The sequence below is a fragment of the Ictalurus furcatus genome, chromosome 19, assembly GCF_023375685.1.
Source record: "Ictalurus furcatus strain D&B chromosome 19, Billie_1.0, whole genome shotgun sequence".
In the NCBI taxonomy this organism is placed as follows: domain Eukaryota; kingdom Metazoa; phylum Chordata; class Actinopteri; order Siluriformes; family Ictaluridae; genus Ictalurus; species Ictalurus furcatus.
In genome coordinates this window covers 16,710,230-16,782,318 of record NC_071273.1, presented here as the reverse complement: position 1 = coordinate 16,782,318, position 72,089 = coordinate 16,710,230, and the positions used below count along the sequence as shown (strand labels likewise).

At 39.3% G+C, this 72,089-nt stretch overlaps 3 protein-coding genes across 12 annotated transcripts; 1 reads left to right on the top strand and 2 right to left on the bottom strand.

Moving 5' to 3' along the window:
- Positions 1-12,185: 12,185 nt before the first annotated feature.
- msrb3 (methionine sulfoxide reductase B3) lies at positions 12,186-26,823 on the bottom strand. Of its 10 annotated transcripts, none has more exons than XR_008388526.1 (7): positions 26,538-26,823; positions 19,728-19,836; positions 17,204-17,281; positions 16,394-16,422; positions 13,215-13,312; positions 12,783-13,075; positions 12,186-12,664 (listed from the first exon to the last, which is right to left on the bottom strand). XR_008388526.1 is itself a non-coding variant. In XM_053649967.1 (7 exons), exons 2-7 carry the CDS (start codon positions 24,610-24,612, stop codon positions 12,905-12,907), a joined length of 585 nt encoding a protein of 194 aa, XP_053505942.1. In that variant the 5' UTR covers positions 24,613-24,701; positions 26,538-26,662; the 3' UTR covers positions 12,186-12,904. The 10 variants fall into 10 exon arrangements, 8 of the variants coding, with proteins under 8 accessions (XP_053505942.1, XP_053505943.1, XP_053505940.1 ...); XR_008388527.1 differs by having other exon boundaries at positions 12,804-13,075; XM_053649967.1 differs by adding an exon at positions 24,513-24,701 and having other exon boundaries at positions 12,186-13,075; positions 26,538-26,662.
- Positions 26,824-27,638: 815 nt separating this feature from the next.
- lemd3 (LEM domain containing 3) lies at positions 27,639-43,922 on the bottom strand. Its single transcript, XM_053649961.1, has 13 exons — positions 42,500-43,922; positions 39,635-39,675; positions 38,253-38,322; positions 34,659-34,735; positions 33,648-33,727; positions 33,417-33,562; positions 33,105-33,206; positions 32,875-32,977; positions 31,177-31,355; positions 30,984-31,065; positions 30,673-30,778; positions 30,384-30,462; positions 27,639-30,247 (listed from the first exon to the last, which is right to left on the bottom strand). Exons 1-13 carry the CDS (start codon positions 43,860-43,862, stop codon positions 30,084-30,086), a joined length of 2,592 nt encoding a protein of 863 aa, XP_053505936.1. The 5' UTR covers positions 43,863-43,922; the 3' UTR covers positions 27,639-30,083.
- Positions 43,923-44,905: 983 nt separating this feature from the next.
- Positions 44,906-62,052, top strand: wif1 (wnt inhibitory factor 1). The gene is made up of 10 exons (XM_053650683.1): positions 44,906-45,252; positions 45,456-45,598; positions 47,855-47,963; positions 48,222-48,362; positions 50,411-50,506; positions 51,476-51,571; positions 52,143-52,238; positions 55,821-55,916; positions 58,135-58,230; positions 60,539-62,052. Exons 1-10 carry the CDS (start codon positions 45,111-45,113, stop codon positions 60,667-60,669), a joined length of 1,146 nt encoding a protein of 381 aa, XP_053506658.1. The 5' UTR covers positions 44,906-45,110; the 3' UTR covers positions 60,670-62,052.
- The last annotated feature ends 10,037 nt before the right edge of the window (positions 62,053-72,089 follow it).

Sequence of the window (72,089 nt, the reverse complement as noted above, 5' to 3'; positions counted from 1 at the left end):
GGTGGTGTATACCGATACCACTCCAAAATAGTGTTTTATTCCTTATTTAGAGGACATTATAGTTACAATTTTAAATTGAAAGCATTTTATTTACTCTAGATCTCTCTCCTGTCTCGTGCTCACACTAATGTGATCTTTCACAATTTCAAGCTTGACTTTAATGACAAACATTTCAGGACTGAACAGAGGAGTACTAACTCTTATGTCAAATACCATGTTCTTTGGTATGTTTAGAGTAAGCAGTGCCATTTCGCCTGCGATAAAAACTCTTTGGCCCATCAACTAATGTTTGCATATCCAGGAGAGGAAAAAATGATTAGTTCTTTTGTCTGTAAGATCAAATGCCAACAGCCACCTAATCTCACTTTTCAAACAGGCAATCTCAAGAATTTGCCAGCAGCACATTCACAATGGGCCTAAGTCAATAGTTGGTGTAAAACAAGAATGGGTCACCATGAAACCTGCCAAAGGCAATGAGGGAGAGAGAGAGAGAGAAATAGAGAGGGGGGGAGAAAGAGAGAGAAGGAGAGAGAGAGAGAGAGAGAGAGAGAGAGTGAGAGAGAGAGGAGAGGAGGGCACATAAACCAAAAGTTTAATTGACTTGCTAGAACAGTGGACTACTTAATGGAAGACAATGAATCAGGAAACAGGAAGCATGACCATTCTTTTTACCATGCAAAATTAAAATACAAATAAGACCATGTACAAAACTTTTAATATAGGTAGGCGTACAGTGTGCATCTAAAATAGCACAGCATTATATCAGTAACACAACTTTAGCTGATGCAGACATTTCTTTTGTACAACCTCAATTCCAAAAAAGTTGGGATGCTGTGTAAAATGTAAATAAATGCAAATAAAAACAGAATGCAATGATTTGCAAATGGTTGAATGTTAATTGGTAACAGATCAGTAACATGATTGGGTATAAAAAAGAGTATCTTAAAGAGGCAGTCTTTCAGAAGTAAAGATGGGCAGAGGTTCACCAATCTGCGAAAAACTGTGTCTACAAGTTGTGGAACAATTTCAGAATAATGTTCCTCAATATAAAATTGCGAAGACTATGAATATCTCATCATCTACAGTACATAATATCATCAAAAGTTTTCAAGAATCTGGAGAAATCTCTGTGCACAAGGGACAAGGGTGAAAATCAATACTCTATGCCTGTGATCTTCGGGCCCTCAGGCGGCACTGCATTAAAAACAGGCATGATTCCTTAATGGAAATCACTGCATGGGCTCAGAAACACCTCCAGAACTCATTGTCTGTGAAGAGAGTTCGCCGTGACAGCCACAAATGCTGGTTTCTATCGTGCAAAGAAGAAGCCATATGTGAACATGATCCAGAAACGCCACCATCTTCTCTGGTCCAAAGCTCATTTAAAATGGACTGAGGCAAAGTGGAAAACTGTTCTGTGGTCAAACGAACCGATATTTTAAATTCTTTTTGGAAACATGAACGCCACATCCTCTAAAATAAAGAGGACTAAAGAGGAGAGGGACCATCCGGCTTTTTATCAGCGCTCAGTTCAAAAGCCTGCATCTCTGATGGTATGGGGGTGCATTAGTGCCTATAGAATGGGCGGCTTGCACATCTGGAAAGGCACCATCAATGCTGAAAGGTACATACAAGTTTTAGAGCAAGACATGCTTCCATCCAGATTCAATCCCATCTTAACTTCTGAGAGACTCTGCCTCTCTAAGATACACTTTTTTATACCCAGTCATGTTGCTGACCTGTTGCCAATTAACCTAATTAGTTGCAAAATGTTCCTCCAGCTGTTTCTTTTTAGTAACACTTACTAAAACATATACTTACTACTACACTTACTAACACCAGCCTTTTGTTGTCCCCGTCCCAACTTTTTTGAGACATGCTGCAGCCATCAAATTTCTTTAAATGGTATATTTCCTCAGTTTAAACATTTGATATGTTTTTTCTATGTTCTACTGTGAATAACATATGGGTTTATGAGATTTGCATTATTTACATTTTACTCAGCGTCCCAACTTTTTTGGAATTGGGGTTGTAAAGCATTTTGTTCTGTTTCTGGTCCTATTGCGCACACACACAAAACAGATCAAATATACTGGGCAAGTTTACCAGACAGCGACCTAATAAACTGGCAGTTCAGTGAATATTTGAAGGTTCTAATGCATAGTGTGTAAATGAAGGATGTCTCAGTGTGCCTGCCTGGGTGACCGTTGGCAGCAGTATGTTACCAGATTGCTGTACACAGAGAGACTGAAAGAATGCTCTATCTGGGGGACTGCTCCAAGATTTGTTTTGAAAAGAAGCCAGAAGAAAGTCTGGAAGACTAAGTGGAAGCAACTAAGCAGCAGTGATATCCTCTCTCATATATATATATATATATATATATATATATATATATATATATATATATATATATATGTGTGTGTGTGTGTGTGTGTGTGTGTGTGTGTGTGTGCGTGCGTGTGTGTGTGTGTGCGTGCGTGCAGTGCTAGGTATTTCCAAATGCAGTTGTCTCGCTGTAATCTCTGCATAGTTTCTTCTCGTTTTGTTTCCACTGCTATGCTACATTCATGAAATGCTAGGCACACGCTGCAGTATAGCAACTCCTGTATGTTTTCATTACTAAATGTACTTTCCAATTTCCATCAGTATAATGCACCGTAACCCTGAGGTATGGTTTAGTTAATCACCAGAAGTTCCTTCAACAAAACAAGTCACGGCATTCTGTAAGAAAAATAATCATGGCAGTAAATATGAATTATCATGTAATTGCCATAGGATAGATAAAGCTTGCCAGACTTAAAAAGACATTATATTACATTACATTACACTATATTATACTATATTTGTTTTTAATGTATTATAATTGTTCTTGGTCAGAAGGCGTTGAATAATTTCATATAACAGCAGTTCTGACAATAGTGCAGGCTCTAACCGAAATCACAAGTTTACATTAATGCGCTTGTTCTAATATGTTATGGTTTCTATAGTAACAGCTATTTCACAGGGACATGCGTGTTGAACACAATTTCAGGCAAACAAATAGACAACAAAAAAATACATGTTCAAATTGTGAGGTTTTCAGTCTCCAGTGTCAGCATTTTGTAACTGTCAGAGGTAAAGCTGTAACTTTAAGTTTTCCAGCAAGTCTTTAGGACAGAGGACTAGTAACATGACAAGCTGCATTTGTTTTGCTTTATTTAACTTCAAGGGAGGGGAAAAAACATAAGCTAGTAAGGTGGTTCACAGCTGCTATAATCTAAATTACTACAAGAACTAACTTGTTTTCAAAACGTTCCTCAATAATAAATGTAAATATAAGTGGGTGAAAAAAACTACAATGCATCATTCTTTAATAAATATTGTTATTCTTTAACAAATTGTGGTATAAGAGGAATAAAACACTGTGGGATGTGGTGTTATTAGAAAAGCGTATCACACCACCCTATTTATTCATTATTTTCCTATAATGCCCCGTCATGATTTATTACTCATTTATAATACACATATACACTCACTGGCCACTTGAATAGGAACATCTGTACCCCTGCACATTTATAGAATAATCTACCAAATATATGGCAACAGTGCATGCGTAAAAATCATGCAGATACCGATCAAGAGCTTCCTTTAATGTTTCCATCAAAAATCAGTAATGAGGGAAAAACAGTGATCCCTGAAACTGAGAAGTTGAAGACTAAAGTAGCCTCAGATAGAGGTGGTCTCCAGCTGTTGAGCATTAACACATTAAAGCTCTTGACCTGTATCTGCATGATTTTATGTATTGCAGAGATGAACAGGTGTTTATTGGGTAGTGGACTATTCTCAGCACAACAATGATACTGACATGCCAGTGTGTGTGGTGCTCGTAGAAAATGTACTGGGTGAGGCAGTGATTCTCTGTGTCACTGCTTGATTGAAAAACAGCCTCTGCCTATCAAAAATATCTTGCCATAAACATGAATAATATAAATGTGTATGGAATAAGACATGCTTTACATGTTTTTAAACTTATTTGCATATAGAAATGTAAAATCAGGTTATGAGTTTAAGCATTAGCATTTTTAATGAAAGGCTTAAAGCCACTGAGCAAAAGTTTTGTACAGTTGCATTTTTCTCAGGCTTTCCCCACTCTGGCAGGGAAGCAGGGGAAATTTCTCTGCAAACTCAGTGAGCCATTCCAGAACAGGACCATTTTATTCCAGGTATGCAAATTGTGAGTGCTTGGTAACCATTCTATATTTAACTTTGGGCTCAGAGATCTAGCCTTTCTTTCCAGGAACTGTGAGAAAAGAGGCCAGCCCATAACCTTGATCTAGTCTTTTCCTCCAGATGTGGGCTCTGAGACTGCAAAGCCAGAAACTCTTCTGTCAGTGTTACCGAGCCAAAACAAAGGCAACCTGAGTAAACACAAAATACAGTTTTTAAATGATAATGTTATTTATGGAAGAAAAAAAGTTATTCAATACCAACTGGGTCTGTGTGAAAATGTATTTGCCCCCGTAGTTACTAATTCCCCAAATCTATGAAACTGCATTCATAATGGGGTTCAGCTGGACTAGACACAACCAGGCCTGATTACTGCAAACCCTGTTCAATCAAATCAACAAACAGAACTTTTTCAACAGCATGAAGTTGGTTAAAAGGTCTTACCCAGTAACACACTATGCCAAAATTGAAAGAAATTCCAGAAATTATTAGGAAGAAGGTGATTGAAATACATCAGAATTTTACCAAAACTCACCTTGATGATCCTCAACCGTTTTGGGAGAATGTTCTGTGGATTGATGAGTCGACAGTCGAACTGTTTGGAAGACAGGGGTCCCGTTACATCTGGCGTAAACCAAACACAATTCCACAAAAAGAACATCATACCAACGGTCGAGCATGGTGGTGGCGGTGTGATGGTGTGGGGATGCTTTGCTGCTTCAGGCCCTGGGCAACTTGCAATAATTGAGGGCAACATGAATTCTGCTCTCTACCAGAAATTCCTAAAGGAGAATGTCTGGGCTTCAGTCTGTAAGTTGAAACTCAAGTGCAACTGGATTGATGCCCCTGGGCCTTGACAGTTCACTGAGCTTATGGATACTGGACTTCTTAAGTAACAGACCCCAAACTATGAGGATGGGAGGCTGCACTCCGTCAACATTGATCCTGAATACGGGAGCACCGCAGGGGTGAGTCCTCAGCCCTCTCCTTTACACAATCTTCATGATTGTGAATATGACTGCTCTCCCTTTCACCCCTCCAACACCATCGTTAAATTTGAACATGATACTACCATAGTAGGACTGATAACGCATAATGATAAAACAGCTTACAGGGAGGAGGTTCAACATCTGGTGGAGTGGTGTACTTATAATAATCTGGACCTTAACATCACAGAAACTAAAGAGATGATAATAGACTTTAGAAGATCCAAACGCACTGAGCAACATCGTTCACCAGGTGAAGACGGCCCAGAAAAGACTCTGCTTCCTTAATAATTTAACGCAGTCCCACCTCCCACAACAGCTGCTGATTAGTTTCTACTGTGCCACCATTGAGAGCTTATTGACCTATTATTGTACTGTGTGGTATGGTAGCTGCACTGCAGAAAACAGGAGAGATCTACAACATGTGGTGGAAGCAGCACAGCAAATAATGGGGACCCCACTCATATCCCTGACAGACCTATACACTGGCCGACTTAAAAAGAAAGCCAGTTGTATTACAAAAGACCCAACTCACCCTGGACATTGCTTGTTCTCTCCTCTCCCCTCTCGGAGAAGATATAGAACAATTAAAACCAACACAAACAGGTTAAAGAACAGCTTCTATCCTAGAGCTGTAAACTATATCACCCCCTCCCCCCTCCCCCCAACACCCCATGATTGAAAGAGACTGATAGCTGCTGAAAAAGAGACCTTCCTACATGTACTAGTCACTTTTGTATTTATTATTTTACGAGAAGTTTTTTTAGGGCTATTTCTATTTTTTTTTAGGTTGTATTTATTATTGTATTTATTATTGTTAATTTAATGTTTGAGGAGCTGCTTAACTAATTTTCTTTGGGTTTTTTTTTTTTTTTTTGACAATGACAATAAAGATCAGTCAATCAATTATGCAGAAAGACAATGATCCAAAGCATAGGAGTAAGTCCTGGTCCTGGAAGTAAGTGAAAGATTGATCTCCAGTTATCAGAAGCGTTTGGTTGCAGTTATTACTGCTAAAGGTGGCACAACCAGATTTTAAGTTTAAGAGGTCAATTAGATTTTCACATGGGTGATAGGTGTTGGATAACTTTTTTGCTTCAATAAAAAAAAATGTATTGTGTGTTTACTCAGGTTGCCTTTGTTTCATGTATTTCATTTGAAAATCTAAAACCATTTAATATGAGATATACACAAAAAAAAAATCAGGCAATTATTTTTTCACAGCACTTATGTACATACACACACACACACACACACCTTAGACTCTTAACTAATCAGCAGGAATTTGGATTGGTAACATTCTCTGCTGAAAGCATAGATTGCCTTTCACTTCTGTGCCAATCTGTTTCCACTCAATTCCTTCCCCTGCCTTGCACTTCCTCTCATCTTCATCCTCTAGTGCTGCTCCCAGGCTGCTCAGCATGGGCCAAAGCACTGTAATGAGTGAAACGCTCTAGGCTTAATCATTACCCAGCCATGAATCTGTGAATCTGTTATGAATCTGTGATTCATAACTGGACTGTTTGCAGAATTATACTGCAAAAGTTGTCACCTATAAAAGGACTGATAGATTAATTGTCCAACTGCCTTCCATCAGGCCGTCAGATATAGATAGATGAGGGGTTGTGTGCAGGTCACTGTCTCTGAGTTCTACAGCATACACTGGATGCTAACACAGATGGTAAAAACAATCTGCCAGATTCAAAACAAACAGGTCCAAAAAATGAGGATAGAGGAGTGAGAAAGGTGCACATCAACTCACACCCCATCCATTACCCTCATGTAACTGCACAGAAGTACACACATCCACAAAAACACACATGCTCCTAACCCAAACAGAAGGTTGAGGCATGCCTCATCCCCTTAACCAACTTCAAAACATTAGGCGGGCTTTTAATTTCCAGCCCTGGGAAAGGAATGTCTTATTGAGGCTGCAAATGAACTATGTGAGGAACATAGATCACTCCCCGACACTTCCTGATAGTAACACTCGAAACAACACACCAGCTGTATCCCCTAGTTTATTTGTGTTTGGCATGCCAGAGGGGTGGTGTGGTGATTGCCTGGTGGTATTCCAAAGCTGTGATTTATTACTGGCAAGCCCCATTGATCATTTAACAAACCACAATTTACAAACAATTGGTGGGGTGGAGAACAACATATACTGTGTACGAAATATATTCAACTATCCTGACTTACCGCTAAGAGTTTGCATGCATATTTTTCTATTTTTAAAAAAATGTGCCATTTTGTCTCTGTTATATGTGAATGGGTATATATATAAAATTTTGAGTATGCAACCATTCTTTCACTTTACAAATGAAAATGTGTCTACATGGTTATAGCAAGAAACTCGTAGCATCCGTAAATCAAGGGATTCCAGAGCACTGGACATGTTACACATTTTCAAAATCCAAATCACATTTTTCTATATCCGCATAAATCATATTCTGCAGCACCATTTCTCAATTACACCTACTTCTATTGAAGCAGTTGTCATGTCTGAGCTCTATTAATGAGCTCTGTCATGTTTGAGCTCTATTATTCCTAGATTATATCCTTTATTCACATTATTGACATGATTATTATTTCTGCTACTGACCGAGTTTAATAGTAGAAGACCTGAAGGAGAACATATACATATCTAAATGGAATAAATATCTTCGAGATGCAATGAATTTGTACTATTTTATCTAGATTCTACTTCATGAATTTGTACTATTTTATCTAGATTCTGTTCATTTATATGCTTGTTTTTATTGATGCATGAAAATGTTCTAATGATCCCCCCTCCCCATTTTAAATAATTTTGTTTTAGCTAAGTGCATAAGAAATTATAATGCAAACCGCACAGGCTTATGAAAAACAGCATGGGAGCAGCTGACCTGGCCACCAATTAAGAAAAGACTTTATTTCGTTCTGCTTTTTTCTTTTTGGTCTAATGATTATTTTCTGATTGGTACTGTGCTCCAGTAATGCAGCCTTACTCGGACAATGCACATTTGGAACTAATCAGCTGAAAGGCCCACTAGATATGTGAGAGACTGAGTGTGTGCAGCGCCGCTGAGTGCTGCCTCCACGCTCCAGGCCTCTGGCCACTCTGTGGCCCAGCACCAGGCTCTTCATGTGGTTTCTGTCAAATTGCATCATTTGGAGCAAGGCCACAGGCAGACTCTGTCCCGCTGCCCCCACACTGCTCGCCGGAAAGAAAAAGGGAAATATTTGGCAGGAGTTAACAGAGCCAAAATGAGATCATTGACTTTTCTGGAGGAGAGGAGTTGCATCGCATCTATCAGCCTGCTGCTTGATAATGCTCGCCGAGCTCACAATTCCAAAAAAAAAAGAAGGTTTTTTTTCTTCCCACTTTCGATGTAGTAGCTCATCCTCCCCTTCTTTGCCTCTGCAATTAGCCATTTGGAATGTCTTAATTGTGGGAGAGGGAGTTGTTGTTTTTTAAGACTCTTGGATGGTAAAGAGGTTTTAGGGTGGTAATAAGCACAAGATAGAGAAGGTAAGTTTGGCTGATCAAATAGACTGTGATATCAGAAGAGCCCAATTAAATTGTAACATATATTGCGGATTCTGCCTCCTTAATGCTCTTGGAGAGTGTATACTGAGAAGCAGCAATGTGCACTCAGAGGAGTTCTTTTTGTTTTTATGGTTTTAAAAGTTTGTGGACACCTAACCATCACACCCATATGTACGTTTTGAAGATCCCATTCAAGATTTAGTCCCCCCTTTGCTGTTATAATAACCTCCACTCTTCTGGGAAGTCTTCCCACTAGATCTCGGAGCGTGGCTGTGGGGATTTGCCCATTCAGCCACAAGAGCATTAGTGAAGTCAGCCACTGATGTCAGGTGAGGAGACCTGGGGTGCAGGCAGCATTCCTGTTCATTCCAAAGGTATTCAGAGGAGTTGAGGTCAGGGCTCTGTGCAGGCCACTCACGTTCTTCCACTCCAACCTTGGCAAACCATGTCTTCATGGAGTTTGGGCCTCTTATTTACAGCGAAAGGAAATTGTAACGTTACAGCATGCAAAGATACAGTTTTGGAGGGGCGGCTTGTGTCAATAATGGTTTAGCAGGGCTAAGCCCGCTTGTGTTTCTAAGATTACAAAAGTTTCAGTAGAAGGTTTCGTTGTTGGCACCCACATTGCCTTATTTGTGGTTAATAAAGTTTTTTTTGTTTTTGTTTTTTTTTTAAACCAAGTGCACCAGCACCACCAGCGGTCGTGTGAAAAACACACAGAATGGTATGAAATGCTAAACCTAACAAGCTCAGCGCTGTAGATTCATGCAGCCAATAAGTGTCAGTCGTGCCAGGTGATTATACAGAGTGACACACCCCTACTTTTAAGCTTAATTTGGGCTATAAACTTTTAGAAAATGTTTGTAACATTTTTGTAATACGTCATCATTAGGCGTACGGACTCAGTCACAGGTGTAATGAACGTGGACGAGGTGGATACTTTATTCATTATGTCATCATTCCCTCTAAAATGCATTTGGAGGAGAAACTAAAAGTTGATAGATTGAGGCTATAACATTTTGGTCAACCCTAATAGTTTAACTGTTGATAGATTTTAGCCCTCCAGTCTAATATCACCACCATCCACCAATGCACTTGTGTGCTTCCAACATTGTGTCAGCAGTTTGGGGATGACCCATATATGGGTGCAACAGTCAGGTGTCCAAAAATTTTTGTCCATATAGTGTATGATGGTAGAATAAAGCAAAACCCTTGAAATGAAATATAAAATGCTGTACATCCTGAAAAAGGCCCTCAAGGTTGTTAGAAATCTTTAGTAAAATACAATACCTTGTGCAGACTTTCACAGTCTAAGCAAAGCTATCATGAACACTATAGCGTTAGGTATGCCTGACCAGTAGTGGCTCCAGAACTGTAGGTACATGTTTACGTGGTGAACAGCCTCTAGATTTTGGAGTTTACTGTGTTTTGTGACTGTGTTTTTCGGACTGTGTTTTGTGACGACAGTGCTGCTGGTATGTGTCCTTGTGTTTGGGCTAATCTTTCCCAGGTGCTTCCTAATGGTGCTGCCAGATTAACACCACCTACTGTGGTAGCACAGTAAAAATTAATTAAAGAATAGGAACCATTTGAGAGATACCTATGCTGTCAGAACCGTATTGCTCTAAAAGTATTAGCATAAGGTTGTCCAAGCTGTTTCAAAGTTTAATGGCGATAATAGGCAGACTTGCAACACTGGTTCAAAAGACAGCACAAATTTTGTGACATCCATAAAATGTCTTTCATGATCGTTGCCGCTCTGTAAATGACATGATTGTTTGCTTTCTGGGGAAAAGACGACATGATGTTGAAAATTGGCTTGAGAGACTCCAGCTGCCCACCCCCCAAAACCTATACCCTCAGCCAAAGGCCTTCCTCTACACCATCGTCCCCCAGTCTAAACACACCTGACTTGTAAATATTCTTTATTGCATTCGTAACGTAAACACTCTCAGCGCCGGACCCGTCGGACAACTTTTCCCACACTCACGGAGTAAGGGTGGCCACTCTGTTCTCTAAACAGCAGTAGAGCAGAGAGGCTGGTGAGCAGGGCTTACGTCACCTTGCAGAGCTCTGGAGCACTTCCAGCCACCCACCAAGAGCACCACCACCCACCCGTCCTAAAAAAAAACCTCTCAGGGTACCTGGGACTTCTCTGCAATGGTACCTTGAGGTGACAATCTCCTGACATTCTCCAATCAATAGCGCACCAAAATAAAATATACTTAATAAGGGGGTAATACTTTGACCTGTAAGCATCTAAACTATCTATGCAACCATGGTGACATCAGTAATACTTGTTTAGAATATTACCCTTGTTTGAAAATGTGTAAATTCATAGTGTATATCTAACACTTGGCCAAATCTGCCCATATCATTCATGTCTCAATTTGTGCTACTACAAATACATATTGAGTTGCAATATGGAATTAAAAGGAGGAGTGAACATGGTTGTTGATGCTGACCATGAATGACAGAAAATAAAGGTAAAGTTTTTTTGGTTGGGTTGTTTATTTTGGCTTTAAAAAAGGGATCTTAAAGAAGAAAGAAGCCTAGTGCAGGACCTCTTACAGGTTTTGTTCATTTTGCCTGGTTTTCCAGCATGCTATCAGTTCCAGGAGTAACATCTTACGTTGGTCTCTTCAGCACGTCTGTGACACATTTACACAGCACCCGAACAAACATTGACCTACCATTCAAGAAACTAAAAGCTCTCTGTTGAACAGCTTCAAAGGGAAGTGGAACAACAGATAAATATTGATATAGTTCAAGCCTCTGATAGGCTTGGAGTTGGGCCATATTCTGCTCAATGTGAAATTCTGAACTCAGGTAACATATATATTATCAGTTATACATGCAAACATGATCAGTGTGGGAAAAGTCTGAGTAATAAACATCATTTTAAATGTGTTAGATTTTTGTTATAAATTTCTACTGATGTGGAAAATTGTAAATGGCTCCAAACCATTTTAGACCAGCTAGATTAAAGCTTAAGATTTACGTTCATTACTGTGATTAAGATGAAAAATTATAAGTTTCAATACCCCAATTATTTGCATGCCTTTTCTGTTTTCCCTCCTCAGTTGAAGTTTTCCACATATTATTGAACTATTTTGGTTTGATAGCTCAGCAATTTGAAGATGCTGTTGTTAGAATTTCTTATTTTGCTTAGAAAGCTATGCCAGACTAATACATCACATTATTACGGTAACCTTGGGTTTTTAATGGCCTAATATAAGATCACTCTACTAAACTGCTCAGCATGTACATATTCATCGAAAAGCTGGTGGACTGGTTATCTCTATGGAGTAGCTGTAACTCCCAATTCAGAAATTACATGATGACATGATGACAAAAAGACATTATTAAACCAAATGCCATTCCTCAGACATTTATACCTTAGGTTCTGTAGGTCTGTGCCTTTAAATGTTCAGATGAATTCACAACACAAGGTATGCCAAATAGGACTCAATAATAATTGTTTAATCACAACTGTCAACACCATCTGTAAATCAACCCCCCCCCCAAAAAAAAGGCAAGGCAAGGAGAAAAAGAGGCACTACAAGCAGGAAGACAAAAAAACCCACCCTTAAAATTCAAGCTACATTTGTGTTCAGACTAAACATTTGTCATATGTTCCATTTTATTTGAAAGAATGCTTTGTTCTCTCCTTGGTGTTTATTTTACCGCTCACAGGAGCACTTTGCATAGCATTTTCCTTAAACCCACGACCTCCCGATATCAAATATCACTTCAAAAACAACACATCGCTCTGTGAAAGTACACATATATAGTTCATTTCCAAGCAACAATGTTCCACTATATAATTTGAGAAGGAAAATCTCAAGGTCCATAGTCTTGCTCTATCAAAACCACTGATAGATGGTAAAAGCAGTAGCACACAGTAGATTTCCTGGAGAGCCGTTTCAGGTAACATGCATCTCTGTAATAAGGGGATATTTATGGGTGACTCACTAGTAGAGCAGATCAGTCAAGGCCATTGAAATAATGCTGTTTAAAGTACTGCTACTGAATAGCTTTCTGGTTGGTGGAGGACATACCTGTCTTATTGCTAGGCTCACCTGTAATGCATCAGGCTTTACCTGACCCTGGTCATCCAGGAGTGAACTCTAAAGGATATCCGTCAATGTTCTAATACTTGACTGGTCTACCGAAATTCCCCTCAAAGCTCACTCTTAGTAGAAGATGACGATTGGCCTGTGGCGCCACTTGGTTCTGCCCCTTCAAGAGCAACATTTTTTGGCTGAAAGTTGAGTGAGGCGGAGTTTATGCAGAAGCGCTTCCCAGTGGGCTGGGGGCCGTCGTCAAAGAGGTGTCCAAGGTGAGCACCACACTGAAAATATGCACAAAGTTCATTTCACTTGTACAGAATTTGATCATGTTAGCATTACATTCAACTGATCTATTCATCCAGTCATTATTTTCCTGTGGTAAATCAAATGTTTTTGTTGGTTTGCTCATAAGTAACATACCTGACTGCAGCTAGTCTCCACTCTGTGCATGCCATAAGAGAAATCATCTGTCAGTGTTACTGATTCTTCTTTGATCAGATCAAAAAAGGATGGCCATCCTATTAAAAATAAAATAGAAAAAAAATGGAAGGATGTTGTTGTGGTATGCACTGTAAATCTGAAAACCTGTGGTGTGTGTATATTTATCCTTGTTTTTATTCCAACCTGGAAGTACCAATAGAATGGAATTCCCCTACTACATCTTGGCTTTCCCCTCGCTGTCTTAGCACTTGGAGTGTCTTTTTATCGGACCCTGCCAAACCGCCGCTAAGCGTTTATTTTTGTAACTCATTCCAGACTAGATGTTTGGCGTAGCCCCTCTCCAACTTTCTTTTCATTGCTTAGTGAGATCCTTGCTTGCCTTGTAATTAAAGGACAGAATGAAGCAGTGGCCTTTATTAAAGGTAAAGCACATATCAGCATGATCAGAGTCTCAGGATTCGCTTTTTTTTTTTTTTAAAGGAAACGAGCATAGTGTCCTAGGTTTTCCCGTTTAACATGACAAATGTAATATTAACATCTAAGGAAAATGGCACACGAATATGGTACACTCTCCACCAGAGACAGAGAACTTCTATGTACCACACGTTGTTACAGGTGGTTACAGTCTAACCAAAAGCTGAGGAAGTCAAATAAAAGTCATAGAAAATGTCTGCCTAATCCTTGGTGTGGCAGGCTATCTCGGTACCGCATGGCTTTTATGTGGAAGATTTCAGCTCTCTAAAAGGGGAGCGAATGGAAAGAGCGGCCATGCAGGCTCATGGGTGGTCCTCCTCATGGCTTCCTGGGTAGCTGGAGAGTCTGGAGGAGAGGAAGCTGTGGAGCTCTCGCACTGCTTCAGCAAACACATTCATATTCGTATGTAGTCTTCCCCAGCAAAAACAGTCTACATTAATATAAACAGTAATCGCAGTTGATGACCTTGCTTCATGGACCGAGATAACTTTGCTTCATATCTATGTGGTGCAATGAAATATGACTTATGGCTCTTGCAAATTCTCAAATCACGCAGAACAGTTTGAAACAATTAGAGTTCGAATTAGTCATTCACAATAGCCGCTGATTCAGAGGTTATGAAGTAAAAGTTGGCAGGCGAAGTGCATGTAACAATGAAAAATATTTGACACGGCAAGCCTTCCCTCTCTCCCTCTCCCTCTCTAGTCATTCTATCCTTAAGTCTGACTTGATTCGAAACAGATTAAAACTTATTTATAAAACAAAAAATGGTATAGGGAAGCAGGAGAAGAGGTCTGTGTTGAAAATAAACCTCCCTCAAGTTTCCACCTCCCCAGCTTTATCCTGTTGTTCACCCCAAGTTCAATAACCAACAGCATGTTCCTTCTTAATTGCTAAGCGGTACCATGCACTGGTAATTCTAGAGGCTTTTTCCTTTCAGCCAGCTAGACATGGGGCCCTGACTGTTGAGACCATATGCAGAACATCAACAGGGGCTTATCCCAGGGATCCCATGGAGCGCGAGATCTCATTAACAAAACTGCTCCAGGTTACACAGTCGCATCATTAGCAAAAGTAGTATTATTTTGTGTGATCATGACAGAGACAATAGGCTCATAGGAGACAGTTCATTGTTGCAATGCTATCTGTGGTTAAAAGAGCCAGGCAGTTCCTCTCCTCGCCCCCCCGCTCTGCCGCTCCCCAATCCCAGACCCAGCACGCTTCAGCCACCCTCTCCCCCCTTTCCTCCTCCCTAGCTAGGGAGGCAGTGCTTGGCCACAACTACAAAGCCACAAAATTCCACTCAGACACAGGAAGCTCTCGGGGGGAATATAGAAATCCTATGAGTCAGAGCAGGAGAATCCCGGTGGATCGTTTCTGCACTGATCTAATGGAGCTTTATCGGTGGACTGAGCAGAGCAGTGAATGGAGCAGTGTAGAAGTGCTCTAACAAAACAGGAAATTGAGTCTATATGAGGCTGGCCTGCAACATGGGCTGCATACAACGCAGGAGGTTTGGCTCTGGTCTCTGCAGCGAAGACAGAAAGCACTCGGTGCAAAGAAAAATCCTATTTTTCACTGTGGGCCCACATGGTTCCTATTACAGGTTGTTTTCTGTGGGGAATTCATGCATGCTTGTAGGTTGAACGGAGACGGAATAAAAATAGCGTACATAACACCACAAGAGAAAATGTTTTGGATTGCAGAGCTGTGAGACATTAACAAACTGTTCCCAGAATAGTATTCGTATTGTGTCATGCTCTGCCACAAAAAAAAAATCTAAACGAATTTGAAATAATACATTTCACTGGGCCCACGCCTGTGACCTTTAACACACTGCAGAGGCCTAACTAAGCTTAAAACTCCAAGACTGCGTACTAAAAAGTGGTGCAAAACTCTAAGGCATGGTTCTTGTAAACTAAACATATTCATATTTATCCAGTATGATAAAAAAAAATCTTGCTCAGAGTTATGCACTAATCGCAAATGAAATGGAATAACATTGTTTGATGTGAACAAATTAAGAACTGGGAATTTCCAAAGGATTACAACTGACACCAACCTAAAGTTTACTGGCAATACATTAATCTCAGACACAGATAGCGTTCATTAAAATAGCTGGCTGGATATTTTGTGAGCTTATTAAAGTCAGTGTGTTAGCCTACTTCACACAAGTAGATTAATAAGAATGTGAACGTTTGTAGCCCACACTTAGTGCCTTATTAGACAGCAGACCGAGTACACATTCGGCCTTGCAATCAACCATAAAGAGGGCAAAAAAGGTCAACCTCTCCCTTCAGAGGAGTATGAGCAACACAGTGAGAGAGAGGGAGAGTGAGAGAGAGCGGGAGAGCGGGAGAGAGAGAGAGAGAGAGAGAGAGAGAGAGAGAGAGAGAGAGAGAGAGAGAGAGAGAGGGGTCAAAGGCAGCAAGTTTATATTTTTGTATAGATATAGACACGTATTTCATTCTTAAAGTGCAGCACTTCAATATGACTAAAAAAAATGCAAGCAAATGGAAGATTTCAACAAGTAAGTTCAGAAGTATTCATATAAAACAACACTCAATAAAATGAATCAGTGTGCGTTCCCTTATAAACTGGGTGCTAAGATATCTATACATTAGATATCCACATCCTTAAAATACAGTTCATTGTTCTAGTTAGAGAGCTTGGTAGAAACCTACCTGAGCCAGAATCAAATTTCTTGTCTGACCTGCAACAAAAAAAAAAGTACAAAAAATATATATTAGGGCCTGAATAGTTGAACTATTCAGAGCTGAGCTGTCTAACAACAGGTTCAGAGAAAGAAAGGATTACACCTGATGGGGGACTATTTTTCTCTAATGTCAAGTCACGGTCCAACACTGAGCTCAATCTTCCATTACAAAGCCAACTCTTTCCCGAGTGTTTCATTTTCTCTATTTCCTTTTTCCCCCTCCACAAAAAAAAAACCTGAACTTGGGAAATATCTAGCGAGCAATAAGTAGGCAATTTGTGCTCTCTGAGCGCATAGTTTGGAGGATGGGAGGGAAGTATGAAGGGTTTGTCTGTCTTCTTTGAGAACATTGTTCCTAAGATATGGGTTAATGCAAGCCATAAATTCGGCATCCTTTGAAGCTCTCCAGTGAGCTGTGGGAAAAAGGCGACCTGGTAATGGCTCCTGGACTGCCTTCGGACACCCTGTCAGGTAGAGTTAACCTCGCGCTGCAGCTGGGCCACGTGTGGAGGAGCCAAAATCCACCAATCACACAGGATCAGAGATCGACAGTGTTCCACACACAGCGAACATATAAAACAACTGACAGCACTCTGTTCCTAATATGTTGTCAGCAAGCTATGAAGAGTTTCCTAAGCGCTAATCTAGATTAAAGTAATGATATTACATGGTGTGAGCTGGACAGGAGGTGAATTATGAGAATTACTAACAATCATTCAAAAGGATTCTTAAAAATAGTGAACGTTAAAAAACAAAAAACAAAACACACAACACTTACATAAACAGAGGGGCGCCGCAGACAACACACCTGTATGTCCCCTCCTCCTTGTGGTCTGTATATTCTCCCCTGAAAGCACTAAAATGTACAAAGGCGAGTTTAATTATTTACATGCTCTACATACAGACTTACTCAATATTTTAAGATGCTTTACACTTGCTAAATCTATCTTCATTGACCTAAAAACCTTTTACCATACACATGTCAACCAAACATTTTTGTGCGTTGTTAACAAACTGCATTTTGTTATTCTTGCTCAACACATCTGGTTAAGAGTGTCATGAGATTCAAGATGATTTATAAACAATTTAATCACCACTATGCTTAAGAGGCTGATCTGCTTGAACATGGCTGGGTTAGATCAAGCTGCAGTGAGGGCGACATGCAGAGAGAGGGAATATCTAAAAGGGGAGCAGCTTGGTTTTGTAACCTCTGATCATCTGCAAGCCGCAGGCCTCAGAAAACTCAACACCCTCACCCACACGCAGACTCAGGGCCTGGGGCATTTTTCACATTCCTCCTGCCAATGGGCCGATAAATACTTTCCCCACGTGTGCTTTGCTGTGGCCGAACTCGACCAGAGAAGGGGGAAAAAGTAACAGAGTTCTGTCTTTTTCTCTGCAAACATGACGTGGTTTGCACGCTGGCATCGTCAACGCATTTGACCACGCTCTCGTCTCCTTAACCCAGACAGGCCAAACAAAGACGGCAACAAGCTCAGTCAGGAGGCAACTATCCATCCAGCAATACAGAAAGCTCATGTGACAAATCTCTGATGCGTTTCATAGACATAAATCACTAAAGCGGATATTTTGAATATTTGTGTAGCTCTTGAAAACCAAGAATTTTTTTTTTAACACCCAAAAGGTTAGAATAAAGAGTATAAAACATACTAGAACCATTAGGGAAAGGGGGGCTATTAATATTTGTACTCTTTTGGGCTGCAAAATACAATAAAAAACATTTTGGTTATCTAAAGCTGCAATTTGTCAGTGGGTCCTATGAGAACAAAACTTATTTTTTTAAAACCTCCTTTAAAAAAAAAAAAAACCCTTTAAGATCTTTCCACTATGCTTTTTTTTTTTTTTTTTTTTTTTTTTTTTAAAACATTGAAACCCACTATGTTCAGTTTTTATGGCATTATTTAATTGCTGTTAAATGATGCATTAGTGTGTGTTAGTGCAGTAAATATGAAACCATCTAAAGGCAATGGAACCTCAGGTCAGGATTATACCCGACATGTGACTGTGTGCATATGCAGCAGCTACACGAATGCACTATTCTCACAACCATAACTTTCGTACATCATGAGGATTAAAAGTGTTATCCACTAGATGGCACGTCAGAGCCAAAAACATCTTTGTCCAACATTTTTTGGAGTTTCTCTTTAAAACCTTTAGCTGGTGTTGACTTGTCATGAGCATATGTTATGAGAATATTTACTCATCTCTTAGAGCAAGCAGATTTGTAAACAAAACCAACCTTTCAGTAGGTCTGTAAGCTACATGACAGGTTTTTAAAAATATTTTTATTTATTCACTAACCCTAATGATGAAATTGGTTGGTGTTGATACGTAAACACTGTGTAAAATAGCATGAAAGTATGTAGAATTGAGAACACAGCTCTTAGTTTGTTCAGTCTGCTACACTGCGTATGCTCGTATTGCACTGAACGTTGCTTTAATGGTTCTGGACCTGCTCGATCGACACTCTGAGGGAGAACAGAATAGGCGCAGTAGCCATCTTGCGTATAAGTATTCAAAGTTAAAAGCAACTGTAAATGTAACTGTTGTCTCTAAAATGCCTTTGCAAAATTGGTGCATTTATAAAGTCTGGTGAACTCTCAGAGGCATTTTTGTCCCTAAGATATTGCAATCCCAATATACATCATGAAGAAGAAGGAAGAAGAAGAAGAAGAAGAAGAAAGAAGAAGAAGGAAGAAAAAGAAGAAGAAGAAGAAGAAGGAAGAGGAAGGAGGAGAAGAAGAAGAGGAAGGAGGAGAAGAAGAAGAAGGAGGAGGAGAAGAATAAGTAGAAAAAGAAGCAGAAGGAGGAAGAAAAAGAAGAAGAAGGAAGAGGAAGAAGAAAGAAGAAGGAAGAGAAAGAAGAAGAAGGAGGAAGAAAAAGAAGAAGGAGGAGGAAGAAAAAAGAAGAAGGAGAAGAAAAAGAAGAAGAGGAAGAAGAAGGAGGAGGAGGAGGAGAAGAAGTAGGAGGAGGAGGAGAAGTAGGAGGAGGAAGAAGAAAAAGAAGCAGAAGACAAAGAAGAGGAAGAGAAAAAAGAGGAGGAGGAAGAAGAAGAGGAAGAAGAGAAAGAAGAAGAGGAAAAGAAAGAAGAAGAGAAAGAAGAAGAGGAAGAAAAAGAAGAAGAGAAAGAAGAAGAGAAAGAAGAAGAATTATTATTATTATTATTAATCATGATAAAGATAATAATCGAGTCCGTCAATGCATACCCTACAAGGTTCCGAATAAGTCTTAATAAATAGTAACAGTGACAAACCTCTGTTCTATCATGTGCATTGTCTCACCTCTCTGTGCCCTTTTCCTGAGTAACATGGTACTGCATAGGTGTCAAGCGCTTCCTCAGTTCTTCCGGAGAGAAGCTTTTGGGCCAGGTCTTCTTGGTGTGGCATGTCCCTACAATAGTTTGGGTAAAATACAAGTCAGTGTCCTCAAGTCCAGCACGTTAAAATACTAACACACACACACTACTGAAATCTGCACCGCAAAAGAATATGCAAACCAAACGAAGCCATCTTACAGCAGGTTTAAAGACGACCTGTTTCTGCGTATTTCCAAGCACGAGTCAGTGTTCGCCGTACTGATGTACGGGTCACATTTATGCACACGCTCATAAATTTATACGCAGAAGCATGCACTCGGTCATGCTTGAAAATTGTAAAGCGCATTAATCAGGCACACATGCTCCATTGTGGAAATCTGGGTCCTTGCTGAGCAATTTTAATTAACGATAAACAAAAGTATATGATCTGAGTAATATGATGACCTTATTGAATTCATCTATGTTGACTCTTGCCTGGAAAACTGAACAGCATGTGACACTGGGTCAGAAAATTATGTGCTACAGCCAAAGTATTACACTGTATACAATTTGATTATTTACAGACAAGTTCTTACCGCAGGTAAACATCCGTGTCAACATTTCTAATCGAGGGGAAATATCTACCACTACTGGTATTAGAAGACGCACACAAGCTGTCTAGCACTGCAACAATGGTGACATCTAGAGGGCAAATCGAAGACTGGCTGAATACTTGTCCATTCATACATAAATAATGGAATTATAGATTTTTATAACCATAAAGATAGTTTTACTCCAAGTTGAAATTTTGTAACAGGCATTCCTACCCTACTCAACATTAAGACGACTGCGGAATGCAGTGAAATACAACATAATCCCAATTAATTTTCAGCTAATACTAATTTAGCCATCCCTCCCTACCTACCACCCCCGCCTCCCTCCTAAATTGGATAAAGACTACTTTCATTGTGCATGTGAGGCCCGTGGTGGTTCGACACCACTGTGTTATTTTCAGTGGTCCTGCTTTAGTGTTGGGACACTGGAGCTCCTGTCACTTGTGCTATGTGGAGAATTCCTCCACACAAGATTGAAACCATGTGAAAGGAGGAAATAATGAGGTCTTTAAAGGGTCCCTTTGGTGAATGGGCTCCATTGATGGGTCGCTCTCTGTCCAGTGAGTAGAGTAGAGAGGAGAGGAGAGGAGAGGAGGAGAGGAGTCCTTACAGAACTCTCCCATATTCTCACAGGGAGAGGAGTTCTGGATCCTATTAAACAGACCTACACAGAAAGGGAAAGTGTGTGTGTGTGTGTTTGTGAGAGAGAGAGATCTAAATAACCTGTAAAATTTGCTCAGTGATATTGGATTCATATTCTCCAGCACATTTTCTCAAATGTTTAATGTATCCATTAGGGCAAATGCATTTTCGGTCTTAATTGTCCCAACCTACTATGAAAGCCGGGATTACTGACAAGTACCAGTATGCACCCTATTTCAGTACCACATAATTCATGAAAAACAACAAAACAATTTGAAGCTCAGCAGTGCATGCAAGCTTAAAGGAAGTTAAGAAAAATGTTAGATGTTAATCCGTGAGCAACTGAAGAATCTAGTCTAGGAAAGAGAATGATGAAATCCGGCAGCAAGGGGTTGTCAAATACAGAAAAAGCCCCCCCCCCCTTTATTTTATTTTATTTATTTTATTTATTTATTTATTTTTAAAACTGGTGGTCAATTTCACAGTGCCGTTTTCCAATTTGCATGTGTACACTAATCCAAGTCAGATATTAGAGCTCCTTATTGAAGTGCAAAAAATGATTTTGAATACCAGAATCTTGTTGGTAGACTGGCACTAAATCCACATGGTGGCTTTTCCTGTAAGTGATGTCATCACGTACCCCTTGCTCACGCAAAGACTCACGAGTGCACACAGAGGAAAGCGTGTGTTAGACCTCGCAGAGGCAGAGCACGCTACACACATTGCACAAAACACACAGCTTCCAGTGGACCTGAGGGAAGCCCGCAGGCCTTGAGTTTAACAGGTTGGCTTTTGGTCACCAAATGCAGAAGATTGAACCCAGACATGGATGCCGCTACCACAGTGGATGCTGCTGCAGGATGGACAGCAGGCTCAGGCTAGAAAACAAAACAAAGGCGGGGTACGGGAAGGACAGAAAAAATAAAAACACAAGTCAGCAGTGTCAGTCACAGAGTCAGACACGTACAGCAGAGCGGTCAACCTTAGGATAGTCTCAACCTCAAATGCTCCTTGAGGTTTACAGTTTGAGTAGAGCTCTCTACACTTGTGTGTGCCCATTTCCAGTAGGAAAGAAAACCTTCAGCAGCACAAATGAACATTTTGAAGCAAGTTATGGTCACTGGACTGAAAAAAAGGTTCATGGAGTCCAGTCTTTAAAAGTATATTAGATAATTTTTTTTAAAAAAAACAGTCAGTGGTTAGTAAATGAGAATCTTGTGTTTACCGACAGGTTATCTGTCCTGTCAGTCAAATTGCCTCATACAGCACGAGCACCTGGACAGGTCTGCAGCTACGCAGCCCCATACGCAGCAAGCTGTGACACACGGTGTTCTTTCCTTCACCTTTCTATCACAGCCGGCATTAAATGTTTCAGTGGCTTGTGCTAGAGTAGCTCTTCTGTATTCAGTAGTTTCCGAAATACTTAATGAAGCTAGAGGTCTGGCTAGTGAGACTAATCCTAAAATGACCAGCATCTTTCAAGCAGCAGAAAGACCTTTGATGAGAAAAAAAATGATGAGAAAAAGCAAGTAATGTTTTGAGCAGATCATGAAACACCACAGTCTAAATAGAAACTTTGCAGGAGAAGAGATGTATTTTCTGGACTATAATAAGCTCCAGAGTATAAGAGACCCATGCTTAGAATAAAAATAATGTAAAATATAAAATGTATACACACTGATTAGCCATAACATTAAAACCAACTGCCTAATATTGTATAGGCCCCCCTTGTGCCACCAAAACAGTTCTGGTCTGTCGAGGCATGGACTACATGGATCAGACATGTTTGTGCAAAAGATCCCACACATGCTCAATCAGATTGAGATCTGGAGAATTTGAAGGCCAAGTCAACACCTTGAACTCTTTGTCATGTTCCTCAAACCATTCCTGAACTATTTTTGCAGTGTGACAGGGTACATTATCCTGCTGAAAGAGGCTGAAAAACCATTGCCATGAAGGGGTGTACTTGGTCTGCAACAACATTTAGGTAGGTGGTACGTGTCAAAGTAACATCCACATGAATACCAAGACCCAAGGTTTCTCAGCAGAGCCCAGAGCTATCTCTTCCACACACATGAAAAGGAAAATGTGATTCATCAGACCAGGCCATCTTCTTCCATTGCTCCATGGTCCAGTTCTGATACTCATCTGCCGATTGTAGGTGCTTTCGGTGGTGGACATGGGTCAGCATGGGAACTCTGACCCGTCTTGTGGCTACGCAGCAAGCTGTGATGCACTGTGTGTTCTTTCTTTCATCTTTCAATCACAGCCAGCATTAATTGTTTCAGCAGTTTGTGCTACAGTAGCTCTTCTGTGTTCAGTAGTTTCTGAAATACTTAAACTAACACCTATGCCACGGTTAAAGTCACAGAGATCACACTTATTCCCCATTCTGGTGTTTGTTGTTAACATTAACTGAAGCTCTTGACCTGTATCTGTATGTTTTTTTTTTTTTTGCATTGATTGGCTGATTAGATAACTGCATGAATGTGCAGGTAAATTTTATTTATATATATATATATATATATATATATATATATATATATATATAAACATTTAGATTCTGTTTCAACCTTTATACATGCTGCAGAGGTCACATGTTCAGTTTGTGGTGAATGATCCAATCTATGAAACTTTTTTAAATCACAGCAGTCGCTAGAGGGTAAGAAAATATGGTATACAACGCAGTAATGATTTAGGCAGCAAACAGAAATATTAGAAGGCGGCTAAAGAAAAAGCCAGGAGTTCATTTAAAAAGGTAAGAGTTAACACTTTTATAAAAAAACTATTGTACATGAAGACCAAGATTTGGGTAAACAAACTTCAAATACACACCTTAACCATTTTTCCTGGCACACCAGATGTGTTTGAGCATGAAAAAAATGAGAACTAAATAAATAATAGTTTACGTGTGTGAGAACATTTAGTTGTATAGACTATAGCTAACACACAAAAAAAATAAAAAAATAAATAAATAAAAAGGGTTCATGTGTAAAGCAGAGTGTCTTCATGAAAAGCGCATGTTTGGGATGACATCGGAGTAGACGTGCAAAATTCCTGGCCATAATCAAATCAGTGGCTCCTCTGGCTGTAGCACATGATAAACCCTCAGTGAACTTTGGATGACAGGAAGTGAACTAGCCTAAACACTGAGACACTGTCAATATGGACAATGTTACCTAGAGGCTAAGACACTACCTATTTTGTTTGCATATATAAATTAAGCTTCAAGTCAGCTAACCTTCAATGGCCAAATTGTGGCCTAAATGCAGAGAGGGTAAATGCAAATTATACACCGTGTTGTGTGTGATGGCTCATTAGGAAAGGAGCTGGTTCGTCTTAGACCAACACACACACACACACACACACACACACACACACACACACATACACACATACACAAAAATAATAATGACAATCACTTGTGACCGTTGTTTTAGAAACTAAAACTTTGAGGACATCATTAGCGATCTCCCTCGACTGGTCACAGAAACAGACATCTTAAGTTACAGTACCTAGTGAGGTGACATTTAGCAGTCGCCCAATGTTCGTAACGGACCTCGAGTACTGTAGAATGGCCACCGGGGCCAAAGTGCGGAGAAGATGGCAGGCCATCGCACCTATAGCATGGTGAATTCAAGTGGAGATAGTGCAGCTACAAGGAAGAAGAGCGGGCCAGGGTCATTCAGCACTGTCGGGTGAAACTACAGAATCAAACAAGTGCAACGTTATAATGCGCTATTGTAATCTAAATTAACAGGGCTCATTACACCAGTGCAAAATGAATATACAAAAAGTTTACTACTGAGGAAAAGGGACCACAATCTGAGAGGCAGAAAAGATGCAAGGCTGGAATTTATGTGAAAGGAGGTCCATCTAGTGGTTATACGGGTGACACTGTGAGACAGAAGAGATCTACTGGGCTAATGACTGTTGAATAATTCATCTAATGACTGTACAACATTAACATGACAAGTAGCTTTGGTATTCAAATAGACCCTATCGTTAATGAGTTAAAAATAGGATACATTTATTTTTATTAGGAGATTTATTCAGTATTAACAACATATGTATACAACCTGAGGAATGATTTCACAGGTAATTTAACTGGTTAAGGAACTGGCACCATTCACGCAGCTGAGCCATCGTGACATATTCGTATCATTGATTTATTGGTGTTAAATGAGGCCACATTTAAAAATACAACAACCATGAGCTCGTAGCACAGGTTATAATTAGCTGGGTATGCTCGGTTCTACACTTGACCCTGTGTGAGTGTGTGTGTGTGTGAGAGAGAGATATTGTTTGTTCCATACGGAAGGGTTTTTTTTCCCTGTCAGCCCAAACACCTAAAAATCATCATTCTAACTAAATATTACAAAAGCAATCAATAATGTTGACCGGTTTGTGCTTTCTATACTAGAAATAGATTTCTGCACAAATGCTGAGTCACTGTGGATTACAAAGCAAGACTTTCACAAATTTCAAGAAGAGAGACAGTCAGGAGGTGAAGCAATGCCATGTCCAATACAAGATGGTCTTTATTTCCTCTGCGAGACGGGCTGTCATTAAAATCAGGACATGAGGACACAAGAGATAATCATTAAGAGCGGGTCAGAAATCCTGGTAAGATTTCGTTGCTCCTGCAGCTTTATAAGACCTTACATGGCTGTGATGGCTGTATGAAAGACCGGCTGATGTTATGTAAACTCTGCAGCAAGTGTTTCTTTTTCATCCAAGTGGATATGCATTTCTGCGTTGGAAATGTAACCAGATATCGAGCGTCTGTATGAAAAGCATGTTCTGTCTGGTAGTTCTGGTGTTAAAAAGCTAGCCGTGGTAACATCCATCTTGGTCTGTCCAACTGTTAGACCATCTTTACCAGGTGGTAAGTGCTGGTAGAAGAAAACAGGGGTTCTGTATACACCACTACTAATGCAACATCTCTTTAAGTGGGTAAGGTAGACTTTTAAGAAAATAACAACAGTAAGGCAGGAAGCTGGAACATAACTTACCTAAGGCTGGAAAAGATGGTCTACCAGCTCGGCCTGTGTTTTGACTAAGCCGGATTTTTTTTCCATGATTGTTTTGACTGATATGTAAAACACCCTGTATAATTCATTATGATGTTTAAGGAATATTTGAACAACTGTTCAAGTCGTTTCTCGAAGCATATCTAACACCCGTCTATTACTCGTTAGCTGGTTACCATAGCAACAGCAGTTCACACTGGCACTGCACGCGCAGTTAGCTATGTCAGCTAACTAGCAAGCAACACAGTGTTGCCTATGCGACCTCTGACAGTGAGGTTAGCCAGCTGGTTATAGTAACAGTAATAAGAGGCAGATAGAAATAAATAACACGCAGGTAAAAACTCAGTTGCTACGCCAAAGGACGTCTACTGCGCTGACAACAGCGTTTTTGTTCACGCCGACAAAAAAGACTAATAAATTCTCAATAGCTTGCTAGCCAGCTAGCTAAAAACAAAACATATAGGTTTGAGTATCCGGTAATAAAGAGTAAATAAAGACGGGACTTACCAGTAAAAAGGAAAAGCGCCAAGGCCAGGTAGAGCGTTAGAAGTAAACTTGTTGGTTTGAGGTGAACCCGGAGCTGCATCTGTGTGACAGCAGAGTCAGTGCTGGACTTGTTAGGTAATGACAAGTGCATTGTGGGAAATTCCTCAGACGCTCCTGTCATCTCCAAATATGAGCAACAGCGGCCGTTTATTCACGCGCGCGCACAAATAGCTCAGTAATCCTCCTGAAGGGGGAAACCGTTAAGAAATGCCAGCATGTGAGCAACTATCGGTGATTTTAACCCCTGTCTGGGTCTGAAATCGATCCCTTATTCACTCAGTCATTTCTATCTTTTAGTCAGAAATCGTCATTACGCACTTTCTCCTCTCCACAAACGTAAGCAATTAGCCATCGTATTTTGGCTAATGCTGCTAACAAGTGAGGGAACCAGTTTAGCGCCCTTACCAACTACATCTTTAAGTAAGTTGTTTCTGACAACGTCGGCCAAATCAGGAGTTTTATGGACCCATAGTCTGCACAGACTTATTTTAAGAACATAATTGCACTATTTATAGCCCATATCCGGCCTGTTAGTCAAATGTGTATAGCATACTCTCTACTGTTGGGTGGATAGGGGGGATGCTGACAACCTTTTAAACATCAACAATTTAATTTCATCTAGCACTTGTCCTCAAGGACTCAATACATCCTTTTTTTCCATTTTACAATCATTTAACTAGACCTATGTCTTACGTAAAAGTCAGTATCATGTTATGAAACACATTAATGGAGATTGTGTAGTGGCATAATCCCAAAAAAACAAAACAAACAAACAAAAAACATGATCAGATGTTCTGATGTAAAATGCTTGGATAGCCATAAGATGGACAGCCATTATGGGAGGAACCCCCCCAAAAAACTATCCAGTCTGCTATTTGTATGTGTTTTGATGTAGGTGGCGATCTTTAAATGATCTAAGGGAACTTCTAGTTCAGAAAATATTACTAATTATTAACATCAGTGAATAATTAGAGGGGTTAAATATAACATTCCTCTCAGCCACTAAATACTCTAGAAATCTAAAAATGTCATTAATCAAGAGTCCAAGACATGAGACAACACTTCAAATTAAAAACCCCTAATAAACCTTTAATTAGAGCAGGTTTAACAAGTGACAAAATTACATTAAAACAATCTGAAGCTTTAAAAAGCCTGGATTATTGTTCACTTTCCCCTCTGGCTTGCAGGTCAGGGATCTTGGTCAAAACCATACACTGTGCTGAGACTGCTGCTGCATAATATTACTTTGTACAGATAAAAATGTACATCATAGAGGGGGGAGAAAGGAAAAAAAAAACATCAATAATGGAGATGCAAGTCGGGCACCGTTTCAAGTCGTGCCACACCAAATCAAGTTACATTTACTCAATTTACAGCTTGCATGGGGGGTGTTGGGGGGAGAAAAGGGTAACAGGTAAACAGGCAACACTGGGCTATGGACACAAAGCAAATTACACTGAGTGCAAGTACAGTAACAACTTGTGTCTGCATTTTTAGCATGTTTATTTCTTACACATCAGCTCTGAAAAGATCATACAATTGTTTAAATTAAAATGTCAAACCCTACACTCAAAAAAGAAAAGGAAAAAAAAAAAAAACCCTGTGCATGCACTGGGGGACATTATAGTGTGTAGCCTTGATGACCAAACTGATGAACAGTTAATATTAACTGCACCCATGAGTGTACATTTGACTAGACATCTCATGGGCACTTTTCTAAATGCACACTATACTCAGGAGTTTTAATAAGGAATTGACTACCTCTGCTTTTCAAATGGTTATATTTAAATTTGGAAAATTTAAAAAATGTAAATAGATTCCCAACAAGTGCAGCGCCAGTCCCTAAAACAGCACAAAATTAAGGCACGATTTGGTTATTTGCTGCAGAGAACAGTGCACTATGTTTCTGTGCATTGCTTGTACATCTCACTGCAAATACTCCACTCCATCTGCACTGCATTTCTTATAGCAATAATAACCAAAATAATTTAGTTTTAAATAATGGAGAACTTTGGGACAGAGTTACCAAACCCATCATGTAACTACTTGGTCAAATGACCCACCCTCTGCAATTTTGATACAGTCAAATTACTATACCTTTTGTATGTGCTGTAGGAGTTACTCTGACTCTTGATAATTAATTGGGGACAATATTTCTTACAAACTTACACTTTATTAATCTCAAATGAACCCCCACCGTATATAAACAAAACATGACACGCTTTGTGAAGATCAGCATGGCTTATCTGTCCCCCTTTCAAAGGACTATGAAACAAAATGCACAAAGAAGGGTGGAAATGGCAACAAACTTCAACACCTGACCAGATTTGCTGATCCTGATCATGTGGAATACTTTAGCTGCACACTAAATCACTCTGGTGGCCAGAGGATGTCTGTGGGTGAGGGGGGAAAAAATGTCAAAACAATCAAACTGCACCAATCACAATGAAAATGCATAACTTTCAAAATATAAGGAAAATAATAATAATAGTAATAATAATAATAATAATAATAATAATACACTAGAGTACGATGGAATACAATCAAAATGGCAAGACTGAGGTGAGAAATGGATGAAGTGGGGGTATCACGCATTAAATTATAGAATAAGCCAACTCTACACACTTTTCAAAACCAAGCGGCTTGTATAGCATGATCGAGTGGTCACGGCATCCCCTCGGACACGTCCTTTCACTCATCTGTTGGTAAGAAATGAATTAGAGCTTATGACAATCTGCAGTTTTATACAGACAATTTCAACCACCACCATTCAACAAATATTTACAGCACCCCTTTTAGAGTGTGTGCATGCCATTGTTTTGGACTAAAAACTACAAAGAAAGGAAATACATAAAGTTAAAAAGTCTTCAGGGAAATAAACATCCACGTTATATGATACAATTTAAAGCATAAATATAGGGATATTGGAACCAGCACATGCAGCTATGTATAGCCCAACAGAACTCCTTTTGACCAAGGAGAGGAGTAAACTGGAGAAACAAAAAGAGACAAGAGTAGAACCACAGACAGCAGCTTCAGTTCTCTCTCATATCCTCAAATCTGAATATTAGAATAAATTGGAAGCCATGTTTCCTTGTTTAATCCATAAAGCCAGTCTGTTTAAAAAACAAAAACAACAAAAAGAAAAGAAAAAAAAAAGTATAATATAGATAATTGTGTCCATTGCACCAACGTTTGAGAGGAGGGATATGCATGACTAGCTGTCCTAAGCAAAGCTCCGGCATCTCCCAACATGTTCTCTGCGCACAAATCTTTAGCTCCAACTCCAAGACAAACAAGCTGACAGGGTTGCAGCAAACAGTCAGTTCAGACCTGCTTACAAAAGACCACCATGATGAAAAAAGCTCCTGAACATGGCTCCAACTGCAAGGAAGGACCCAGGAGAGGGGGAGACTGTCAGAGAGAGAGAGAGAGAGAGAGAGAGAGAGAGAGAGAGAGAGAGAGAGTGAGAGAGAGAGACAGAACACAAGATTTCATGGTTAGAGCTCAGGAGAAACTGAGGAAACTGGATGTGCTGGAGCGCTGGTGTAGCCGGGCCATGGTGTTCATGCTGGAGCTGGACGGTTTCAGGGGTGTGTTACAGCCCAAGGCCTGTGGGAAACGCTGGTGGTAGCGGTCAAGACGCAGATACTTAACAGTCACCAGCTTTCCTGGAACAGAAGGCACAAGAGATCAGGAGCACGATAAAAGCGCAACAGCAGTTTGTAAATAAACATAAGATCAATGTAAACCATGATGCCTCAGCCTATTCCACTCCCTTCTATCACAATTATTAAATCCATTTACCATCAAACCAAGAGCCATGCAATGCCTTGAAAGCCTTCCCAGAGTGCTCTGCTGAAAGGCACTTCACATAAACACAGCCCTGTGGGGACAGAAGAGGTCAGGATGACGCAATGATGTTAACTTTGAAAACTTTTACACCAACAATATGTAGATTCCAATGTGAATGTGTAGTTTTAGGGTACTTTCACACCCTAAAACTTGAAAACATGCTGCCTAGAGCAGGCTGAGAGGGGGACGACGACACTCATGTGACACACACACCACTCAGCAGTGAACAGAGAAAACCCACCTCTCGTGAATTCTTATCAACAGCAATGTGGACGATCCCATCATTATCACTGCATTTCTCCAAAATGGCTTCTTGAATGGCAAGATGCCAGTTTTCCCCCACCTCCCTAACAAATAGAAAACATCAGGTCTTTAAAACACACAGCATCTGATGTATTTAACTGGCCTGTCAAACATGTTTGCGTTCACAAGCATTTTAAATCCATTGAAGCAGCCAGAGATTAAATCTGCTGTACTCTTTAAAACTAACATACATGTGCTGTGCTTAATTCTTGACTCTGTTAACAAACCTAACAGAGAGCTGGTACTCACATTACAGGGTCAAACATGTTGCGAATTTTCAGACACGGTGTTAAGCTGTTTGGTGGCGAATTCCTTCGATCCAGAGGAAATGCTGTAAAGCACAGCGAGCACAATGTTGAATATAAAAACGGGTGCACTTTTCACATACACAGGTTGACGGATAACATTTTCTGATGCCATAGTACGTAATGAGCAGAATTACCTTTTCCCTGCCATACTTTGGAAGGCATATTGCACGTCTTGTCACAAGATAAGGGAGGCTGGAGCCACCGCCACACCAGGAAATCAGCTCCTCCAATCCTCTGTGTTTCTGTCCGGATGCGAGACTCGTTTCGAGAGAGGAAAGTCTCAGCTCTGGCCCACACTTTCTTCATCTTCTTCCTGACATTTAAATTAACACACACACAAAAAAATGCATGTACATGTTACCTCTTACACTTGTCTTATAATGAGACCTGTAGATATTATTGCCATTTTTAAAGAGGACATACTTTTAAGGCTATTGAGAGGGTGGGGAAGGGGGATCAGATAAGTACAACTTTCAGGTTTGCACCAAAATGAAATTTGCTGGTCAGTACATTTATACTCTAGCCAATATTTTTGGGGGGTGAAAAATATATTTAGGTAGTTCTACATGCCTACAATTTTTTTGCTATAGGTACATGATGTTTTACACCAAACTCATACAAGTTAAAAATTTTATGCCATTTCCTTACAATTATTTCACTAAAAGTCTATTTCTAAAATATGGCTACATGAACAAACTGAAGCCAAATAAAGAGGAAGCATTTCTCTCTAAACATCACCCGTGCTCACAAATCAAAGCTTTACCCAGAGCATCACAAGTGACATCAACTGGAAAGTTTTCTGTCTTTGAAAACATAAGTGTATGTGTGTGTGTGTCATTATTTATATATGTTTATATATATGTGTGTGTGTATATATATATATATATATATATATATATATATATAAATAAACAGTAGAGTACTCAAACAATGATATTTGTTCTGGGAGCCCAAGTACACAGTAACAGAAGGGCATCACATATTTAACATAATTAATGTAAGACTTTTAAGTCTTTTTGGACTTTTATTGTAAGTCCAATTAATTAATTAATGGAAGACAGTCTAAGGGTGTTTTCAGACCTGTAGATCTGTGCTTTGTTCTGAAATGGGGATGTAAACTTTTTCCTTGGCTCAGTTCACTTTCACAAGGCAACTTTTCAAAATGGGTTGGTCATCTGACATTGGTCAGAGTGTGTCAGATGGATAGACAGCAGCTCGCGAGCTTATTGTGGCTTTCTTTTTAGCTATAGTTATTATAATTGATCTACTTTATATGTTCCACAGAGGACTTAATGCCCATCTCATTGAGACGCTCCCTGAACACTTTGTAAAACTTTTTGATGCGTTTTTGAAAGTTGTTCAGAAATGTGTTTGGCAGACCAAATTTCAGTGAGGCGTTTTACCTCGTCTTAATGTTGCGAGGCATTAGCAAAAACAAACACGTTTATGTAACGCAGTTCCCATTCAGCATTGCTATGCAGGTTGGTCCGTTGGGCAAGACTGCTTTCTCACCACAAGCGAACCGCTCCAGAATTCGTTCATATGGATTGTTTCGGTTTGGATACGAACGCGATTGCTGTGTTTAAATATGTCTAAACGAATCGAACCAAGGGAGAAAACGCACCATGTTCCAAAACAAGCGCTCCAAACGAGCCAGGTGTGAAAACGTCCTAAGCCTCAAACATCACAGACAGCCATCTCCCAGCTATGACAATTGGCTGTTTCGAAACAACTGGCCAATCGCAGTGTGATTTTCTGGGTTTGTCAACTGAGCCTGATTAGCACGGACTATACATCTCTGAAAAGTCCAGCCAAAAGGTCAAATGTCCTACCTGTCCTGAGGCTGAACGAGAGAGTCTCGCACATGAGGAATGGGCAGATAAGGCTGCAGGTCCTTATTCTCCTGGCACGCCTCGTTATGGCTCCTCAGGACATCTGCACACACACACACACACAGCAGTGAAGCTATGACACACTTCACAATTCACCACTCCTCTGTAAAAATCACACAAAAGGTCATTCATGCAGAACAAACAGCAGCAGAGAAACCAGGCATCAATACCTATGATTCTCTCCACCATGTCATACATCTGCCTGGTCTCCTCCTCCTCCCTCCTCCATCGGTACTTCATGTAACGCAGTACGGCATAAACAATGGCAATTCCTTTGGGGAAGCAGGAAGCAGACAGAGCAGACCACGGATGACGAACATCAAAGAGATTTTGGCAAAGCTGAAGAAAGGGTGAAGCTGGATTTACATAGCAGAGGTCTGCTTTGCGTTTATCTGAACCAGAAGCCAAACCATACACTTATCCTTAATTAATCTAGCCTCAAATCAGTGTACATGTTGAAACTCTAGTGTTGAGAGATGTACCAGCAAGGATGAGGAGCACTCTGTAGATCACAGTGAAGAAGGCTCGTCGAAAGCGGCAAATGAAGGACATGCGAGGGTGAGTGGACTCCAGACGAGTGATGTCAGACACGTCCTCCACTAGTTGCATAGGGTTATCTGCAATCAACCTGTAAGCCCAGCAGTCAGGGATTAATAAAGTCCCATCACTTTAGGAAGTTTAGTTTTCTAGAGAAAACTACTGGTTCAATTTACCTTATACCACAAATATCTCCAGTTCTAATGATCCACTCCATGGCTGTGACTATCCAACCTTCATAGCTTTTATTTTGCATCTAGATAAAGCAAGAACATAAAAATGACTCAATACACATACTCAAACTCAAAGGTTTTTAAAAAAATGTAACAGTAGAGGAACAGACTAAAAGACATTTTTTATTACTCTTATGCCACAGCAATCTGCCAACGATGATCATTATTTATTTATTTATGAACAACCCTTACTTTTTATTGAGCTACTGTCCAAGGTTGTGAAACATCTGCGTAAAAGTTAGTTCTTGTTATGACATTAGTGCACCGACCAGGGAGTCGGCCATTTTAAGGACTGTCTCAATCGTAAAATCCTTCCAGGGCACTGGAACGTTCATGCCCGAAAAAAATCCCACAATGCACTGCGAAAACCAGGGAGCATCGATGCTCACTATGTTCCCTTACCGGAAATGAAGCCTGAAACGTCTCAGCTCAGGAAAAAAAAAAAAAAGGGGGGGGGGGTGGCAACAACCTCTCAGACAACTCTGTCTACAAATGTAAGCAGCTTGTAGTTGTAGCTCTCAAATGATTACTTACGTGAGCGTATATTTAACTTTTTTTGACATTCTATATACAGTTTGAGTCTAGTGACTTAAGTGTTTAATGATTTTTTTTAAATCCACTAGCTAGCCTACGATCCTGCTTGAAGTGCAATGACAAATGTGTGTAATTAAGCTAAGACATTTATATGACGATGGGGTCTTTTAATAACTGTTCAATGCATAGATTACACATCTTACCACACAAGTCATTTTGAATTAGCTTTTAAAGACAGATACGATCAGAACAAACACATTCAAATAAACCTGTGACACCCATGTCAGAGCTGCTGTTATACAAATCAATATCTTCTGACCAGTCATAATCGTAAACTCCACAGCAACGCGGAGTAACTCGCATTACTTCATAGCCACTCCCAGCACATCAAAACGAAGAACTGCACAAAACTTAACCGACCTTCAGATACTTGGTGGCTTCAGACAAGGAGACACTTCTGTTTAATGGCTCATTGAGATCTTTGCAGTCATGTTCACCTGAAAGAAATACATTTAATATTTTAACCACAGGATCTCTTATTGTTCAAAAGGCAACTTGGAAATGTTAGTGTGCACAATTGCAATTCCACACCATGATTAAGTATGTCAAAACATACTTCTCGGGAGTATTATGGTAATATCCCCACTTTAACTAACCGATACAATTGTTACTGAAACTATTTCCTGATCTAATTTACCATCACGCACTTCATTTTCCTCATTAAAGCACCAGAATATCTTAATGCCAGAATGTTTTAAAACTAGGTTAATGATGATCTTGTTGGCCACAGCATGCATTAAAAAGTCCTCACTGCAGAACCAAAAGTCCAGGGCCTGGAGTCAGACCTAATTCAACTCCTTCTACCTGGGCAGTCACAAACAAAATTCCAGGGTGTGGAGACAACTCTGTGTTCAAGGCTGGATACGTGGTGAGTGTGTTGTACAATCTCTAGTGGGTTAAGGAGCATTCACACATACAGCAACTCGCAGCGACAAAGCGACCAGAGACTGTTCCAGAAGTCGACATGAGCGACAGTGACCGTTAGCAACTAGTTTAATGCAGCGACTACCAATGGGAGTGAAGACAGTAAAGCGCACGTCGGTCCGTCTCCTGTCAGATACTGTAATGCAGAAAAGATGGAGGAAAAATTATTCTAGCGGTTAGCCAAGTATTGTCCAATTCTTTATACGCCTCTGGGCACATACCGAGACAAAAGAAAAAACGACGAGTGGAAAAACATATGCCATTGTGGGCGTTGTAATTAAATAAAGTTGATTAATGCATTTAACAACCTAGAATATTAACTTTTAATTATTAACCCTGTCAACCATGAGTGACAAATAGTATTCCATACCATGATGAACTGAGAAAACTTACCTCACAGGCAATCATATTTGGTTGATTAAATCCTAAAAGAATGCGTTTCAAACGGAATCTTGTCCAGCCTGAAATACTGCTGGTACCAGACCTCATCCAACTCAGCTCCTTTACCAGCCGGTGGTACTCACCACGCTGCCTGCGAGCCCGGATTGTTTCGTAGACCCAGACAGCCTGTCGCTTGCGCTGTCGCCAGGGATAGATGGCCACAATGGCAAAGACCACATACTGCTTCTCCTTCATCTCATACATATGATGTTTGTACATATTATTTTACATACAAATGCTCTCCCTCCAGAAATGTTTAATTGTAGCTAGTGTGGTCAAAAATATGGATTTTTCGATACATCGATTCAGTATATTTGAAACCGTTTCAATACTCATTTTCCACAGTATCGATATAGCGATACCAGCTGCTGTTTCTCGCTCTCTCTTCTATACGACAGCGAGCTGACACACACCAAAGTGCAGACATAGCCCCACCCCCTCTCTCACAGTGCTGTCTTCACCTCACTCGTCTCACTCCCTCCGGGTGAATAGCGTTGCGAGTGCAGAACCTCTGCCACTGGTTTTGGTGGATAAAGAAAACATTGGGAAATTTGGAATTATTCCAGAGTTGAGGCAAATGAACACAAGCAAGCCAACATGCAAGCGTCGCTACAGAGCAGTGCGAACAAAAGGTGCTAACAACACTAGTTTAGCAAAGCACCTGAAGGACCAAGACGGTTGGTAAAGGCTCCTGTTGCAACACCACTGAAGTAATAAACAAGACAAGCCCAGTAAACTGTTGTTGATAAGTGTGCTGTCCCATTGTAATTTTCAAAGCTAAGCTAGTTGCAAAGACACTTCGGCTACAGCAAAATGGGTGTCACTCTCACTCGCCTCTGAAGAGAACGTCTGCATATATAAGACCAGTATTTACTTCCATTTAAATGTTTTTTACTCATTTGTTACTTGAAAATGCAGAGGCTTTTGAACAAGCGCAATACCTCAAGAAGTTTTCCTTAACGTAAAAATATATGTCGTCATGTTATAGTCTTGTTATATTTATCTTTGAATAAAAATCTGCAACTTTATGCCCTTAATGTTGTGGAAATTTTTCCCCACGAAAATGGTATCAAATATCGATATTTTTCAAGGTATCGTGACAACACTAATTGTAGCGGCAAGAAAACCGATTTGTTGTCAAAAGTGGAATGCTAGTTGCACCACCCACTGATAAATGTTACTATGGCAACCATTAGTGGTAATGCCTACTGGCGACTTCATAGTACAGCGATTGGCAGCATCAAAGCGACCGGAGACCCTTCATTTTCAATGAGAGCTTCGGGCAACATGAGCGACGGCGACTATTGGCGACTAGATGGGCGTGTCTGGTTGAAAGAAGTTTAACTTTATGCAAATTTGGAGCAGCTTGATGCAGCGACTACCAATGGGAGTGAAGACAGTAGAGCACACGTCATCCGTAGCCACTTTGTGCTCACTAGCAGAAGCAGCGCCATTATGGCAAAAGTCAATTAGCTTAGCGTAGGATCTTTTTTTTGAAGAGGCTTAAAGCAGAAAAAAAATTTAATAAAATAAATAATAATTAAAACACTCACTTTTTGTTACAATTGAGGAAAATCACAGCGTAGCTCTTATCTTGGGTGAAGTGTCCGGCTTGGCACTGCTTCGGCGCCAGGGAACGAGCAGCACCAAGTCGGACACTTCACCCAGGAAACGCGGAGGCCACAGCCGAGGAGCTGCGGTCCGACTCCTGGTCACCATCAAACATATACTGAACAACACCCTAATGGTGACGATCACTTACTGAGATAGGAGCTACACCAGAATTTTGCTCAATAGCAAAAAAAAGTGTGCGTTTTATTATTATTATTTTGTTTTAAACAAAGGCCAGAAGTTAAGCTAATTGGCGCTTGCGCTTCCGCCGTAAAGAGATGGCCGCAGTGGCAAAGAGTGCACACTGCTTCTCCTTCATCTCGTAGGATATGATGCATATATGCACAGGTGAATTTTATATAAGATCGCTCTCCCTCCAGAATCTTTCATTTTAGAAGCAAGAAAACCGGTTTGTTGTCAAAAGTTGAATGTCAGTTGCACCACCCATGTTACTATGGCAACCAGTAGTAGGAACGCCTACTGGCAACTTCAGAGTACAGTGACTGGTGACTTGCGTCGATAAAATCGCGGTGTGTGTGAATGCACCTTTAGGGTTACAGGAAGAGATGGATCAGGTCCAGCTCCACCCCCTGATACTGCATCTCCAAGTTCCTCCCCTACTGATGTAAACTGGATGGGAAACTTGTTTAATCTTCACCTGCACCAGGTGCAGATTGGCATTACCCAGCCCAGCATCCATCAAAACTTCACAAACCGTTTTTTCAAGTATGAGCAAACCAATTAGCACAAGACAATGAGCACACAAAGCCTAGCCTCTTGTGACAATGCTGTAATTGGCTGGGTTGGTACTACAGCACTGAACCATCCTGATTCTTCCTGCTTGTGCAGTTGTTTAGATTTGCTTGAGCAAAGTCTCAAACAACTTGCTGTAACAAAGCTATTTAAAAGCTCGATCAACAAAAAAAAAAAAAAAAAAAAAAAATCACCGTTTTATTCCATTTTGAACTGTATATTCACCTGCAGTATTGGCCAGATAGTCATGCAGATGGAGCAGAAGACTGAGAATGGTGTCTTTCTCTGTATGGCTCTAGGAACAAAAGGAAAAAAAAAACAGGAACATTGTTTTAAAATAGTAACCGATTCATTGCAGCTCAACCTGTTTTAACACTGCATGGCCGGTTAAACATCATTCAATCACACGAGGAGGAAAAACAAGGGACCTTTTAAAAATAATTCAGCCATTAATTAGCACAGATTTAATATGCCCTCCAAAATTATTGGCTTTCATAAAAACAAACAAAATGACACTATTTACCTTTGTTCAAACTGAAACTATATACATTTTCATAAGATCTACTATTCAAATTAGAGTGTTTTCTCTCAAAATACAGTCAGGTCCATAAATATTTGGACAATGGCAAAGTTACTGTTATTTTAACTGTCTACAACAGTATATAAGTGTTGTAATTAAATTATGAACATGACTTTCAGCTTTAATTTGAGAATATTTACATCCAAATCAGGTGAACAGTGTAGGAATTACAGCACTTTTTAAAATATGTGGTCCTCCTCTTCTTATGGGACCTAAAGTAATTGGACAGTTCTCTGCTCAGCTGTTCCATGGTCAGAGCTGTGGTATTTTTTCATTATTTCACTTACAAGTAAGCAGGTAAGAAGTCTTCTGAGAGTTTGCTTCAAATGAGGCATTTGCAATCTGTTGCTGTTGCATATATGGTATGAAAGCACTGCTTCAAGGATACCTAAAAGCAGACTCTGACATTTCAGTAGTGCAACAAAGAGATGCATGCAAGTTCACATGTGCCTGTTGCGTATTGGTGTAGGAGAACTGAATAAAAGGTCAAGGGAAATTATATCATCCAACACTGTGGGTATAATCCTACTCAATGTTGGCTGGGAAATAGCGGACATATCCACAATTTCTCTCTGAAATTATGTAGCCAAAGTTCAAAGGTGGGTAGAACAGGCATTACATTTGTGCACCACGCTTTTCTCTGAAACTTAGGTTCCAGCTGATAGCACAAATTGATCAGAATTTTTTTTTGCATTGACCAGCTAATTCACAAGATTTCAACCCTACTGAAACCCTTTGTTCTGAATTGAAGAGGGATGTACACATGCACAAACCAAGGGGGAAAAAACCAGAAAGGAGCTTGAAATGTTCTGTATGGAGAACTGGTCCCAAAATCCCTCCACGGTCATATCCAACCTCTTTAGACATTACAGGAAGATACTACAAGCACATCATTCTCTGAATGTTTAAGAATAAAATATCATATGCTATTTGTTTTAAATACATCTAGAAATCTGCTTCAAATACTTGAGGCCACAATACATACCTTTCACCTCTGAATAGTTATAAATTGAATAAAGTTACTTACATATGATTGATCAAAATCTGCACCAAATGGGTGGCTTCTGCCTGCAAAAGTGGGAAAAAAAAAAAGAGCAGCAATAAGAACTTCAGCGTAGATGAGAGAATTACATCCCACTACATTTCCCTTTCATGACTGCTGAGGGACACACAATCTGCATATGAACAAAGGTGGGTCTCTAATATAATTAGGGAAAGTTGTCATTCATTCAAAACTCATTTTGACAGATTAATACTCCTCAATTATTTTCCACATTCATACCTCTAACTAGGTTAAAAAAAAAAAAAAAGTCATATCTTTAATACAGTTAAAATACATTATGGTACAATATAGAGGCAGAAAGTTATTTGGTTAAAGAAACCATTAAGATTTTTTTATTATTTTTTAATAGACTTGGAAAAATGATATCAAAACACCATTTGGCCTGGTACATTTTGTTTAACCCGGTACATTTTGTTTAACTCTTTCAAGCATGGTGTCCACTCCCATGAGGTTTAATGATATTTGAAGAACATATAATAAATATAAAAGTCAGTTCCTCTAAAGCACTTGTTGGCAGGGTCACTCAGCTATCATCAAGCTAATATAGCTGTGCCTGTTTCACTTGGAAACACATTGCACTATAGAAGACAAATGCATTATGATTTTCTCTACACTTTGTCTTTAACAGTACGGCAAAATGCCAAGGTAACTATTTCAGAATAAAATATAAAAGATAAAGCAAAACATTGCTACATGTTTGCCACAATTATATACATCTACACCCAAAACCATACAGAGAAACCAAACAGCAAAAAATTTATTCATCAATAATTAAGATGCAAATGGTGCTGGATACAGTCAGACAGGCAGCAAACAGAGTAAACATGTAGTTGTGGGCACAGATTTCCAAAATCTCTGGAGAGACAGGCAATTAGTCTGCCTTAGCTAGTCTGTGACCTAGATGTCTGTGTGCCGCTCGCTCTTTAGTCCAGACTTTCCCTGGGTACGCCAAACACTCCTGCTCTCAATACAGACGCTAGCTTCCTCAGACTTAGCTGTGCTGCTAATTAAAAACACAAAAATAGCACTTCAGTGTTTCCCAGAATTAAAGGTCTTGTTAATTAGCTGATGACTGCAGGAAAAGGACTGAAAACACTAAACAGAATAAAACAGAAAAGACATTACCTGCTAAAATACTGAATTTACATCAGGGGAAGAAAAATCAGTAGCCCAGCCAAAAATAGTGTGTGTACAGGCAATTAAATTTTTAATTTGTAGTTGCTCAGAGAACTAGTAGGTTTATTCAACCAGAGAATGAAAATAAAGCCTACATCTTACTGACTTCAGTAAAAACAAATGTTTTATTTGCTATGTAGGTTGTAACATTATAACCCTCATAATGTATACTGTAACTATAGCACATGCTTCCACCACCTGCTGCACTACACACATCGGCTGAGGCGAGGTCTGATGGAACGATTTTTACTAGGAGGACTAATTGGTCTACACAGGCAACGTTTTCATAATCAGGAGCATGCCAGTATGGAAACGCTGACAAAACCGAGCAAAACCAGTGTCCGAGCAGCACTAACTACTTGTGGGTGTGTGTGTGAGTTCATGAATACAGAAGAGGCTAAAACAGTTTCGTAGCCGTCGTGTGACAGGGAGCACTAGCTAGTTAGTGGGAATTAGCAAATGATTGATTTGGGGAACGTTCTGCCGATGATTGTGGGTCAGTATTTAAAGTACACAGCGTTGAAACACCTCTGCATGATAGTGGCTTCAGTGTTGCTTTCCCGCTGATCGCCTGAAACAGAACAAGAGCCATGTATTGCACTTCCGGTCCGAGGGTGACCACCAGCAACGTGTGGGCCTGCACCTTTTAACTTTTCAGAGCAAACTGCCTTCTAAACCTCTAAAAACCCACAAGAAAGCAGTCCGTACAGGATTTCATGGATTTAGGTTTTTTTTTTGTGATTGTTGCAGCCAAAAACGCTTAATTTTGCTGCTGCTTTTTTCAAACGTTGTGACACAAGTGGTGGAGTTTTTGTGTTATTTTTTTTTTGTGTGCAAAAACTACTTTAAACAATTTGGCGAAATTGCAACCGCAGGAAATTGTTCTGCACGGTCCGTCTCAGTGATGTTTGTTAGTAATGAGACCTTTTAGCATGTTCAACACAGAAATCACATGACACGTCCCGGACCAAATCTGCAGAAAATCTGCTGTAACTTTGAAAAATCACAACCTCCTCCGAATATCGTGCCTTTTGCTTGCATTTTGCATTCATTTCTGCAATCGCAAATTCCAGGAGGGACTTAGAAAATGTGAGATTTCAATTAAACACTTCTTGAGTTTTGTTCATAGCATCAGGTATTTAAAAACTCAATTATAGTCACTGTAAGAAGCAACTAATTGGATCTACTTTCACGCAGTTTAATTATTAACATTTTGTGCTGTTAAATGCCTTACTTTTTCTTTTTAGAAATATTGAATGAAAAGCCCAAAACAGAGCCCCATCATAATGTATTGTTTTGTTGCTAGACATGATTGTGATGCTCATCATGTACTGTAACAAGGCACGTAACTTATTATATATATTTTTTTAATTACAACTAGTGTCAGAAATACATTTCAGCAAATCTGTGGTTTTAAAGAAGACATGGAAACCTCATGCTCGGGGCTGAGAACTTGACTATAGACACTAATGATTATGAATGCAGTCTAAACAAACCTCAAGGCCTTCAATAAAAGTCGTGGTAATTAGGTGTTAAAGCAGATGATTGGGACAACTCAGGTTCTTAAGCATCCCTAACATCACAATACAAACCGGCTTTGAAAATAAAATGAAGAAAATCCATCAGGGACCTCGGTGTTACAGGTATACGTACCCATAACTGTGTCTGAGGCGCCAGAGCCCCGCATGCGCAGGTACATGAGGCCGAGCAGCACGAAGAAGAGGCAGGCGGCGGTCAGGAGGAACATGGACAGGTAGTGTGCGCTGAAGCCGCCGGTGGCCGACACCTCGTCCCGTTTAAACTGCTCGAGCAGCTCATCCTCTGGACCCGTGGCCTTCCGTTTGTGGCTGTAGTTATGGTTGGAGCCTGTGTGGTTCGAGTGGTTGAAGGCGTACGTCGAGGCCAGGCTGTTATAGGACGAAAACCGAGGTCTGAGTCCGGAGCTGAAGCTCCCGCTGCTCGCCGCGGCCTCCCCGCCGTTTTTGCTGCTGCTCTCCTCGCCGTTTACACTCGTGAACCGAGAGTTTTTCAGATAGCTCCCGGTCAACTCGCTCGTTTCTAAGTCGTCCTTCCCCCACTCATTCGCCATGTCTAGACTAGTCGAGCCGGACATGGTGTCTGCCACCTTTTCCCGGACGCGCCCCGACTCCCAGACGCTTCTGTACGGAGTGGACGTGAACTTCGACACACTTCGTCTGGAGAGCAGACGGCGCTCGCGTCGGCGTTCCCGTTCCTCCCCCTCGTCTTCCTCTTCGTCTGAATCAGAATAATCCCCAGAGATCTTGTTGCTGTAAGCCCCTTTACTACCGTTCAGAGTCCTCCCGGTCCTCTCGGTCTCCTCTTCGAGATTGTCCGTTTCCTCCGGCTCGCCGTCATCCTTATCCACTGCCACATCGCAGTGCGAGTCCTCGAAGCTTGATTTCCCCCGGTCTGTCCACCATTGAGACCCGAGGGCGCTTCTCCTGCTCTCCGGAAACCCGAGGTGGGATTTGCTGCTACTGTTTAAACCGAGACCGGTACTTCTGCGTGCGGCGGCGGTAGGTGTCTCCTGTGTAGGCCTTACCGAGTGTAGCGCCGAGCCTCGGTCTCTCCTGCTGAGGCTGTGGTTCAGGCCTCCCTTCTTCTGCGGCGCCTCCGCGTCTGACTCGTCTGAGCTAAATCCCAAGACGAACTTTCCGCTCCTGTGTGCTCGCTTTTCGTTCAAAAGCGGCCGAGCGCCTGGGCTTCGAGTCGAGTTCACGTGTGTGACGTCACTGGCCGTCGGCCGAGCCCGGAACGCCGAGGCTCCCGTCGCTGTGTGGCCGTTATTACCGCCGCCAGTGCTGCTGCTGCTGTTGTTGACGCTGCTGCCGTTTCTCCCTTTCAGGCCCCTGGACCGCTGTTGTTGCTCCTCGCGTAGCTTTTTGAGCTTTTTTAAGTACACGGGCCGGGTATTCTCCGTAACCGGGCCCGGGGTAAAGCCGAGGCGTTTTAACTCGGTGAAAAGCTCCTCGTCCGTTAGCTGCACGGACGCCATCTTTGAACAAAACTCGCACAGAAAGCGTTACAGGAAGTGACGTACAAGTAGCATAAGCAGACAGTCAAGTTGGGCGAATAAAAAGTTAGCCAAGTGAACTAACCAGAGTTAGTAAATGTGTTTGAAATGACAATAAAACCATTTTAAAACAAAGTTTATCTGTGTTATGTCATGTGTTTAGTTTTATTTCCGTGTTTACTGTGATGTTCAATAAATAAATCTGCGTTTTAACAATTAATCTAAGCTAAAAGTTTATCAATCCGAACACAATTACTCAATAGCCTTTCTAAATGTTTAGTAATATACTGGAATAAAGTTGGCATGACGTTGTACGTTCGATTTTCGCAGATATGCGGAAATTAAGTGACCGTCTCTAAAGTTACATATGACATTGTTAAACACGTTTCTAACTTCAATAGCATTTGAAGGGAAGGACTTACAGTCATACAACCAACTGTAAAGTGTTCATCTAGGTGTCAGCAATGATGCACACATTTTAGATTTTTTATATTTAACCAAATAAACTATTAAATCATATATAAATATTGCCATGTATTTTATTACTGCATGGGCTCATACACAAAATATACCCTAATTTAAAGCTCAATAGCATTTGAAGGGAATGATGTACAGTCACACAACCAACTGTAAAGTGTTCATCTTTGTGTCAGCTGCAGTGCACACCTTTTAGATTTTTGATATTTAACAAAATAAACTATTAGAAGATAGAAACGTGTATAATAATGTCGTATGTAACTTTAGAGACGGTCCCTTAATTTCCGCATATCTGCAAATATCGACCGTCCAATGTCAAACCAACTTTATATCAGTTATTAACACTATGATATCATTTTTAAAAAAAAAAAAAGAAAGCAAAAAAAAGATTTATGTGTGTTTTACTTTTTAAAAAAAATACAAAATAAAAACACAAATCTGACAAATCTGATTATGAGATTAAACGTGATACATTTTCGGTATGAACACTAAACGATAAAACACCACAAACCCGTTCGGCTTTTATTTGAGGATGTTGTCCGGTTTCGGTTCGGTGTCGCGCCACCCAGTGGTCAGAGCTGGTCATTACAGCCTGTGATGTATTTAAAGCAGGAGGCTCCGAAGCGCCCGGACATTTCATTCCCTAAACTGCACACGCAGTGCCGATCCATTTAATGCGCAGGATTTAATCATAAAGAAGATTAATATTAAATAGAGCAGTTCACAGGGTGTAAGCAGGAGTATTGTTGCGCAATGGCTTTAATGACTCTCATGTTCCAGCTGTGTTTTAAGACCTACTTTATTCTAGTTTTGAGGAGTTTGGTAGTCGGAGCTACCCCCGAGCAGGGAAGTCTGTACATGTGGATTGATGCCAGGCAAGCAAGGATATTATTAGGTAAAAAAAGTAAAAGTAAAATAAAATAAAATAAAATAAAAGGGGGGTTGGGCATTTCATGGTGTCAACTGTGATAGTAACTCTCTAGAGCATCTTATCTGCACTTTTATTTGGGTAATCAGTTGAACTGCTCGCATGTCTGTCTGTAAGTCATTATTTCAGTCTAAACAGAGTTTGAATGCTTGATTGTTTCTCTTTGCCAGGTTTCGAGGAGGATATTTTAATTGTGTCCGAGGGGAAGATGGCCCCGTTCACGCACGACTTCAGGAAAGCGCAGCAGCGGATGCCCTCCATCCCCGTTCATATCCACCACGTGAACTTCACATGGCAAGTGACTGATGATCAGGTAAACAATCCAGAGCAGATTTATAGCCTGAATATACTGTACTTTAAAAAAAAAAAATCTGAACAACATAGTATCACTGTTTTAGCATCTCTACTGTAAGTATTAATAATAATAACCTAGCATTAATAATAATAATAATAATAACCTTACAACTATTGGTTACAGTTCAAATTCGTTACAACGAAAAGTTACAGTGATATGTTACTATGATATTCAGCGAAGAAAATCACTTAATGGAGTAGAGGAAAAACCTTTGGAAATTTTTCTCAGGTTAATGAGAAGGTAATAAGCTACCTACTGTATAACGACTGTATATCTTCTAACTGGTTGAAACGTGAACCATACTGTATATTGTTAAAGCACAGAACCACGTATTGTTAAATTGTGAAAGCATCAGTCTGTGTTTGAGGTCTCAGTGCATTAAAGCTGCTGGATCACGGATCAAAGTGCACGCCTGCTTTATCCGCCCCTGCAGGCACGTGGCCCAAACATCCAGACCATCAGCACACTCATGTGTGGGAGTCTGTTTCTTTTTATATTTACATTTAACATTTATTCATCTGGCAGACTAAAAAAAAAGCGCATACGGTTTAATGGCTAGCTTCTGGACATCTGGATGCTTGGCGGTACCGAGGTTTGAATTCACCACCAGCACCTTCACCTTCCTGTCAGTAGTCCAAAAACCTGATTACTGAGTCACCGCTGCTTTTAGCCTCAGTGGTCCATTCAGAATCTGTTTTTGGGATGTTGATCGTCATTGTTGTTGATCAGTGGATTTACAATCTAAGTGGCGAAATGGATGAGCATGTCATGTCACATTTTTACTTGCAAATGTGATTCAGAACTGATTGATTAAATGTGCTGGGGTTATTAATTATTAAGTGGAAGTAGTGGGAAGGTGACATTATGCACATTAGATTTACAGTATGATATCACTGTTTTAATTGGAATATTTAAAGTAACCCAGGAAACCACCTCACAGCTCCAAGGTTTCTGGTTAGAACCTGAGCTCCTTGCGTCTTTGAGGGTTTTCTCAGGGTTTCCTTCTCTGTTTTCTTCTTACTTCTCAAACCCATGCGTGTCCTACTTATCAAACACAGCGTGTTTCCCCTAGACGTGAATGAGTGTGAAAATGTGTATGTCCATGGTGCCCTGCGATCAACTGGCATCTAGGGTGTATTCCTAGCCTTGTACCCAGTGTGCCCTGGATCCATGTTGTAAAGTGGTTACTAGGTGAATGACTGAATGAATTAATTTACACTTTTTTCCCCTCAATATTCACTAGAACCAGATTATTTAAATCATTAAAACAGGTTTCTGGATAAAAAAAAAACCTTAAACTGGAAGGGAAATCCACCTTGTTAAATGATCAGAGAGCGGAATCACAATGAAAAAAAATGAATATGTTGGATCAGGGTTCTTTTTTTTCTAGCTGATTTGTTAGATCCTGCCAGCTCTAACAAATGACATGCCCATGGACATTGAGATCATAATCCACAAATGGCATGTTGACTCAATGAAAAAGAGAGAAGTGTGGTTAAAGAGGGAGAGAGACGTGTACAGAACAAGGGTAAAAGAGAGAGGGTTCTCTCTTTCCTTGGCTCTGTTACTCCACACTTCAAAGCCCGCTGCTGAGGCTTAAGAACAAAGACCTCGGGCATAAAAGGCTGGCGGCGAGAGTTATCTGTGTTGGTTATTACCATTCAGTAGACGGATTAGCGAAGCTCTCCACACAGTCTGTGTATTTTCCTTTCATCAAACACCACCGTGCTCCAGAAATCTAACATGGATAGTGAAGAAGAAGGAGACTGAAAAAGAAGGAGACTGAAAAAATGGTCATCTTTTGCTTTTATCTTCTTTAGGGACATGTGGTGTGTGTGTGTGTGTGTGTTTGTCACAAAAGTGTACACACTGACAAGTGTGTATTTTTCAAAGCTTTGAGAACATTATTTAGGGAGTAAAGCCTCATTCCCTTTGGAGCAAATGAACCGATTCACATACAGTACACACACATACTGTAAACCAGGAGGGTCCATTCACTACTTGTAGATAAATGCGCTCCTCTGTTGTGATGACTTCCACAGCATAATCAAATTTACAACTCCGTAACCTCTCTTTTCATCGTGCTTTTGTTGGCCCCAAGTGCTCTCCTTCAGCAAGAAGACAGCAGAGGCCCATGCTTCAGCCACAGCAGCTTTCAAAACTTTAGTTATTTGAAAAGGGGAAGAGCAAAGACCATATCTTATTCCACTGCAGGACGATTACTTCTACGAGTTCCAGAGTCTGCGTTCCTTTGACAAGGACATCATGGAAGACCCCATCGTCAATGTCCCGCTCTTAGGCTCTGTACCTCACAAAACTTCAGGTGAAAAAGCATTTTCTGAATATATATATATATATATATATATATATATATATATATATATATATATATGTGTGTGTGTGTGTGTGTGTGTGTGTGTGTGTGTGTGTGTGACAATAGGCATTTCTTTAACTTGGAGCACATTCAGATTCTATGATTATTTCTTGAATGAAAATGAAAGAGGACAGTCAGTATGGAAAATGCACTAATGGATGTTTGATAGTTCGTACTAAAATATAGCGAATGGGTTTGTTTACTCAGTGATTCAGGTAGGCTTCCCATGCCGAGGTGAGCAAGATGGAGTTGCAGCATTTGAGGTCACCATTCTGATAATGGACAGGGGTGGAAACATCGTTCTCAGGACCCCACACAATGCCATCTTCTTTAAGACCTGCCAAAAAGGTTAGCTCCTTCACACTTGCCATTTTGGATTTGTTTTCAGACCATTTAAAGAAGGAAAGAATTAAAGACGCATGTTCTTTTGTGACGTACAAGTACATACAGCTGATATAAAGGTTCTTATACTACAGCACTGTAGTATAGTCAAATGTGACTGCTCTGATTCGGTGATTAATTATTTATATTTTTTATTCATGCACTCATTTGATATTTTATTAATGCACTATCCTAATATGTTATTGTTTCTATTGTCATAGCTAATTCAGGGGAACTTGTATGGCAGATGTTCCACGTACTCCAAGCCTAAGAATGAACACATTGAAATGTTGTTATTTAACAAATAAAATTGTTAAAAAAATTGTTGACATGGTGAAGCGTTCTGTAAGGAGACATTTATTTAACATTTATGGAAGGAGTCTCCATCGTCATCACTTTGTAACAATCAGAAGTAAGGCTGTTTTCTACACTGAGGTAGTCTTCAGGATAGAGGACTTTTTGTTTTGTGGTTTCTCTGTAACATGACAAGCTGAGGTTTTTTTCCCCTGTGTGTTATTAACTTCAAGAGAGATAAATAAAAATAACAAAGAGAGAGCGAGAGAGAGAGAGAGAGGGAGAGACTGGTAAGGGAATGACTGTTAATAAAAATTTACTTTATTTTGTGGAACCTTAACTGACAGCATACTTTTGATTAATATTTTTTTTTAATGATCGGCATGTTGCTGTAGTAATTAGAGGAATAAAACACTTTGGAGCGTGCTGTTATAGGAAAATAATTATCTTTGCGTTGGTAGTTACTGATTATTTTCCGATAACAGTACAGGTTTGTTTTATTCCTATTCTGTGGATTGGTGCACCAAATGACTTTGTGATTATCTCTGCATGTTTTTCTTTGTGAGAACTCATCTATCTGGAGAAAACGGAACGCTGGGTAAGTTCAATAGCTTTGGGCGCCAAGGCACAGCCTCTGCTCTCTGTCTGATGATAGACAACTAATGTTGTGGTTTGTGGTCAGACCTCAGTATAAACAGTCAATGGATCTTCCCATGTCGAAATGCAGCTAATCTAAGGCCAACATAACAGTGGTTTGTATTAATAGAAAGAAAATGAATGTCTTTGAAGAATGATCTTGTAGCACACACAGGCTGAAACACGTGTCTGATGCCGAATGTGTTGGAGATGACTTTCAGAATTGATGAAAAAGAAAAGGAGAGATGTGATACGGGTCCCAGTGTATTTCACACACAAAGGCCATGGCTGGCCCATGATGTCATGTGAAATCTGCCAGCTGCAGCCCATGACCCCCCAGCACACACACACCTAGTGTTGCATTCCTTACACACCCTCCTACACACACACTCCACAGATCAAATGGTCCATCTGGCTGAGGTCTCTCTGTGGGGAGGAAGCAGCACGCTCGCCGGTGACAGCTGAAGGTGGCCTAATGATCAAAACACAGGAAAATGCACCACCGTCGTTGTGAGCTGGGATTCTGTCATGACGGTGGCCCGAGGCGAGGTCATAACTGGACATAGACAGGATTTGTTTCTCGAAAAAAAGATGAGACAAATATTCCATATGTGTTTTATTTCTGTAGCAGAGGAATGAAAGTTGGTGCCAGGTTCCCCTTAGGGCAGCCGGTCAGCTGTTGCAAATATTCCAGACACCGCTACTCCTTGTAGAACGAGAGGAAATTGTTTTTAAAACACGTCTGGAAGCTACACTCGTTTCCATGGAATGAGCCTTTAATGTGACTAGAACACATGGCTTTCAGAAACAGCGTGCAGAATTAGGACACGACCCGTGCTAGACCACAGCAGTCCAGATTTAAAGGGCTAGATTTGAAATGGCATATTTGACAGACTTGCTGACATTGTGGTTTCACCTCAAAGCCATTGCATTTCACTCTTCGTTTTCAAGCATTAATGTGTGCGTGCTTTGAAGGCATGTGTGTGAGTGAGTTCAGTTGCCTGTGTAGGGCCCTTAAAGTAATGAAAAAAAGCAGAGAGTGGAGAGCCCTCACCATGTCTTTATTCTCTTCCCTCCCTCTGAAGCGAAGTGTCCTGGTGGCTGTAGGAATGGAGGATACTGCAGCGAGAGGCATGTCTGCGAGTGTCAGGACGGTTTCTATGGCACACATTGTGAAAAAGGTAAAAGCCTGCCATCCTGCAATTAATGTCTATTAAATAAAGTGTATATAGATTTGTATTGCACCTGGCCAGCATACAGCAAAGTCCAATCAAACATCTTTGGATTACAAAGCATGCTAAAAAATGTACATAAATATTCAGATGTTTCCCATATAATAACTACACAGCAGGTTGAGTGGCAATACCATGTGTTTTTCATTAGTTTCCGGCTTCATACATAGAGTTTTCAAGTTCCTCTCTGTCCCTGAAACTTACATTCGCTATACTTTTTTCAGCCCAGTGACCAGTGATATGTTGGATTGGATTTTTTTTACTGGGGGGATGTGTTTCAAAAAACACTTAGAACTATTTTCACATGCTTTAAAGCTGTTGCTTCATTTCAGCAGTCAGTATACTACTTTGAAATCCATAAAATAGGTATATAGACACTGTCTGTACCACTGGTTCACAAGTTCCCCAGGGGTCTCTGAAGCATAACCAAGATGTCTGTGCCTTCAGTTTGGTTACAGCAGTGAAACTCACAACCCACAATAATTAAAGTTATTAAATTTATAATTGAGTGCATATATTTATTAGTCTATTTGACTGATCACTAGATTTGAATGGGTTTAATCCCAACAGCAAAAACAAGTAGGCCTAAATATAATGTATAAATAATGAAAAGCTCTGGAATAAAAATAGACAGAATATTATTGCACATATTTAAGTACTTTCCATGAAATAAATCAGGACTGATGGGGTCCATGGAATTTATTTGACAAGTTTGAGAACCTGTGGTCTATACTGCATCTAGCACCCTAAAGGTCATTCGATAATGATGCCAATAAAACCTCTTTATAAAGATAGAACCATCAATCATCCAAAGGACCCTCAAGGAACCTTTTTCATGTCATGAAGTGCTATGAATTTGGGGGAAATGTAAAATACATCAATACATCACAGAGATATCCACTTGTATTTGTCTCCCAGCCTTATGTTCACCAAGATGCCTGAATGGAGGTATATGCGTGAGTCCAGGAGTGTGTATTTGTCCTCCTGGCTACTATGGAGGCAGCTGTGAGAAAGGTATGTATATATAAGTGCTTACTTTATAATTATGTTTCCGGTGCAGCATAAACTCTCAGATAAAAGGGTAATAAACTATACCTTTCCTTGTCATTAGGGTGCCTTCAATGTTAGTGTATATGTTTTGTGTTCACTGTGTTTCTCTAAAACAGTGGTCACCAACCCCCTTCCTTTGAGATCTACCTTCCTGCAGGTTTAATCTACAGCCAAAATCGAACACACCTGTTTTTGTTGATCAAGACCTTCTTACGGCAATGATTAGATGGTCAGGTGGCACGATTATTAGTTGGAGCTAAAGTCTTCAGGACGGTAGATCTCCAGGAACAGGGTTGGTGACCACTGCTCTAAAAGCTAATTCAAGGTACAAGAGCAGTTCTTAAGGTCCAATTATGAACCTTAAATCATTTTAAAGGTAAATACATTCACATTACAGTGTAAAAGATACATAAGATGCACTCTTGAGGGAACCACCCCAGTGAGAAGGAAAGTTTTGTTTTGTTTTCTGAGAAGTGTATTGCATATTTATACACAAAATAAACCTGTAGATACAGTTCTCTTGGTTGGTTTTCAGCAAACTGCAGTACTACATGTTTGAATGGCGGAACATGTTTCCATCCTGGGAAATGTGTTTGCACTGCTGGATTCGAGGGTGTCCGCTGTGAAATAGGTGAGTAGAATCAGAGCTCATGTAAATCATCTTTTAATAAGATTTCTAACATAATAAATGTGTCACTCCATCACTCAAGTATTTCCTTAGGCAACAGCATCTTGACTGCTGTTACCTCTATAATTACCATTCATTCTCCAACATGCTCAGAAGAATGAAAAGAATCAGCAATGCTCACAGATTAATGCTGATTGCCTTAAATTATTTATGTAGATATGTTTATTATTTGGTGCTGTTGTACTTGAGTGCAGCATTTGACACTATTATCCATGATATTTTAATGCACACATTTAAAACCCAATTGGTTCAGACAGAGTTCTTGCCTGGTTTAGATCTTACTTGATGGACAACTACCATTTTTAGCGTAAATGGAGATTCTTCAGAGCAGAGAAAAGTACACTAGGGTGTTCCAGATGGTTCTGCTTAATGTCCAATATTATTATATACACACCTTTAGACTTTTGGCTTTCACTGCTATGCTGATGATACACAAATACGACTATCAAACGATCCAGCCAGATTCAGTGGTACAGCTATGTAAAATGGAAGACTCATAAATTCTTGGATAGAGAGAGAAATAATCTTCTGATAAAAGAGAATATTTATGTTGAGGTAGGAAGTCTACACAAAATATCAGGCCTAGATTTAGTTTAAAGGAGCACATGTAGTTCATCTGGTGGAGGATGTTTTTCTTCCAAAACTCTGGAGAGAACATCAGGAACCAGGGTTATTCATATTAATTATTAAAACACACTCACAGAAGTTTTATGATACATTTCAGGTGAATAAGATAGAAGAATAAGAAATAATACATCTTTGTCACTTTATACTCTAGTGTTTGATGGTAAGGAAAAGGGAAAGCCCTTGCATTTGTCACTCAGTCGTAATGGTCACATTACCACACATTGTCTCCAGAAACGCCCCCCAAATAAACTTGCTAACTGAAGTGTGTTCTCACACTAATGCCAAATGGGGCAGCACCTACATGGGCAAACGTGACATAATTTAACATTGTTATTTAACAATTTAACAATGAGTGCTAAATTCCAGCCCATGAGCTCAGCGTGTTGTGCTGTTAGTGGTAGTTAGATGGTTAGGACTACAAGGCTAATTCTAACAGAACCGATGTGAAAAAGTTTCTATAACAATATGGGAAGCAACATTGTTTCTAAGTATGATGTAAAATGGTTATGGCATGGACTCCACAAGTTTGTGCAAATACTTATGATTCATTTGACATAAAATCCATCAGAGTGTTGTCTGGACACATGCTTCAGATTAGGCTTAAGGAAAATCTCACCTTTTTCACATAGTAGTTAACATGGTCAACAGCATACATTTACTTACCTTTAAATAGGGGCCTAGATATAGTGTGGAATCATGAATGTTAAATAAATATTCAAGATATTGAACATTTACGTTCCTTATTGTATATTATAAAAACTACTTCTAAAGCATATATATATATATATATATATATATATATATATATATATATATATATATAATGTGTGTGTGGTTGTGTATATATATATATATAGAGAGAGAGAGAGAGAGAGAGTTTGGTTCTTTTCTGTACACTTTGCTTCACCCTTTCCACTGAATCCTTTCCTGTCATTCTGCTTAACCCCAACCCACATCACCCCCCCTAGCTCAGAGACAGAGACTGAGACAGGATGTTTTCACACTATTAATCATTTCCATTCAGCTCTGCAGTTCATGTACTCCTGTTACCTGATATTTAAGGGGAAATACCATTAGGACATTAAAGTATATAATATATCTATGACACAGATTAAGCTTAGTTAGGAGTATTTCCCAGATTTAACTGTCTGTGACTGGAATAGCTGCTCTACTAGAATAGAAACATACCTCTAGTCCCCTCTAGGATTGGGTAACATGCTTTATATATAAACTTCCAGTGTGTGTGTGAAGACATGTTGTAATACAGATATCGCATATTGTCTTTCCATGGATAAAGATTTCACTGAAACTTATAGTTGTAGGCATAAAAAAGGCGTTTGTAATTCTGTAGCTCGCAACTGCCTGTAGAGACTTAAGGGGATCGTCAAGCATTTAGAAGGCTGTCCATCTGCATGCTTCTGTTTTAAAAAAAAGAGTCAAATTTCCCCCTACCTCATTTCAATTACTTTCTACTTTTATAACACGTTGTAGGCTGTTAATTACCTAACAGCTGTAAAAAGCGAAATTGGTGTAATTATTTTCTTTATAAGATGCACGATGCACAGTTTCCATTGTTTAATGGTTTCACATGGAAATCACTAAATCCAGACCTGTTTTTTTTTTCATGCATTAACGTCTAGAGCAGTAGAAGACAACACTGTAATAAATACAGAAACGCACAGAATTACAACCGAAGACAGAATAACAGGAAAGTTTTTTTTTTTTTCTATGTTATTCAATAATATATAGTTTTTGTCTATCCAGTACACTATCCAATAATCCAGTAATCATGGCCGGTGTTAGCCTGACCGTGTCGGTTCAGATTTTACACTTAGATTTCATATTGATGGATTTTTAAATATTTTTTTTTTCTGTAAAAAGACATGGTGTTGACTGACATAGCACAGATCTTACATTGAACATAACACAGCTTGGGTTAAAGCCCATTCTTTAACATTACACTTAACCAAAAAGTTCACAAAGGCTCAGTTACTAAGAGAATGTCAGCATCAGATCTGTATCATGTCAGTATCAGGTCATATCAGGTTTATCAGTATCAGGTTTATGTTCTTCAGTTATATCGTGTGTAAAAAAAAAAAAAATTAAAAATTTAAAAAAATAAAAAAAAACCTTGGGCGTCTTATTTGATAGTGCACTTAAATCTGATAAGCAAATTAATTTAGTTGTCAAATCAAGTTGTTACCAACTAAGAGCACTGGCTAAAGTGAAAACTTTTCTTTCTTTTAAGCACTTTCAAACTAGGATTCATGCTTTTATTTCTTCTACACTTGACTATTGTAACTCCTAGATCTAGATTACAAATGGTCCAAAAAGACTTTTAACCGGTGTTCGCAAACACGAACATACTACTCCTGTTTTAATGTCTTTACATTGGCTCCCAGTCCACTTTAGAATTGATTTTAAAGTGTTTCTGCTTGTTTTTAAATGTTCATATGGCCTTGCCCCCTCTTGCATTTCTGACTTGTTGTGTGAACATCACCCAGTGAGAACTCTTAGGTTCGCCAACCAGAGTTTGTTAACTATTCCTAAGTCAAGGTTAAAATCTATTGGTGATCGAGCTTTTTCCATAGCTGCTCCTAAAGTTTGGAACAGTTTACCGATCCATATTAGAACTGCACCAACAGTACATATTTTTCCTTTGTTGTTGTCCTTATTTGTCCTTTGTTGTTTGTTTGGTTTTTTAAATAAATAAAGTGAGATGAGATGAGATAGCAATACATCTCAACTTCACACAGACTAGAATTACAGAGAAGGACTCCATCTAAACCATTTAACCAAAAATATAGTGTACTATAGTTTACCATGAACTGTTGGTCAATATTGTATGTACATGGTGGTGTTTCCAGAGGCAGTGCGTAACTATAGATTTTACTGCAGGTAAATGCCGCCAGCAATGCAGAAATGGAGGCAAATGTATAGGAAAGAACAAATGCAAGTGCAGCAAAGGCTACCACGGAGATCTGTGCTCAAAAGGTGAGAAAATATTCCTCTTTCACTAATCCTTTTCAACTTTGGCCTATGCAAAATATATATATATATATATATATATATATATATATATATATATATATATATATATATATATATATTTTCGTTTTCATCAAATTATGCCTTAGAACAAGATGACTCAAGCTTTCATTTTTTTCTTATTTGGCTGATTGTAATCGCTTGGTTTACCTAAAAAAGCATAGACACATTACAGTTTGTACAAAATGCAGCAGAAAACGCTTTTACAAACACAGACGAATGAACAGATGACTCCATTAGCAGCACTTCACTGACATTCGGTTCAGTACCACTGAATACATTTTATTGTCCTTTTATTTGTTTGTTTATTTATTTATTTATTTTATAAATGGACTAGAACCTTCTTATGTCATCTTGTCTAACTGAATATGCTCCACAAGGAATTCTAAGATCATCAAGCACAGGATTACTTTCTGTTCCGAGAGCAAAATACAGAAGAAGTGATGAAACTGATTTTAGAATCTGATTGTAGAATCTGCTCATAAAATGTGGATTTCTTTCCCATAAGACATATGGCGAGCATTGTCAGTTAGCAATTTTAAATAGCATCTTAAGCCATATCTTTTTTTTTTTTTTTTTACTTTAGCTTGTCTCTAGTTTTGTTGTATTTGATCATTTATGAGCATTTATTTGTATACAGGTGCATCTCAAAAAAATTGAATATCGTGGAAAAGTTATTTCACATAAAGTGAAATATTTCAAGCCTTTTTTTCCATAATTTAATTCGAAACGTGAAACAGTTATATATTCTAGATTCATTACACATAAAGTGAAATATTTCAAGCCTTTTTTTGTTTTAATCTTGATTATGGCTTACAGCTCATGGAAATCAAAAGTCCAGTATCTCAAAATATTAGAATAAAGGATTTAGAATACAGAAATGTCGACCTTCTGAAAAGTATGTTAATTTATGCACTCAGTACTCGGTCGGGGCTTTAATCCTTTTGCACGAATTACTGCATCAATGCGGCGTGGCATGGAGGCAATCAGCCTGTGGCACTGCTGAGGTGTTCTGGAAGCCCAGGTTGCTTTGATAGTGACCTTCAACTCGTCTGTATTGTTGGGTCTGGTGTCTCTCATAGATTCTCTATGGGGTTCAGGTCAGGCGAGTCGGCTGGCCAATCAAGCACAGTAATACCATGGTCAGAAAACCAGTTACTAGAAGTTTTGGCACTGTGGACAGGTGCCGAGTTCTGTTGGAAAAGGAAGTCAGCCTCTCCATAAAGCTCGTCAGCAGATGGAAGCATGAAGTTCTCTAAAATCTCCCGGTAGACGCTGCATTGACTCTCGACTTGAGGAAACACACTGGACCAACACCAGCAGATGACATGGCATCTCAAATCATCACTGACTGTGGAAACTTCACACTGGACTTCAAGCAACTTGGAGTCTGTGCCTCTCCACTCTTCCTCCAGACTCTGGGACCTTGATTTCCAAATGAAATGCAACATTTGCTTTCATCTGAAAAAGTATTTTGGACCACTGAGCAACAGTGTTTTTAGTAAAAAGCTATTTTGAGTTAATCAGCTGATTAAAGCTCTTCTCAGCTCGACATCACTGTATTATAAATTCTTTATTCTAATATTTTTGAGATACTTGATTTTTCTAGTACCTAATTTCCATGAGCTGTAAGCCGTAATCATAAAGATTAAAAATAAAAGGCTTGAAATATTTCACGTTATGTGAAATAACTTTTCCACGATATTCAAATTTTTTGAGATGCACCTGTATTTTTTACTTAAATTAAATATTTAGTTTTAATTTTTTTTTTCCCTCTGTGCTACTATTCCATGCGTTACCTTATTACTATTTTCTTATTTGTTTTTTGTTTGTTTGTTTATTAATTTATAACTTTAATCTTATTTTTAGATTTCATACTTTATTATTTATCCTTAGAATATATATTATTTTTTATTTTCTCTATTTATTACTATATTATATTATATTTCAGACATTTTGAGGTGCTTGTATTTCCACACACACACAGAAAAAAGTTGTTTAATGAACAGCTGGGGGTTTATGGGCTTGCAGAGGAGATTATGAACAGCAACATTTCCTGAACAGCAACACTTCCCTTCTAAATCCTAAGGCTAAATATTGTGTCTCTATTTATGCTCTGTGTCTGTGTGTGTGTGTGTGTGTGTGTGTGTGTGTGTGTATGCAGCTGTCTGCGAGCCCAGCTGTGGAGCACACGGGACCTGCGTGGAGCCCAACAGGTGTCAGTGCCAGGAGGGTTGGCACGGACGTCACTGTAATAAGAGTGAGTGCGGAACCTGATCACAGCACACAGTGTTCACTCTAAAACCTCTAAAACCCTTCGGCCCTAAAGACACTTTCCCAAGCCTCAGCTACTAACTACATGCCGTAAACACATGAGCACATTTAATCCATGGTAAATCTAGAGCCTGCTTGGGTGCTTCCGGAGGCTCAAGTGAAAGTGAGAGTGGTATGTTGGGTAGGACTGGCTCCTCGCTACAGCTTTGTTTTACTCAACCCTTCAACATTGGACACAAGGGGTCATATTACAGGCTTCATGTAATTGCTAGCCACCATCTGTCTCTGTTCCCTTTACCCCACATGTGGTTCCGGGCATTAAAGTTCTTATAGCCAGGGTTGGGAGGGTTACTTTAAAAAATGTATTCCGTTACAGTTACAAATTACTTCGTAAAAAATGTACCGTAATCAGTAACGTAATCCAAGTATCACAATATGAAAGTAATGTAATCGGATTACTTCAAGGCCACATATGTAAATAAAGTCAAGGGAAAAGCAATATGATCTAAAATACTTTTATTTAGAGCTTATTTTAGAACTTCAAATTTGTTTTAAGAACATAAATAAATAAATGAATAAATAAAAAGTCCCTGATGCAGGTATCATTACATCCCAAACGTTAGGGTGACCATACTGTATTCTGGTTTTCCAAAAAGAGGACACCTTTTTTTTTTTTCCGTGTCTTAATAGCGTTCAGAACAGTGTTACTATGAATGCAGATTTTAATACACTGAAAAACACACACTATTAGCATCGCATATACAATATATAAATCAATCAATATATAAAATCCTACATTCTTTTGAACGTCCATGGAATAAAATAAAATATCAGATGCCACGAGTGTACCTTCAGCTATCATTTACACATTTGAATGACCATGTAATACGAAGCAATGTGATAACACAAAATTACAAATGACCTTATATGGCCATGGGCACTGTTTCGATTAAGGACAGCTGTCATTTGCTGCTATTGTCAAGCAACTGTTTGACGCCCTACACAACAGCACTTCACCTTCATGCGTTCGCTGAGAGGAGGCCTATGGTTGAGAGCCAGGACTAGTTGATGCAAGCCTTTTTATAATCGACCAATTGGTGTGCGAGAAGGCAGGAATTACAGAGCGGGGTTAAAGCAATGCAAATATGCAAACACATGATGCAGTATTAGACCATAAGCACATCATAATGAAACTAACGCAGAATCCCGGACATTTTCTCAAATGTAGAAATCCCAGCCGGACGCTTTTTTAGGGTCTGCAAAAGTGGACGTATGTTAACCCTAACAAAAGCCTTTCAGAGAACAATTTGTGTTCATTTCTAACAAATTAACTTTGCGCAAAATTGATTTGCGCATGCACCAGGAGGTTGCTCATGTGAATCATGACTGGCGAGAGAGAAGCAGAACTATAATCAAGTAGCTGTCTATATTGTGTTTTTGAGATTTGAGATTATTTTAAATGGGAAAAAAATTGTAATCCTGATCGTATTCCCTGTTTTTTTTGTTTTTGTTTTTTTTTACCAAAATATACCTGTAATCTAATAACTTTTTTTGACGTAACGGTAACGGATTACAGTTACCAGTTTTTGTATCCTGATTACGTAATGCCATTACATATATTCCGTTACTCCCCAAGCCTGCTTATAGCTTATTATTTACAGGCATTTTTGTTTTATTACTGTGTGTCTACAATTAAAGTGGTATGAAAATCACCTTCTTTTTTTTTTTTTAGAAATTGTTAAAGTTTCTTAGTAACATTTTGCACATCAACACAAACAGATGTCTTCATTTTATAACATGTTGCTTTTTTTTAAGATGAATCAATTAATTAGTGCTGTTAAATTACACTTTTTTTAGTTGTAACAACTTATGTTGCAACTACAATGCTTGCAGTTGTACTGAACTGTGTATGTTTTCAGGTGTAAGATAAGTCTGATGGTGCCATTTGTGTTTATATAAGTTTTTATATATCTTTAATAATTGTAACAAAGAAAATCATAAACAGCAATGAATCTGCCGTCTGTAAATTAGCCCCGCCCCTCAATCGGAACAGAGCTGCTCACTTCTGCCTCTTTTTCTTACACGACAACTCACAAGTTGCTCAGCAGAGTGTGAAGACTCATCAGAGTGGAAATTCACCTTACAGGCAACAGAGGGCTGTAAAAATGACAAACGGCTCCTTTAAACGTTTTGCAGTTAATGAGTAATTACCTAAGATGAACACAAACAGACTACAAGCTGAGAAATCTTTCATTATTAAGCATCAGGCTCATTTTATATCTTTATTTTTCCAGGATATCGTGGGGGAATGTCATTCCTCCACAGCCAAACAAACCCCAGGCCCAAATCCCACACCACATCAGAGAAAGAAATCAAGGAGCCCTCCGATCCCAACCGCCCATCAGAGAGCAACTATGTAGTTTAAGGTTCTTGTTGTCGCTCATGACCTGCTCTGCCCTAGACCCAGCCTCTTCAGGGACTCATCCTCATCATTCTCCACGAGAACTTCCCATCTTAGACTGCTGCTTCCACCAGAACCAGACTTTTTTCGTTTTGTACTCAGTGTTCCCTTTCAAAACCCTTTGATAGAGTATCTCCCAGGCCCGACAGACTCTCCTTCTGTGCTGCAGACACTGCGAGGGAGTGCCTCTGCTGGAAATGTAGACATGAATCACAGGGAGTACATTATAGGCCAGAAGTTCTTTTGTGTGGGCATGACTTGACTGAGGATGGTAATTACTGTGTTCAGCTCATGTGCATGGGTTGGCTAGTCTGTCTGTTTCTCTTTATCACTCTCACTTCTATATAGAGACAATGAACAGACTGTCAAACACCATCTGTTATGTTCCTTTTTCTCTGTATTCTGTAGCATACATGCCATATGAAAATGGAAATATATTTAGTAGTATAGTCAATGAGTACTTAGTTTTATATAACAAGCAGATAAGCTGTGTATAGGCATACAAAAGCAATTAGTAATGGACTGTTATCATCAAGTAGGTGATATACCGCTCAAATAAAATACAATGTATTCATTTATGTTCTGAAATGTGCATTAATCTTCCAGTGTGTGGCAGCAAACAGAACCTAGCCCTGTCTAAGCTGCCGTTCAGAGCCTTGTTTTACTCATGGGTTAATACCGCCAGTCCTGGAGACTGGAGCTTGTCATGTTACAGAGAAACTGGGAGTCGAAGAGTCTCACATGGCGGAAAACTCACGGGCTGTTACAAAGCACTGGATATTGGAGACTCCTTCCATAAATGTTAAATAAAATCTCCTTATAGAATGCTTCAGCATATCAAGACTTTGATTCGACTTTGTCTTTGGTAACTTGAACAACCAATGTTCACCGATTGTGAATTAGCTGTTACTGTTAGCTGAAACAATGTATTATAACCAGTGCATTAATATGTTATATGAATTACATCCGGTACTGCTGTCAGAGCTGCTATTATAGAAATTAATCAACAAGCTTTGACCAGTCCAATGTTAAAATTTAATAGCGCTGTGTAAAGAGAAAGGAATGAACAGAACCCATGAACCTTTTCTATAACTACACAACGTAGATCAAAGTATACTGTATATATTGATACGGTGCATTCATTAAAATGGAGGCAACAGCATAGAGTTGAGTGCAAAAGTTTTCATTTTATTATTTTTTTTACACAATTCCATGTACGTTTGTTTTGGTGTTTTCTCATTGAATACACGCTTCAAATGGTCTAAATGCTACATCAGTTGAGACTGTCAATCTCCGAGTCTACGTTCTTTATTCACAAGCTCAAATGTTTACATCCCCACTGACATGCTCTAGTTAACTTACTTGAATATGTCTTATTAAGGTGTCTAATGCATATTTACTTTGTTATAAGACTTATTTACAGCACAAAAGCATCAAATGGTCTCCGTTTATAAAAGTTTATAGGGACACAACCAAATGTTGGGAGTAAAATAAAAGCCAGTTAACGCCCACATTTACTGTGCATCAATTTTGTTTGGTCCATCTTAACATACATTTTTGATCATTTACATTGTGTGTGATATGTAAAACCTAACAAGCATTATATGTTTGTCTCTTAATTTCCACATTATGTTACGCGCACACACAAATATATAGTGCATATACAGTGGAACGGAAATTCCTCTACACAGCACTTGGCTCCTTCATGCAGACATTTTCAGACAGTCTTATAAGCAGCATTTTCATTCAGAGTTCGTCATTTCTTCCACATGCTGGGTGTGTGTGACGTGACGAGGGTGGGTGAAGCCCAGCAGATCAAGGAGAGTTCTGCTCTGGCTGTGCTGTCTAACTCGGTTAAGGTCTTGTTACATCAAGCTTTGGTTTTACATCTCTTAGCACAACCCAAGCGCTCATACATATTAAATCACTTACACTGTCAAACTACTGCAAATCCCACCATGCTTTTTACTGATGGGAGAGAGAATATGACGGGAAAAGAACTGGATAAAATCTACAGTTATAAAAGCATACATATGAAAAAGTGGAATGGAATAAAGAATATAGGCTGCTGTATACTTGAGACTTAGAACCAGATCTTGAAATGAATTTTTGTAGTTCAACAACCACATTGCCTAGTAGTTTTCCAAATTTAGCATAAATTTGCATAAAACAAATACATACATTATTTGTATTACAGATATGAATTATTTCTATCAAATAGAATTTTATTTTAGGTTGTTGAATAAGACACAGACAAAATCTAGGGTCTTGGCCCCGGCCATATCCAAACCACTCATAACTCATGATAATTGATAAGTCACTGCCGGGCCTAGCATTAATGGCTATACATCAGTACATTCAGCTGAACCAATATACCACTGGACCAGAATACATCAGGACGATGGAAATCAAAAGTAACAACTAGCTGTGAGATAAACTGTCAGAACCGTGCAAAGTTTTATACACTTGAACATAAAAAGAAATGTCATTTATAAAAACTGAAAGTTTGTGATGTTTTACAGACGTTCACTTATTATTCCAAATAGGTACAAACAGTAAGATGGTAAATGGTTTATGTTAATATATTAAGATATACTCTCCCTTAGGGAATGTGATATAAATATTTTCTGTTCTCAAATAATTGATATCCCTCCCCTTTCCTTTATAGCTGCCTTCAGTATCTGCCTTTCATAACCTCTGAACAGCTTTTGGATGCTCATGGTTGAATCGTGCATTCAACAGCCCCTCAAGTCCTCTTGAAATATCTGTTATAACGCTACCAGATGTCACGCAGTGAGATTTTCTTTTTTCAAACTACATATGTTCCTGTTAATGTTGCCTACTGGTTTGTTGCAGTTACATTCACATTCAACGATTACCTTTTTCATATAAACAATATGGAAAATAAGTGGACACAACCAAACAAGGTACACTCAACTGCATGTAGATAACGGAACATAGCCACTTTTTAAAATAGAGAAACATCTGCACTCAAATCTACATAGATTCTGCCCTTATTTTTTTATCTTTTGATTAACAGAACTGTAAGGTTACCCAACAAAGTGCCAAAATTGACTCATCGGTCTTAGTCAGGAGTATTTTTTGAAGCACAAGCCTGCTGCTTTGTGTAAGGCTGTGTCATCTGAAAAGAATTTCCACATTCAAATACCAGCCCAATAAAGTGGCTAACTCTAACCACCTGCGATTGGTAATGAGTAGATTCCTTAGTGCTAGTCCACACACACACACACACACACACACACACACAGAGCTATGATTCACTCTGCCACCCACCCTCAGCCTGTATGCACATACCTATCAGATAGACACTACACACACTGTGCAGTCTCATGTCCAGATCATACTTCCTGTAGCTTCAATCAAATATCTGTGTTGTATAAGTGAACTGGTAATAAAAAGGTACTGGGCCGTTGCATTATTTCCAGCTAAGTGAATTATTAAGCCTTAGGACTTTACCAGAGACACACATATACACTGGGACACTTCACACATTACACCAATTAACCCCAGTTCAGCCATGGGGGGCCTGTGGTCACTCATCCATGCTTCCCTCAGGCCAGAGGAAGACCAAAATGTGGTCAGAAATGACAGGGGAAAACAAACAGTCACTGGGGTGATTATTTGTGCTGCTCTGTGGCACGTAGCGGCTCGGCCCACCACGCTCGGCCTCTCGCAACGAGCGGAGCAGCCGCAGGTCGACTTTACCTTAATAACAGTAACAAAGACAGGCATTGGAATCTGAACAATGCACCCACCAAGTGGGACAGCGGTAACACTGGACACGGATTCCACATGCTCTGTTTGATAACATCTGCGTATCCTGCATGAGGCAGGTGCAGTCTGGGCTTGTCATGTGTTTTCCGGTTATGACTGTAGCAGTGGCTACTCTACACTACTAGAACAATGTTAGGAAGGGTTGCTCTCAGATTCTTTATATGGTTAATTATTCTACAATTCTAAAAAGGGTTCTACTTGGAAACCTTTGTGAAAAGGAAACTCTACTTTGAAGAGAAAGATCCATTAAAGTGCTAGATGCAACTTGATTTCCTAAGAATGTCATTCTATTTCATTACAGAACGACTAAACAATCTTGACTGTTAGACAATTCATGGAGGCTACACTCCATGGAAAGAGTACTTCGAATTCCTTTAGAGCTGCAACAACCAATCGATAAAATCGATAATAATTGATTAAGAAAATCGTTGTCAATGAATCTCATTATTGATTAGTCGGTCTGTGAGCGGCACGGGGCACGTTTACTCATTGCGTTACTTCTGTTCCAAAAGCACGCATCGGAGACTACAGACCAAAGTTTATGACGTACCAGCACTTACACCAGACATCTAGACCAGCAAATGAAATACTATGCACTTACACTATGCACTCTACCATCTAGTGTGTGAATTTTACAAGGGTAGTATCATCTAAAAAGACACATTTCTTTCACTAACCGGAAGTATTAGCAGTTTCCCAGACGATGGCACGTGATGTCAAATACACGTAATGGGACGCCACTAGCTTTAGCAGAATACCCAGAGTCAACGAAAATGAGTTTCTTCAGTTTACTGTTTATGCCAGCGTTACAGTTTATGCCCAACATGATGTCAGTCACCGTCAGACGGAGGCGTAATCGTCAAGTGACAGCAGGAAAAAGTGTGTGACCTCCAAGTCCTTTAAAACAGGGGAGCATTTTATATTAAATGCCACCAAGAACATTGTAACTTGCAAACTTTACAAAGTGGAGCTTGTGTAGCACGGAAGCATGACGAGTACAAACTAATATTTATATCTAAAATGCTCCACTGTGTGCAAAGGGTTGAGGAAACTGGTGTAAACTGCTTAAACGGTTTAGTTTAATTCAAGTTTATTGACATTATATGCTGTTTTTTTTTGCACGCTTGCAGTGTAACTTCTGTTGTTTATTATAACGGGAGTGATCTATTAGTAACAAGGCAGTGTTGCTCCTCACTCACAACGTAGACACGGTGATAAACAGTGTAGTGCAAGTACGATTTGTAATGTCGAATTACAATGGTACCATCAAAGTAAACATAAGTAAAACAATATGCCTAAAGGCAGTGAGTAAGAGAAACCGTAAAGTGCAGTAAAAGTGAGATTTTTATTATTGATTTAGGACTACAGTTTAATTATCAGTGCTTTTTGTGCATAAAACACAACTGTTTGTCATGTGTATGTGTGTATATTTATATTTATTTATAGATTTATAGCGGGGAAATATATATTAAAAACATGAACATTTTTTTCAGTAAATAAATTTCCAATGAGGTTATTCACATGAAATTTTCACCACACATCAGTATTAACTCAAAAAATCTGGAAATATAAAGAATTCACAACATTAAAGTCCATAAATAAAGTTAAGTGGAATAAAGTGGAATGACAGGAAAAAAGTATTGAACTGCTTTTTTTAGCGTGTTCAATACTTTTTTCCCCCATATCATTACACTTAACTTTATTTATGGATTTTAATGTTGTGAATTCTTTATATTTCCAGATTATTTTTTGAGTTAATACTGATGAAAATTTCATGTGCATAACCTCATTGGAAATAAAAATATGTTGACGTGTTCGATACTTATTTCCCCCACTATACAGTATATGTATATGTATATACACATACATTATATATATACACATACACACACACATACATATATATATATATATATACACACACACAGTTCTAATCAAAATTATTCAACCCCCATTGCAAATCAGGTTTATTGTCAAAATTTACAGACTTTCACCTGTTTGCAATGAACAAATCAAACTAAAGCAATTGAAATAGCTCAACACAACGAATGCTTCAAGTGGTTTATACTTATAATGACTATAAAATGAAGTTATTATAAAATTGCAGTTGTGTTAATGTGAAGATTTAGTCTGACATTTATATTCGTAACACTCAGTTTGTGGATTTTATTTTAAACTTTAAAAAATTATATTGAAATTTTGTTCTTTCCCCCCCTCCAATTAATTGGGAAAAAAAATTGGCCGATTGATCAATTATGAAAATAATCGTTATTTTCAGCCCTAAATTCCTTCAAAGTTTCCTTGGAAATACTAATTAGAATTATCGTGCAAACAACTTTCCCAAGACAGTATTCAATTCTCAGTGTTATGGTTCAAACAGAGGTTTTGGTTAAAACATTAAAAAAGGGAGAAAATAACATAGAAAACCACACTTCCTGTCCCAGCAGGACACCGCACTTTCAAACAAAACATGAGATGAATTTATTAAACAAAAGAAGATTGGGTAAAGTTAAACTAATACATAGACTTACATAGAAATGATCTAACGAAGAAGGGAAGAAGTTGACAAACGTGCAAAAGGAAAAACAGAACACATCATTACCCTCACTAAAGAAAACCAAACAAAAATGTCACTCTTTTTTGTTTTCTTACAGAGTTTCCCCACAACAATAAACAGTTAACTGAATTAGTGAATAAAATTACTGCTACTATTTTGAGGAATGAGCAAAAATGATTTCAATTAGCTCCAGTAATTACAGTGTTGCAAAAAAAGCATCTGATGATGGGAGAAATGAATCTAAAAGCTGTGTTCTCTCCAAGGTGTTTAATTTATGTCCCTGCCCTTGTCCTTCAGAAACGATCACCTGTGTTCAGGTACAGCTGCCTGTCGGGAAGGTGAAAGAGACAAAGATGGGTCCAGGAGAGAGACAAGAAGCCACAAGTGCAAACAGAGACAAATACAAGACACATTAGACAGAGAAAGACAGATAGATAGATAGCCAGATAGAAAGAGAGAGAGAGAGAGAGAGAGACAGATAGAAAGATAGAGTTCAATAGATAGATAGATAGATAGAGAGAGATATAGAGAGATAGATAGAGTTCAATAGATAGAGATAGATAGAGAGAGAGAGAGAGAGAGAGAGAGAGAGAGAGAGAGAGAGCAATAGAGAGATAGATAGAGAGATAGTAAGATAGAGAGATAGATAGAGAGAGATTTTCGGGTTTATTGTGAAAGAACATTCACATGTACAGGCACAATTCGTATAAAACTGCTAGCAGCCCATCTAAATTTCAAAGATACAAAAGACATCAATATAAGATTTCAGTTAGGCATGCACATTAAATGTTTTTGCTGTTAACAAACACAATTTATTATTTTTGGACTTTTGTCCATTAAGAGCAACAGCACCACCAATGGTCTAAAGAAGGAACCCTGGGGCTGATTTGCTTCTAGCCCAGACTGTAGATTCACGCAGCCTATCAGTGGCAGTCGTGTCAGGTGAGCAGACTGACACGCTACCTAGATTTGATCTTCGTTTACGCTGATATTTTTAGCCCACTTTACTTACACATCCATAAGGCATTCATCATCAGCAGTGAAATACAGTTGCGGGTGCAATGAATGCCAGCTAGATCGATTATTTACTACATCATCTTTTCCCCCAATGTTAAGTATTTGGAGAAAACACAGCATGAACCCATAGGACATCATGGTCTTCAGACAATTAAATAAAAATTTCAAACCACAAATGCACCTGCCTATAGATTTACCTGTCTTTAAGTGAGTTTAACAGTTTGCCCCACATCATTCTTATTATGCCATCAATAAGTCCGTGTAATATACAGTCGTGCACTTCTCCGCGCTAACAGTTTTGTTGTCAAGCTACTGATAGATATTAGATTTTAATATTACCTCATATAATATTACCACCAACTTTCACTGCATGTGTGGAAAAAAACAAAAAAAACATGAATGAGTGTACAATTAAACAAAAACCTTGAGTGGTGTATTGCAAGATGATAATTAATTTTTTAGTGGCTTCTGTCCTATACATCCTGGGAGCAGGACAGGGTGTAAACACAATATACTGTAACATGTTCTTATGTAAGGCTTCTAGCCAAAGCAAAGAGGTCTTCGTTAAGTCTCTTGGGGCAGTGTGCAGTGTGTGTGTATGTGTGTGTTTGTGTGTGTGTGTGTGTACATGCCAGTGATTTAAATCATCCTCTTGGCATGGGGGAGAAAGGCAAAAGCAACAAAAGCAGACTCACTGAGCCACTGTGGAGTTGCCGTGAGAGAGACACACAGAGACAAGACATCAAAGGCTAAACTGGAGAATAGATGGCCTAATCCAAGAGATCAGCACTGTCCCCACTCACAATCAGCCTCTGCAAAATACAGAAAACACGTAGGATGATGGAGAGGTCGGAGGACTGCTATGTGCGGAAATTTTGGGGGGGGGGGGGGTGTAATACGGCTCTTACAAATGCATGATCATAACAAAATAAGAGGATCTAATGGCACGTTAAGCGACTTCAGGAAATGGTTGTCCCTTTAATAAGGAATAAATGTTTTAATAAAGTGCGAATGACAGGCCGTGATCATACAAGTGGCGACACATCAACCGTCAGGTTCAGAAGAACCAGACACCAGGAAGAAGGGACACCATGAAACGGGCAGAAGAGCACATACAGGGGGAAATTGACTCAGTTTAATGCTTGGATTCCACCAAATAGGGCACAGAAAGAAGGTTAAATGCAGCACTCCACAACCTCTTGGTGGGAAGGCCAAAGCCCCCATTGCTTTGCTCCGGAGCTGCCAAGTAAGATCAGAGGGAAACCTGCTGTGCCGTCATCACACAACACAACTCCCATGCACAATGGAAAATATGCTTCAGATTAAAGTTGGGCAAATTAGAACAGGGAATTAAAAAGCAACAAGGGTGGGGATGAAAGAAATCAAAACCAAAAAAAAACCAACATAAAAGTGCATCCAGAGATGTGCTGGACCCAGCAGACACAGACTGGGCTAAGATCGGGTGTGTTCTTATGGATAATGGGTTTGAAAATAGTTATTGGATAAACGTTTGAGATTTGGGACTAGGATTTGATTGTGAATAGGATTTTGGCCTTAACAATAACACAAGAATGAAGCACTGAGCTGACATTAAGTTGGTTGGGTCATTTTAGTTGATGTGAAGCTTGGGTCTATGGGAAGTTGAGGAGTGTTAGTGGATGATGTAAATATACACAGTCATATAATCAGTCAAATAATTTAAGACCAGGGCCAGCTGGTATAAACAGGCTTGCAGGGTTAAGCCCTTAAAAAATGAAGGCTCAGGTTTTAGCATTCATGTTGAACACATAAAAACACACACATACAGAGAATGGTATGAAGAAGCAAAGGTGGGGCTGATTTCTTTTTAGCCCAGACTGCATATTCATGGAGCTTCAATGTGACAGTCGTGTCTGGTGATTAAACAGGTTGAAACACCCCCGAGACCTGCGGTCCATTGGGGCTAAATAATTTAACACATCAGCAGTGAATGAAAAGGTGCATTATAATACAGTAATACAGGAACAGGATAGCAGGAGTAATAAAACGAGGTGGATTACCTTCTTGATTGTTGATTTTCCAAAATGCCTTTGGAGGAGAATAGAATGAAAGTTCTACATTTACATTTATTCATTTAGCAGACGCTTTTATCCAAAGCGACTTACAAATGAGAAAAGTTGCAAGTTCGTAAATTTGTAAATTCTGTCCAAATAGACGTTTGTTATAAACTCTACTCTGGAAAAAGAAAAAAGAAAACATTCAGAAAGGATTTTTAGCTCCTTTAGGGGCTGTTACTTGGAAACCACTCTAATGGTTCAAGGCTCCAGTTTACGGTTCCTCTAAACAGACAATGGAACCTTTTCATAAGACTGTTTGGCTTTGTACTGAATCAGCTCCAAGTCAGAGAAATTAAACAAGAAGAAAAAGCACTAAATAACATTATAGTCATAAGTATTATTAATTTATTGTATTACTATGCCATACTTGCATATGTATAATGGATAAGGCTGCCCATGAGTATGGACTGTAGCATGCTTTGGAAGAACATGTACTGTCTGGACAACAGTGTGGTCTGTTCTGTCTAAATGAGGTGTGGGGTGGTGTGTATGGATCACACCGTGTGTTTATGCTGTGGGAACAGACAGTAGGGCGTGCGTGTCGGCCATATGCACTTTAGCGAGAGTGAACATGGATGTACACAGGATGCGCTCTCTCTTTCTTCCAGACAGTGCTGCCACTTGAAAGACAAAAACACTTAGATCAAAGCCTTACTCTCATCCCACAAGAATTTCTAAGTGCCCCCATCCTCCTTAAAAACACTAACCAGCCTGGAATTTTAAGTGGATTTTACCATCTTTCAGGAGCCTACAGAAAAGGGTTTTGAGGAGAGCGGATGGCTCATTGTGACCCCTTAAACAAACAAGGACCACACTCAGAGATCCCCCTCTCTCTCTCACACACACACACCATTTTAAACAGACATCAGACATAAGTCTTCATACACAAGACTGCACTTCAGCTCAGGAATGTGGACACACCTTCCTGAAACGACACTAATGTGATCAAGAAATACATTTCACACCTACAGTGGCTTGAAATTGTTTATTATATATGGGGTGGTTACGCCCCCTTGTGGACAAAATAAGGCTCAAACAAGTGAATCAAGCATTTACCATTTTCCACCCAGAGCTAAGTATGACTCGGACTTCTGTCATCATTAAAGCACGGTTTTAACAGTAAATAATGTATTAAATAGGGTTGTCACATCAGGGGATAATAGAGTCAGAGGCATTACAGCAGGGGGATTAGTGAAACTATACAGGCCTAGTGACTACACTGGCCTAGAGTGAAAATGCATTTACAAGAAACCCATCAGATCCCTCTACTTCAGTGAGAAATAGGCACAAAGAGAAATGAGTGGTTTCAGTCAGACAGTATAAACTGATTATTTAAAAATTAAAAAGTGAATTTCTGGGGCACTAGATGGCTTCACATCTATAGCAATTACTGTACTCAGTTAGAGCGGAATAATTGATGTGGAATGGGAAAGTGTAAAGTATACCATAATCTGCTTGTGTTTTTTTTTTGTTCTAGATAAGCAAGTGAATTTGCATGACTATTCAAAATAAACCCACAGATTTCACTTTCCAGATTCAGGAACATGCCAACAACTGACAGCGAACAACTTAATATCAGTTCAAAGTTAACTTCAAATTAGTATTTATGATTCAGTACTTCGATCCCTAATTTTGGAAACATCTTAATTCCTATAGAACCCATTGAACTGAGGAAGATCGCGGAAAAAGTTCGCTCACAAAAAAAAAAAGCTTTGCCTAAATCAAAAACACTTGTATGAGTGTGAATGGTATTTGCTTTGGAAATTGACTTTCAAATTTAGAGAAACATTCATTTTCAAGACTTATAGTCTCGACAGACTGAAAAAATGGGAATAATGTGGAAAAAGATGATACAGTCATGCCTTTAAAGCCCCTTTGAATTTGAATTTAAATGCATAAGAGTCATTAGAAACGTATTT

Bases quoted from the DNA above. Each gene is read 5' to 3' on its own strand.
- msrb3 (XM_053649962.1), bottom strand. From the start codon at position 26,697: ATGACAGGAGCGTCTGAGGAATTTCCCACAATGCACTTGTCATTACCT. The intron at 13,313-16,393 runs GTAGGTTTCTAC...TATTTTTAATAG, and splicing joins GAAATTTGATTCTGGCTCAG to GATGGCCATCCTTTTTTGAT. The intron at 13,076-13,214 runs GTATGTTACTTA...GCATATTTTCAG, and splicing joins TGGAGACTAGCTGCAGTCAG to TGTGGTGCTCACCTTGGACA.
- lemd3 (XM_053649961.1), bottom strand. From the start codon at position 43,862: ATGGCGTCCGTGCAGCTAACGGACGAGGAGCTTTTCACCGAGTTAAAA. The intron at 39,676-42,499 runs GTACGTATACCT...CCACTTTTGCAG, and splicing joins CGCCTCAGACACAGTTATGG to GCAGAAGCCACCCATTTGGT. The intron at 31,356-32,874 runs GTAGGACATTTG...TTTAAATGTCAG, and splicing joins CTCGTTCAGCCTCAGGACAG to GAAGAAGATGAAGAAAGTGT.
- wif1 (XM_053650683.1), top strand. From the start codon at position 45,111: ATGGCTTTAATGACTCTCATGTTCCAGCTGTGTTTTAAGACCTACTTT. The intron at 45,253-45,455 runs GTAAAAAAAGTA...TCTCTTTGCCAG, and splicing joins GCAAGCAAGGATATTATTAG to GTTTCGAGGAGGATATTTTA. The intron at 52,239-55,820 runs GTGAGTAGAATC...ATTTTACTGCAG, and splicing joins GGGTGTCCGCTGTGAAATAG to GTAAATGCCGCCAGCAATGC.